The sequence below is a fragment of the Primulina tabacum genome, chromosome 8 (assembly GCF_025594145.1).
Source record: "Primulina tabacum isolate GXHZ01 chromosome 8, ASM2559414v2, whole genome shotgun sequence".
In the NCBI taxonomy this organism is placed as follows: domain Eukaryota; kingdom Viridiplantae; phylum Streptophyta; class Magnoliopsida; order Lamiales; family Gesneriaceae; genus Primulina; species Primulina tabacum.
In genome coordinates this window covers 39,688,391-39,760,479 of record NC_134557.1, presented here as the reverse complement: position 1 = coordinate 39,760,479, position 72,089 = coordinate 39,688,391, and the positions used below count along the sequence as shown (strand labels likewise).

General features: G+C 36.1%; 4 protein-coding genes, 1 long non-coding RNA gene and 1 pseudogene across 8 annotated transcripts; 2 read left to right on the top strand and 4 right to left on the bottom strand.

Annotated features, from left to right (window-relative positions):
• Window positions 1–20,098: 20,098 nt before the first annotated feature.
• On the bottom strand, window positions 20,099–21,784 carry LOC142554124 (small ribosomal subunit protein eS25y). The gene is made up of 4 exons (XM_075664769.1): window positions 21,644–21,784; window positions 21,489–21,563; window positions 21,254–21,388; window positions 20,099–20,374 (listed from the first exon to the last, which is right to left on the bottom strand). The coding sequence occupies exons 1-4, from the start codon at window positions 21,644–21,646 to the stop codon at window positions 20,261–20,263; spliced, it is 327 nt and encodes a 108-aa protein (XP_075520884.1). The 5' UTR covers window positions 21,647–21,784; the 3' UTR covers window positions 20,099–20,260.
• A 4,488-nt stretch (window positions 21,785–26,272) lies between these two features.
• LOC142554123 (uncharacterized) lies at window positions 26,273–27,227 on the top strand. The gene has a single exon (XM_075664768.1). The coding sequence runs from the start codon at window positions 26,429–26,431 to the stop codon at window positions 27,074–27,076; it is 648 nt and encodes a 215-aa protein (XP_075520883.1). The 5' UTR covers window positions 26,273–26,428; the 3' UTR covers window positions 27,077–27,227.
• Window positions 27,228–28,097: 870 nt separating this feature from the next.
• On the bottom strand, window positions 28,098–31,983 carry LOC142554122 (diaminopimelate decarboxylase 1, chloroplastic-like). The gene is made up of 8 exons (XM_075664767.1): window positions 31,428–31,983; window positions 30,539–30,713; window positions 30,121–30,270; window positions 29,824–29,985; window positions 29,381–29,566; window positions 28,645–28,767; window positions 28,477–28,566; window positions 28,098–28,363 (listed from the first exon to the last, which is right to left on the bottom strand). The coding sequence occupies exons 1-8, from the start codon at window positions 31,916–31,918 to the stop codon at window positions 28,283–28,285; spliced, it is 1,458 nt and encodes a 485-aa protein (XP_075520882.1). The 5' UTR covers window positions 31,919–31,983; the 3' UTR covers window positions 28,098–28,282.
• Window positions 31,984–40,121: 8,138 nt separating this feature from the next.
• On the bottom strand, window positions 40,122–49,676 carry LOC142554120 (uncharacterized). Of its 4 annotated transcripts, none has more exons than XR_012822094.1 (5): window positions 49,308–49,676; window positions 42,668–42,804; window positions 40,731–41,537; window positions 40,374–40,511; window positions 40,122–40,293 (listed from the first exon to the last, which is right to left on the bottom strand). It is a non-coding gene; the product is annotated as an uncharacterized LOC142554120 (long non-coding RNA). The 4 variants fall into 4 exon arrangements; XR_012822093.1 differs by having other exon boundaries at window positions 40,122–40,511; window positions 40,731–40,780; window positions 41,359–41,537; XR_012822092.1 differs by having other exon boundaries at window positions 40,122–40,511.
• A 1,471-nt stretch (window positions 49,677–51,147) lies between these two features.
• On the top strand, window positions 51,148–62,290 carry LOC142554119 (phosphatidylinositol/phosphatidylcholine transfer protein SFH3-like; annotated as a pseudogene).
• Window positions 62,291–62,369: 79 nt separating this feature from the next.
• LOC142554118 (phosphatidylinositol/phosphatidylcholine transfer protein SFH8-like) lies at window positions 62,370–68,398 on the bottom strand. The gene is made up of 15 exons (XM_075664766.1): window positions 68,042–68,398; window positions 67,803–67,918; window positions 66,846–67,149; window positions 66,361–66,460; window positions 65,974–66,240; window positions 65,796–65,873; window positions 65,618–65,719; window positions 65,479–65,528; window positions 65,257–65,356; window positions 65,045–65,140; window positions 64,844–64,957; window positions 64,313–64,445; window positions 63,799–64,202; window positions 62,729–62,800; window positions 62,370–62,633 (listed from the first exon to the last, which is right to left on the bottom strand). The coding sequence occupies exons 2-15, from the start codon at window positions 67,834–67,836 to the stop codon at window positions 62,613–62,615; spliced, it is 1,875 nt and encodes a 624-aa protein (XP_075520881.1). The 5' UTR covers window positions 67,837–67,918; window positions 68,042–68,398; the 3' UTR covers window positions 62,370–62,612.
• Window positions 68,399–72,089: the final 3,691 nt, after the last annotated feature.

Sequence of the window (72,089 nt, the reverse complement as noted above, 5' to 3'; positions counted from 1 at the left end):
TTAATTCAAAATCCACACAAATATATTATTTATAAATTTTATTTTGTTAGATATATTGTACAAAATAAATTAAATTTATTTTTTTAAAAAAAATTGAACAACCAAGTGCTTTTTTAAAATATTAATTAGTTTAAATTAAAATTGCAAACAAGAAGTTTTGAAAATCGAGAATATATATTCTGCAAAAGATAGAAATATGGACCGAACTTTCATAATTCCTATTTGTGTCTTGAAAGTTGCCAGCTTAATAAGTTTTGAAATTGTTTAATATTTTTACTTTTTCAATATAATGTTATTTTTAAAATTTTAATCAATCAATAATAAATCTTGAATATATTTTTATACAATCCAAAAATCAAACTTATTATATGAAATTATAAGACTATAAAGTTTTAAAAAATTAATGGTACTAATGATATAAAACAAGTTAAAGAAACTAAAGTATCGATGTTTTTATGTTATATGAATAAAATGGAAAAATATTTATTAGTCCTAATGGGGCAAATTTATAACCAAAATTATTACACGTTATTAAAGAAAAAGTTGAGATGAAATGTGATTACCAAAATTTGAAGTATAAATACCATGTTCTCGAAATAGGTTGAACTAAACCGTAGTAATATCAAGACCGAGGGTTTGGCACCATGGTCTCACCAGAATTCTCTATGTATTGACTCAAGTTCGAGTCTTCTCCACCCTTATATTAGGATATAAAAAAAACCGTAGTAATATCTTATTATTTTATTTATTTCAATAGGCATTAATTTCCTAAATTTTCCAAACCAAGAGGGGGAAAAGATTTTTCGACATCGTCCATGTCTCCATCACACAACCAAATAAAAATGTCAATTTCATGATGTATTGCTCTTGAATTATTCATGGGAAATTGATCAAATATTATCACATAAATAATAGTTGTATTAATAATTTTTTTTAAATTAAGATTTATTTCCGAAATCACTACTACATAATTTTATATTTTAAAGTTAGGTGGTGATAAATGGACGAAGGGGCGGGGTTAATAAATATATGGATAAAACTAATTTTGATTCATTTTTTTAGAACATAAACTGTGATATTGTACCTTTAGATAGACCAATAAAAATAGTCAGAGCACCGTCTACTCGCATCTAAGATGCAGTAGAAGTTTACAATTTTTTGTTTTGATATTCGAAACGGTCATTGGGCGCATATGTTTAAAACATTTATAGAGTGTAAGAATTTTATACATGCGAGTGTAACATGCCTAGACTCCAAACTATTCCAGGTTTAAAGCGAACATAATTCTTCTTGTAAATCTCTACGAACGAAACTCGCCTTTGAACATCTAATTAGGTCCATGATCAGAAACTGTTATCCTCGCTTGGATCGCATTAGAAATCGCAAGCGATTTATGCGTTGAGATTATAGCCTCTGAATTTCCAAAATTCGGAGACGGTGCAGCAATGCCGACGCGATGGTGGAAGAATATCGAAGGATCGAAATTTTGTTCTCCAAATTTTAAAGGATGGCCAAGAGGTTTTTCACGAAGTTGGAAAGATTTGTGTTGAATTTTGTGTGCCAAAATTTCGTTATGTTTCATAACCCCTCGTGGCGTATATATAGAGTGCGACTCCTGATCTAATCAGGAATCCCTCTCCCACATGGACTCCTAGTCTTTGTCCATTAGGACTCTATATTTCATTATATTAAAACTCTCATATTATTAATATATATTTATATCTATATATATATATATTATGTATTTATCAACTTTTGATAATACATGATATATTAATACCATATATATACATATTTAATATCACCATATAAAATGTGTATAATATTTATTCTTATTCAGGTTTATTCTAGTTAGCCCCATTTTTCATCAATTCATTGATCGAGAATGTCAGAACTCATTTCTCATTGCACCTATCGGATAATGGTAAGAGAGTCTACTAGCATCGCTCTATGATTCCCTAGGTGTCATTGATAGTGTCTGCAAAAACTTTAAATAATGGTTAGCGTACAGTACGGTCCCTTCAACACATATATCCCGATCGAATATGCAATCATTAGTATATCAAGAGTTGCATATGAATTCGATAGCAATGTGATTCATCTTTTAGTACTAATAGTGGCATTATATGTGCAACTAAGAAAACACATTTTCCTAAAGCACATTTTTTGTTTTGGCAAGAGACTCATTGCACTCTTAACTCGTCAAATCACATATGATATCTTCACCCGTTGGTAAATGATAGGATCGTAATAGTTTGCACTTTTGTTGTCGTATCTCTCATTGTTACTACTTCTAACATGCTTAATTGAGACATTAAGTGTGATTTTATTGTAGGAGGAAGTTTTCTGCTCTTGCGATAAATCTGGGCTAAAAAAGGTGATTTTATATCACAATTAAAATTGTCGGTATGATCTTCGTGGAAGACTTGAAGCAGAAAAAATTCAAAAGTGATCTTTCCATAAGGCGTGATCACGCCTTGTGACTGTCCTTCAGCTGCCGCCATAACTAAATATGAAGTCTGAAAATTGCAAAGATAATATCATATTTAAGACTCTTAATTATGGTATTTGATTTGTGAAAAATAACTGAAGAGATATTTTTTCTTATTGAGAGAAATAAAGATAAGATATAGTTTTATTCCAAAAAAAAAACTCTATCATATCTTTGATATGATTTTTAAGGATTAGGATTTGGATTAATGGGCTCCTCTCCTTGGCCCAATAACTACACAATATACCCGTGAACAAGGAGAAGGCAGCAATTTTTTATTATTCAACTCACAACATTTCCACCAATCTCACGCACAGTAGAAGGAAAAGAGGCAGAAAAAGTAAAGAACAAGAAGAAAACGAAAGAATTTCTCATCTTCTCTCCATAACTCTAGGCTAAGTTTTATTTCTGATTTAAAGATTCTTTTTACTGTTTAATTTATCACTGTGAGGTATTCGTTATTAGATTTGATATTCTTGTTATTCCAAGTATTTGTCAATTTATGATTTAATTATATGAATATTGTATATCGATTAATCTGACAATTTAACTTTTCTACTGCTAACCATGAATTCAGTGATCCGTAATTGTCATGAACGATTGGTACATGAGTAGCGATAGATTAGGTGTGTTGTTCTATCATATCATATTTAATCTAAATAAATCAACAAAACTCGATCTATCAATTGCAGCTATCTCGATTGTTAGATTTTAGGATTAACTGTTTTCACAAAACTAAAATGTTATTTTAATTAATATGTAACATTATCGTGCCCAGTTAGTTATTGATAAGTTTTTATGGGATGTTGGGTTCGGTCAATTAATTTAGGAAAACACAAGAATTTTAGCGGCTATCCCTATAATTCTAAGGTTAATTGCTTGGAACAACTTGAATAAATTATTTGTTAGCCGATGAACAATTATATAATTAAATAGTAGAACTCTCTTGAATCAGATTTTTCTCATATTAAATTCTTCACTTTATTCTAGTTGAGTAATTGCCATTTAAATTTATTAGTTTTCTTTTCTTGGATAAATTTAGTTTAGTATTTTATTAAATTCATATCCCAAAATCCCCCCTTCATCTACATTTTGCTCGAAAGAAAAAAATCCACCGTTCTCTGTGGATTCGACCGTGCTCACCATTATACTAATTTTATTTAGAGAGTAGGAATCTAAGTTTGGTGGCACAACGACAGCACACCAAATTTTGGCGACGTTGCCGGGGAACGGTGCAAGGTTGATTTTTTTTCGAGTTTCGTTATTTTTATTTTCTTTTTTATGCTTTGTTCTTCTCTTACAGGTGATTCGTCGACAGAAGAGAATTTGATAACTTTTTGTTTTTAAATACGTCGAGATGTTTCATCGACAAATATTCACAAGTTTTGCCCAACAAAACGGAGAGCCATTCTATGCAGCATGGGAGAGCTTCAATAATTTAGCAACAACATTCAGGAATAATGAATTTTCTAACTATGTTCTTATTCGAATTTTCCTTAAAGGTTTGGATGCAGTTACACGAATATGGGTATTTAATGGAGCACTAACAACTGGTAGTCCACTACTTAGTTGACGTGAAGACAATGTGATATATTTGCTAAATGATATGGTCGACTTTAACTACCATCAGTATTGGGAATCCTTCGCTGCAGAGTTGGAGCCACCAATACACTCCAAAAATTAGCCAACCTGATTTTACAGACCAACCTTTCGAGCATCAAGAATATGAGGGATATAGTCTTGAAATAATCATAAGTCGATTGAATGATATGGTAAATAAGCGCGTGGCATTGAATGAGAAAACTGTTGAGCCTCAGTCTGAAGAAGTTTTGGAAGAAATATTACACGAAGATGAGGCACCAATGAAGTTGAGAGATGAACAAGCTCCTGAGACTATCGATTTGAGCTCGTCGATAATATTATCATACATACATCTAGGAGATCCTTGTCTTTCTCCATTGCCGATTTCAACAGATTTTGTTCTTCAAGAGCCCACGATGATACTCTAATCTCATGTCTATTATTTAAAGTCACGTTTTGTTGAGGAGAAGAGCTTACATTGCATGCATCAAGCCAAACTTGAGGGCACATGGAACCAAGACCCATATATGGTGTTATATGACACGTACTTTGGGCGTCAGCCGCTCTTTGAATGAGTGCTTTTGAGAGTCAAGCTGACGACTAAAAATCAAGCGATTTTGGGAGGAAACCCAAATTTTTGTTCTTATTATTTTTAATTTCTTTTATTTTTATTTTTTTTCAAATAGTACAATTTTTGTTTCCTTTGTGCAGAAGATGTCTTCTAACAACGTGTGATCACGCTTTATAAGAATATCACTTCTGCACCCAAAAAAAAAATTTGTCCTAAATGCAGTAGATGTTTTCTAACAAGGCGTGATCACGCCCTGTGAGAAAACATCTTCTGAAAAAAAAGAAAAATAAAAGAATTTACGTTCATTTTATTTAATCCACGCCTTGTTAGAAAACATCTTCTGAAAAAAAGAAAAAAAAAAAGAATTTACGTTCATTTTATTTAATCCTATATGTTTTCACCCCTTTCACATCTTCTCTCAGCAGCTTTCATCATCGATCCATCATTTCTCCCGCCACAGCAATAGAAAGCTTTGCTCTACGATGCCCAACAATTTTTAGGGGAGTTCGCTAACTTCCCTTGCGTTTTTTTTGTCTGCGTTGTGCATCTACTTTTTGTGTCATTGAGAACATTACCACATATAAGTGTGGGAGGGGGTATATAGTTTTATTTCTATTTTCAATTTCTATTTTTTCCAATTTTTTGCATGTTTATTCGAAAAAAAATTATGAAAAGGAAAAAAAAAAGAGGAAGATAGAGTACAACCGAGTGAAGTTGTTTGATCCATAAAGCATTTAATGTTTATTCGTTGTCTCTCTCATTTGAATCTTGAATGCCTCTGATGCAAGTCTATGAAAAAACTGATGTTTTCTTTGTGTGCAACTGATTTTGCATTCTTACTGCTACATTTATGAGTAGTTGCTCTTGATGATGTGTTGAAATGACAAGTGTAGGGGGTCTAGCACACATACCATTCTTCTTTAGTGAAATTTGAGCCTATGAGCAAACACTATATCGTGCTCCATTTTATTTTATTGTGTGTTGGTCATGCATTGTTGATGTTTCTAGAACTTGCATTGTTATACATGTCTTTGTTGACACTTTATGATGGATTAGGCGTATAACAAAAGTAAAGGGCATTAGGTTCAAACCATTTTCTTTCACATCATCGGTATCGTTCTTTTGTGCCTACCCTGATTCATTTACCCCTAGTGAGCCAAGTTCGAGCCTGTGCTTATTCATTAGAAAATAACCACATTACAAGCCATAATAAATCTTTTTCGTTGGTTATCCCTCTTTTTGAACCTTGAATTCGAGAATCATACAAATTTTTCGCATTTAGCATCGCTTTGAGCCAAGAAAGTGCAAATTGTTGAGATCGAGTGATTAATGCTCGAAATCATTGTCTCAAAAACTCCTTATGCAAAAAAAAATGAAAAAAAAGAAAAGAAAAAATATATATTGAAAAGAAAAATGATGGAAAAAAAGGGGAGTGAGAAGGAAAATAAGAGCAACGAAGAAGAAAAAATGTTCTTGGATGTTATAATGAGATTGAAGATGTTATTGTTAGCTAGATGCAATTGTCTTTGTGGAAAGTGTGTATGTGTTCTTTAGTTCCATAAACTGTTGTACTTCTTTCCTACCTTACCTCTTGTTTGTGCGTTTCAATCCATTCACTTGGTGGAGCATGTGATATATTTGCAAGCTTATGGTAAAAAATTTCAGTGTTTTGACATGAGAGCTCCTTTATACATACCTAGACACTTACGAGTGAAATAAGCGAATCCTGTAAGGAGTGTTTGGACCCTATGCATTTGTTATTTCTACACATACGGATGGAAGCAATTGTTCATGATGTTGGTACGTTAAGTGCTTAAAAATTAAATTTCTTTGGTGCATGACAAAATATTTTGCGGACAAGTAAATAAAGTAAAAAGAGGATAATAAATTGAAATAATGAATCAAATTCTTTTATGCTTGAAGACAAGCATGGTTTAAGTGTGGGAGATTTGATAGGCTCGTAATAGTTTGCATTTTTGTTGTCGTATCTCTCATTGTTACTACTTCTAACGTGCTTAATTGACACATTTTTGTGTATTTTATTGTGAGAGGAAGTTTTCTAGCTCTTGCGATAAATCTGGGCTAAAAAAGGTGATTTTATATCACAATTAAAATTGTCGATATGATCTTTGTAGAAGACTTGAAGCAGAAAAAATTCAGAAGTGGTCTTCACATAAGGCGTGAACACGCCTTGTGACTGTTCTTCAGCTGCCGCCATAACTAAATATGAAGTCTGAAAATTGCAAATATAATATCATATTTAAGACTCCTAATTATGGTATTTGATTTGTGAAAAATAATCGAAAATATATTTTTTATTATTGAGAGAAATAAAGATAAGATATAGTTTTATTCCAAAAAAAAAAAAAAAAACTCGAATATATCTTTGATATGATTTTTAGGGATTATGATTTGGATTAATTGGCTCTTTTCCTTGGCCCAATAACTACACAACATACACGTGAAGATGAAGGAGGCATCAATTTTTTATTATTCAATTCACAACTTTTCCACCAATCTCACGCACAGTAGAAAGAAAAGATGCAGGAAAAGTGAAGAACAAGAAGAAAACGAAAGAATTTCTCCTGTTCTATCCACAACTCTAGGCTAAGTTTTATTTCTGATTTAAGGGTTATTTTTACTGTTTAATTTATCACTGCGAGGTATTCGTTATTAGGTTTGATATTCTTGTTATTCCAAGTATTTGTCGATTTATGATTTAATTATATGAATATTGTATATCGATTAATCTGACAATTTAACTTTTCTACTGCTAACCATGAATTCAGTGATCCGTAATTGTCATGAACGATTGGTACATGAGTAGCGATAGATTAGGTGTGTTGTGCTATCATAGCATATTTAATCTAAATAAATCAACAAAACTCGATCTATCAAATGTAGCTATCTCGGTTGTTAGATTTTAGGATTAACTGTTTTCACAAAACGAAAATGTTATTTTTAATTAATATGGAATGCTATCGTGCCCAGTTATTGATAAGTTTTGACGGGATGCTGGGTTCGGTCAATTAATTTAGGAAAACACAAGAATTTTAGCGGCTATCCCTAAAATTCTAAGGTTAATTGCTTGGAACAACTTGAATAAATTATTTGTTAGCCGATGAACAGTGATATAATTAAATACTAGAACTCCCTTGAATCAGATCTTTCTCATATTAAATTCTTCACTTTATTCTAGTTGAGTAATTGCCATTTAAATTTATTGTTTTCTTTTCTTTGATAAATTTAGTTTATTATTTTATTAAATTCATATCCCAAAATCCCCCCTTCATTTACATTTAGCTCGAAAGAAAAAAATCCCCCGTTCTATATGGATTCGACCATGCTCACCATTACACTAATTTTATTTAGAGAGTAGGAATTTAAGTTTGGTGGCACAACGACAACACACCAGTAAACAGTGAATCTCTGACTACAATGCATTTGCTATTACGTATTTCAAAATTACACCTAACCTCGCCACCTTGTGACCTTCAATGGAGTTGTTAAACGAAAAAAAATGCATGCTAGTACGTATAGCCCCTACATTGTCCCGGGTAAAAAGATTAATGGTGTACAACCATAACCACAAATTATTTTAGTCGATAAGTGAGATCCACTTGAATAGTCCGAGGGAAGGTTGTTCAGTGCATCATCATATGATAACTCATTTGTATAAATAGACATCTCCATGTTTTTGCCAATTAAACATGGTGTTTACGTCACAGATGTTAGTCTCAAACTCAAGTTACTTTTATCCTTATTTTAAGTTGCTGATTCGACTAAGAACCTGTTTAGAATATATGGTACACTTCCTAATGAGTTTCATAATCTTATGTTGAGAGGCAGGCCTCATGGTACATATTGTATATTCAAAGACTTTATATATGCAGCTTGCATAAGTATACAGATAAAGCATAATACAGAAGTGTAATGTCATAATTGAATAAAATAATAAAATATTATTAAAATAAATATTTTTTTACAATAGAGTCAGTAAAACCCAAGCCACAAGGTTGTTTGCTGGGCACTTACTCTCCAGCTTCAAACAAACTAGTCGAGATGAATTGCCATAGAATTTGGAGGAAAATTGAGAATTGTAGCTCAAATTGTACCTATTTTGGTGTGAATTGATCAGTCTGTTAGGTCCATGAGTCCGAGAATATGTGTGTCCAACTATTGTATTATCTCATATCCCTTAGAAATCAATCTTAAAATTTCTCTATATCTAGTCATGTCATCATGAAAGATAATATTACCCATTAAGATTTGGTGTCACTCTTATACGGTTTACCTAGCCAACCAGATCAAGCGACATAATGTCTACAGCTTGACGCACAAAAACTTCCCAGAAGGACATTCATATAGTACTATTCTCACTCAAATATGCTTAATCCAACATAGACATTTGTTGGACATGAAAAATAAAATAAAATTGATGGCTCAAGGAAATATATGAAGTGGAAGTCCAATAGAAAGGAAATATTTACAACCTTTAATTAAAATCCAACGAGTCAAAAAAATGGGGGTTTGAACGCTTGGTACGCGCATGATTGAGGTTGACTCATGATCTATGAGCAGATCAGTTAAATCACTTGGAGGAATGAACAAAAGCATAAAAAATAATCAGAAAAAGCCTATACACAACTCATCAATCTAAAACTCAAGCAAAATACTATCCGTAAATTTCATCAATTCTAGTTAATTTTAGTTTGCTTTTCCAGTTTATGGTCTTAATTCTCTTAGTTTTTAGCATATTTCTTCAGCTTTTATTTTAAATTCTAGTTAAAAGATGACTATCTCAATTTATAATAATACAATTAACTTTGTTGTTTTTCATGAATTTTTCCTTCAATTCTTAAGTTGAATTCCTAGTTTTTGTAGCTTATCAATGAAGTTAGAATTAACAACCAATTCAACATTTACATCGCTTGTTTTTTAGAAATCTGATTTCACATTTGACATGATTTCGTATCTGGTATGCCCGTAAATTTTCGTAATAAACAATACCAAAACACAAAACTTATATCGAACCCATCTAATTTAAATTTTAATCTAAAAATAATACTATCATAATATTCTCTACTTTTTTATTAATCTTAAATATTTGATTCCACAAAATGCATAGATACAAATTGTGAGACCCGGGGTCGAAGAGGGCGGGGGTTGATCGCCGGTGCCATGAGGTTGCACGGACAATGAGCGGCTCCTGGCAGGCTTCTAGGTGGAGGGAACATGAATGAGCCAATCCCACACCGGAATGAGAGGGATTCCGAGACTATTCAATGTAATGGACTGTATAGTTGAAGAGGGCTTAAAAGATTTGATATGTACTACTCATATCACGAAGGTGATGCATCTTCTTTTCGGTAGCTCATCACATAAGAACTCTAAAGTTAAGCGTGCTTGACTTGGGGCAATTTTGGGATGGGTGACCTCCTGGAAAGTTTCCCGGGGTGCATGTGAGTGAGGACATAAGCACGCTCGAAAGACCCGTCTTGGTACAGTGAGGATAGTCGTCGAATATGGGGCGTTACAGTGGTATCAGAGCCGACCTCTCTTAGTACGGTGTGGTTCGGGGACGAACCAAGCGGAAGCTGGTGGGCATGTGAGACCCGGGGCCGAAGAGGGCGGGGGGTGATCGCCGGTGCCATGAGGTTGCACGGACAATGAGCGGCTCCTGGCAGGTTTCTAGGTGGAGAGAACATGAATGAGCCGATCCCATACCGGAATGAGAGGGATTCCGAGACTGTTCAATGTAATGGACTGTATAGTTGAAGAGGGCTTAAAAGATTTGATATGTACTACTTATATCATGAAGGTGCATCTTTTTTTCGGTAGCTCATCACATAAGAACTCCAAAATTAAGCGTGCTTGGCTTGGGGCAATTTTGGGATGGGTGACCTCCTGGGAAGTTTTCCGGAGTGCGTGTGAGTGAGGACGTAAGCACGTTGGAAAGATTCGTTTTGATACAGTGAGGACATTCGTCGAATTTAGGAGTTACACAAATAATTATATTCCCTACTTCCCATCGTTTGTGTTTGTTCATCCAATAATAATTTCATAAATTAATAAGTTTATTTGATTAATAATAATTAATATAATTAATGTTTTATATATGATAAATAATAAATTTATCTAATATATTTAAAAAATAAAAAACATAAATATGATTTTTTTTAAAATCCTATTAAAATTATCTAAATATCACGTTTTCAGAGTAAGTTGAACTAAACCGTAATATCATCTTATTCGTTTAAAAAGACATTAATAGACATTAATTTTCTAAATTTTCCAAACCAAAGGGGAAAATTTCTCCACATCGTCCACGTCTCCATAACACGACCAAATAAAAATGTCAATTTCATGATGTATTGCTCTTCAATTATATTCATGGGAGATGAATCAAATATTATCCCATAAATAATTTCGTAATAATAAATTTTGTATTTTATTTTTAAATTAGGATTTATTTTCGCAATACAAATATATAATGAGTATGTCTCTTGTGAGACGGTCTAACGAATCTTTATCTGTGAGACAAGTCAACCCTACCTATATTCACAATAAATAAAAAGTAATACTCTTAGCATAAAAATTAATATTTTTCATGGATGATCCAAATAAGATATCCGTCTAACAAAATACGACCCGTGAGACCGTCTCACACAAATTTTTGTCATATATAATTACATTTTAAAGTTAGGTGGGTGATAAATGGATGAAGGGTTAGGGTTGATAAATACATGGAGAAATTAGAAAACTAATTTTGATTTATTTTCGTTAACTATAACTTTTGATAAACCGCAACTGTCCAATTTTATCATACAAATTCTTCATCCCAATGTATTAAATTGTTCCCTTTTAATTCGTTTGGCTTTGCTCTACACAAATATTTAGGGTTCATCATTGTCGCTTTTGAAAAAACTTATGGCCGATCGATCTTTAGAAACTTATAGTACATATTGAAATCTCCTTTAAGAAGTAGTTTGAACTTTTTATTCATTGTTATATTTATATTGTATCATATTATAATTCTATAATTTATATAGAACTTGTAAAAAAAAGTATCAATTAATTTATAATTCTATAATTTCTATAGAACTTGTGCAAAAAAAGTATCAACTAATTTATTAAATAAAATTTCATGATGGTGCCTCTTCAATTTGGAGCCATTATGTAGAGAAGCATGAGCCGTTAATGAACCCCGAGTGGACCATTGTACATCAAATCTTCCGACGTTGTGCATCAATGATGTCTATCCTCAAGTGGCATGTCTTATCCTAGCCCATGGATACGGGCTCACACTTGTCACTAAGGATGATAGTAAGACAAGGACGGATTTGTCATCTCTATCTTCGTCTCCGAATTTCATCATCACTCTCATATCCATCTCGATTCTCGTTTTTCGGGTTCCAGAAATCCTCAAACTCGAAACCATGGAGACTAAATCCACATCCCCGCCCCATCTCAGTTTAAAAAATATTAGTTGGACAAGACAGAGGCGGATTCGAAGATTCTCCGAATCAAAACTTATTATAGTGATATTATAAATAATATAATTATTGAGGTAGGTTTGGGCCGCCCTATTTCATATATTCAAAAATCTTCAAACTCGAAAAAATCGAACATCTCTATTTCCTGTCTCTATCGGGTTTACCTTACATGGCTGCGAACTCGTGAAAAAAATTGTCTATCATAGTTGTCACTTGATGACAGACATCAATGTAGGAAGATTTGATGTACAATAATAGTCCACTCGGGGTTCATTAACGGCTCATGCTTCTCTACATAATGGCTCCAAATGAAAGAGTCATTATTAACCTTACATATATAATTTGTCATCTGTTTACGTGTTCTTGATACGTATAAGAGTAAAAATGCATGTAATCAATACATATGCAATTTTTTCAAGTAACAAAATTTTGCAAAGTTTGGATGGAAAAATTTCCATATGAACGCGAAAAGATAATCATTGGTAAGAATATTATAGATATTATGTCGAAATATATAGCTGAATTTTGGTTGTTTTGAAATTGTTATAAAAAAAGGTCTAAAATAAAAAATAAAAAATTTAAAAAAGATAAGAGATCGAATTTTAATATTTTGAATAGAAAAAATGGATATTTTAAGAGTTTCATGCTATAATAATTAAATCGACCCGTGATAGAATCTATTTTGAGAAAATAAAAGGAGTAGGTTTATTGTGAGACGGTCTCACGAATCTTTATCTTTGAGACGGGTTAACCCTATCGATATTCACAATAAAAAGTAATAGTCTTAGCATAAAAAGTAATACTTTTTCATGGATGACCTAAATAAGATATTCGTCTAACAAAATACGACCCATGAAACCGTCTCTCACAAGTTTTTGCTAAATAAAAGGGACAATAATGCAAGTGATTATAGTTGAATTGACAAGAGGAAAAATCCCCCAAAGATTTTATTTATTTACAAGAGTGAGACAGGAAGAAAATTGCCAAATAAAGTTTAACAACTCCACGAAACATCCCCATTGTAGGTAACAAGCATGTGAACCTTCACGTGATCTGCTACTAACTTTATTTATTTACACCATCCGTTCATCATCACGAATTGATTGTACTCTATCCTATGAGTTTTGTTAAGTTCGAAATCATCTGCTTTATATTATTATTCTATATTTGTATATATTATATGCTTGAACTTTTGGTTTTTTATTATTTGATAAATAATTACACTTATTGCAACATATAGATGTAGCACATAGTGTAGTAGAGGATTTCGTTCTCGGAAAACTACTTAGTCTATCCTTAAGAGGATAATGGATCATGTAATTAATATATGACAAAAGCTTGTGTAAGACGGTATCACTAGTCCTATTTTGTGAGACGGATCTCTTATTTGTGTCATCCATGAAAAAGTATTACTTTTTATTCTAAGAACATTACTTTTTATTGTGAATATCGGTAGGGTTGACCCGTCTCACAGATAAATATTCGTGAGACTGTCTCACAAGAGACATGCTCTTAATATATTTAAGGAAAAGTCATGTCTGTTATTGGACCATGTAAGCTCATGTCTAGATCGATATTTGATCAGAACACCAAACCATATGTGGCTAACATAACAACCAATGGGAGATTTATTTGATAATTTATTCGATTTTGTTAGTTTAATGGACTCTTCACCAATGTGTAAGCCACTTACTTGAACTTGTTTGAGCACTCTGTAACCAAGATTGCAGAACCATTCGCAAGAACTACACAGAGACTTCGACCGAGAAACTTGCTCACGCACACAAGCTCAATCACAGTACACAACAAGATTACGTGGTCCGGCCTCTTTCAAGGCCTATTGGTTATCACAATAGACGACCACTTTATCCTGCCCAATTCCAAGTTCTCTGATGAATCCTTTCAACCATAAAACTTCTTCGATGGATTCGATGATAGCTATAAACTCTGCTTCACTGGTTGATAATGCCACCACTGACTGGAGCGTAGTTTTCCAAGTAATGGCAGTTCCAAACATACTGAAGATATAACTTCTTGGTGACTTTCATGTGCCTAAATTTTCAGCAAAATCTGAATCCACAAATCCCGCTAGTGGACTTTCTTCTTCTTTGTTGTGTTTAAATTCCAGCCCAACATTTGCCGCCCCCTTCAAATATCTAATCACCCACTTTAGTCCTTTTCGATGAGAAGGACCAGGATTTGCCATGAACCTTGATACCACAGTTATTGCAAATGACAAGTCTGAAATGCTACAAACCATTCCATACATAAGACTCCCAACACCACTTGCATATGGAACATTTTTCATCCTCTCAATCTCTTATCTGTCATGTGGAGCTTGGCCTTTTGAGATCTTCAAAATGTTGTTCAATTGGAGTGCTTACTGCCTTGGCCTTCTGCATGTTATATCTGGTCAAGACCTTCCTTAGATATTGTTCTTGACTTAGGAACAAGTTCTTGTTTGCTCTCTGTCTTTGTATATCCATACCCAGATTCTTTCTCGCTTTCCCGAAGTCTTTCATTTCAAATTGGGAGTTTAGTTGTTGTTTCAGCATTTTAATCTCTGACATGCTGCTACTAGCAATAAAGATGTCATCCACATATAACAGAAGATATAGGGTAACCTTCTCCTTCTTTTAAGTAGACACATCTGTCATGTCCCCTTATATACATCTCAATTTCTCTCGTGTAATCATCAAATTTCTTATTCCAATGTCTAGGGTTTTGTTTTAGGCCATAAAGAGATTTCTTTTGAAAACATACATTGCCATGATTTTCTTTAGTGACATACCCATTTGGTTGCTCCATAAAGATTGTTTCCTCAAGCTCTCCATGCAAGAATGCAGTTTTAGCATCAAGTTGATGTAATTCTAAATCAAACTGAGCGACCAAAGCGAGTATTAATCTTATTGAACTATGTTTTACCACTAGAGGATAGATTTCATCTATTCCTTCGAGTTGAGAATAGCCCTTGGCAACGAATCTTGCCATGTGCTTTTGCTTCTCAGCCTGGATTTGAGTCCTTAGTTTGTAAATCCACTTGCAGCCCGATATTCTTTTATCCTTAGGTTTATAAACTAATTTCCAGATCTCATTTTTCTTTAATGAATCCATCTCTTCATCCATGGCCTTCATCCATTTCTGTCTTTGTTGGCTGACCACAACTTCCTTTAAGATGTAGGTTCCACGGTCTCCACCTTTTCAGCTATATACAATGCATACCATGTTAGATCAACTTGTCCATGCTTCTTTGGTGGCTTAACTTAGCTCATTTGTCTGTCTCTGACCAGCGTGTAAGTTCTTATGTCTTTATTTGGTTCCGCTCCTGCTGATGATCTCGTTGTGCCAACCTCTGAATCAGTTTGAGTTTCATAATCATTCACATGTATATTCTTTTCAGGCTCGACCTCGACTTGTGATTCCTCACACTCCACAACTTCACTTTCTAGTTTAGTTTCCTTCAAAGCATACCCCATTTTTGACTAATCAAACACAACATTCCTTGAGTTAAAGCATCTCGGTCCTGTTTTTTCCAGGTTCCACACCTTATAACCTTTAGTACCTTCTGGATAACCGATGAACATATACCTCAAGGCTCGTGCATCCATCTTATCTTGCTTTACATGTACATAAGCAAGACATCCAAAAACTTTTAAACCTTCATAATATGTTGTTCTGCCACTCCATGCCTCCATAAGTGTCTTAAAACCTATGGAACTTGATGGACACCTGTTGACTAGATAATAGTCAGTAGAAAGTGCTTCACCTCAGAATGTCTTAGGTAACTTTGAACTTAGAATCATGCACCTAACCTTTTCTAATAAAATTCTATTCATTCTTTCTGCAATCCCATTCTGTTGGGGTGTTTCTGCCACTGTGTTATGTCTGGTGATGCCTCTTTCTTTGCACAACTTGTTAAACTGATCTTACTGATACTCAAGTCCATTATTAGTACTAATGTGTTTCACTCTTTGACCAGTTTTGTTTTCCCTGTAAATAGCCATTCTTTAAATCTTGCAGCAGCCTCATCTTTGGTTTTCAATATAAAATTCCATAACCTCCTTGTGAAATTGTCTATGATTGTCATAAAATATCTTCCTCCCCCATGTGTGGCAGTTCTTGAAGGACCCCATGTGTCCGAGTGTATATACTCTAGAGGTCTTTTTATTGTATGTTTTAACTCTGAAAAACTAACTTGTTTTGATTTTCCCAAAACACAATATTCACAAAGCTCCATATTCTGTATTTCGCCATTACCTAGCAGCCTCTGTTTGGACAACTTTTGGAGCCCTTTCTCACTTAAATGTCCAAGTCTTTGATGCCAAAAGTTTGTCTCGTCTTTTGATTTGTGTGCTACTGCAGTTCCACCAATCACTGTATTTTCTAATAGGAGATACAAGGAGTTTTCGATCACTACTTTCATTACTACCGGTGACCCTTTCACTACTTTCATAATTCCTTTCTCAGACTTGAATGTGTAACCTGTTGAATTCCAATGTACCTAATTATATCATATTCATTTTCAACTCAGTTACAAATCTTACATTCTTTAAGAGTCTATCCACCCCATCACGCGTTCTTATCCTAACAGTGTCCTCCTTTAATCCTACAAGCTTTGTTGTTTCCTAGTAGGACTAGTCCCTCAACAACATCTGTTAGTTCTTCAAACCATGACCTATTTGGGCACATGTGGAACGAACACCTTGAATATAGAATCCAGTAATTATTTGAGTCTTCCTTTGTTATCACAAGAGCTTTAGCTGACTCATAACCATCAATACCACTGATGCTTCACCGTTATCTGAAGACCTTTCTTGTTTCCATCTATTCCATTCGGGGCAATTTCTTTTGAAATGACCTTCTTTGTGACATATGAAGCATGTTGGAACTTTTCAAGTTCGCAATCTTGATTTTGATGTTAACAAAACTTGTTAATTTGTGTTACTAATAATCTACCTTAGTGTGCAGAAGTTAGGATCAGTCACGAGCTGTTTACATCGCAAACTGAAGACTCAACTGATCGACCAAACTGAATCAGTCTAACTGTTACGTCAATTGAGCAGTCCAGCTGATTGTCCAGTTGATAGGTGGTTCAACGGGAGAACCTCATAAGCCTGGCCAGCCGAAAGAGTGTTCAACTGACGAAGAAACCCAGCTGATCAGTTCAACTAAACGAAAGTGAAATCAGTTGAACTGATTTCACCATCTCAACTGAAGATCATTTCAGCTGACTAGTTTGAAACATCAGTCAGAATCTTTCAGTTGTAGATCAAGACAAGCTCTTTCTAGTGGATTACAGCTTTACACAAAGGTACAAAGCAATTGTCTAGTCAAAGGACAATAAATGGATGTTGCATCAGAACATTAAAGACAAAACGTATCAGAAGGGCAGTCGAAGATACAAAGTCCAAGAAACAAATTCAAGATGCAACAGATATAATAATTGAGTCTCACTGTACGATCAATTTTCACACCTATATAAAGAGAAGATTAGTGAAGACTCAATACACACAGAGACAAGAAGCTTCAACGTAAATAAGAGAGAGGGCACACACATTTCACATCAGCTTTCAGAAGCAATCGGCCCAGAGAGAACTCTTCACAGTCATATCAGCTTAGTTTAGAAGCTTATTTCCCTCAGTGTGTGAAAACATCCTTGTTCAGTTCTCACACACAGACACTCTCACCACTAAAATACAGTCTTGCACAAAGACGTTAAACTTGTGTACGTAGTCTTTGACACATAGATGTTAAAGAAGTGTTGGCTGGAAGGTGCTGCCTTCAGTCGTAGCTAGGAGTTCAGTTTAGGCAGTAACGTAAGTCCTAGCTGAGTGGGTTTGTACAAGTAGTTGTATAAATCAAAGTCATTCTAGTGGATCCTACCCATGGAGGTAGAAGGGGTGACGTAGAAGCAGTTTGAAGTCTCCGAACATCCATAAACACATCTTGTGTATTTAACTGATTAACTGCTGTTTTCAAACTGTTTGGATCAGTTAGAGTATCCATCAGTTCAGCTGTCACCATAACTGAACTGATGAATGCAAAAACTAATATACTCTTTTTCAGTTATTCAGTTTACATGAGTTAAAATGTTTTCTAATATAACAGTCTTCTTCACGAAAGATTACTTCGAGTTTCTTCCGTTTGGTTTTAAACCAAACTCGATTTAATTCATCGGTGTTAACATTCTTAGAATACGAGCTATTGCAGCTCATTGGAGAATATAGTGTTCGAAATGTCTTCCAATGCACTAGAACACTCGATCCTTCAAAGCATTTGAGTTTCATTTGGCTCTTGGATCTTGATCTTCCTCTTCTAAATTTTGATGTTTTCTTTTCCCGCCTTCCCCTTGTCATTAGAACTTCTCTTGAGGATTCAGTGCCCAACGCGATCTTTTGTAATTGCTTGGTTCTTATTGTGGATTGAACTTCCTCAAGTGTAATTGTTTGTTCTCTGCCATATAAGATAGCATCCTTGGAGTTTTCATAGGTTCTCGGCAAGTGCATTCAGGAGTATAAGAGCTATTTTGATCTCAATATTTTCAGGATCACCTAGAATCTTGATGAATTCTTCAATTTGATCTTCAAGACCCTAATCTTCCTTGATCTTGAAAGAGTAGAGTCCATGTTTCAGATACAATCTGTTTGCTAAGGACTTGGTAACATATAAAGATTCTAATTTACTCCACACAGCAGCTGCATTCATTTCCCTTGCTATCTCTCATAAAGATTTATCACCAAGCTGAGAATGATGGCACTATGTGCCTTCTCTATGACTTCCTCCTCATCTTTTATTGTACTAGACATGTCTTGCTTCTTCTTGAGCGCTTCAAGGAGGCCTTGTAGAATTACTATGGCTCTCATTTTGATTCTCCACAGGGAGAAGTTCTTTCTCATGAACTTTTCAATATCACACTTCATCGTTCTCATTGATATGTCTTTTCCCACATACAACGCCACTTGTGAGTTTAATGGACTCTTCACCAGTGTGTAAGCCACTAATTTGATCTTGTTTGAGCACTCTTTGTAACCAAGATTGCAGAACCATCCGCAAGAACTACACAGACTTCGACCAAGAACTTGCACAACCAACTTTACTCACACACACAAGCTCAATCACAGTACACAACAAGATTACATGGTTCAGCCTCTTTCAAGACCTACGTCCACGGAGAAAACAGCCGCACTTTATCGATCACCAGAGCAATTACAATATACAGTATACAATTCACAACGAAATTTACAAGACTCAATCAAGGCTTAACTCCCTTGATCTCTTCTATTTGCTTTTCCCTGTTTTATTGTAATGTGTGTTCTCTATGCTTGTCTTTTGATCGTATCCCTCGGTTTTTCTTCTGGTATCTCTTGGAGCCTTTTTCTTGAGGATGATCATCTTTTTAGGAAAGTCTCTCCCCTAATCGTTATATCCAATTTCCGGTTTTTGGGCTTCTTGTTTCTTTATGCCACTTTGTTTAATCAAAACCTCCTTATTCAATCTTATTGGGTTTTCCATTTATCAGCCCAATATCCTCAGAGTCCAATATTAGAGAAACCCATCTACAGATTCAAACTCAGTTACTCAAGTAAAGAAGTATTACATTATATATTATGAAAAATTAATTAGACTTTTTAGAAAAAGGAATTAAATATAAAGATTCTTCCTATTCAATATTCAATAAATTATAAATAAATCTGTTAACAAGGGATAGTTGTGGCACATGATTCGTTATATATTCAATATCCAATTTAAAAAAACAAGCGATAGAGAACCAATGATTTGGCACCCCAGTACATTTCCTCAGATTGCAGATAAAAGAACACCAACTGGAATAAACAAACAAAAAGATTTCTACGAGCAATACCACCCCCATTAGCACGGAATTCACCGAGTACCATGAGATGCTATAAACATGAAAACAAGTGTGAACTAATCTAGTGATATGCAAAATTGGAAACGAGATGACTGACAGCCATTCAAGTAAACTGGATACCGCACACAAATAGTAATATGGGAATAACAGTGCTTCACATCTTTCAAAACAACATAAACAAAAATACAAAAGAGTCCAAAAAAGGTAAAAATCCACTCGAAGGTCTCTTAAGTAGTAAAAAGACAAAACACCTAAGTGTTGGTGGCTCTGGTGTAAATCTGCTGGCTTGAATGAACTGACACCATTCTGATCAAACCTTTAGCCATCAATTCTCTAATGGCCCTCCTTGCCAGTGATCCATTGATCTGTGAATACATATTTGGTTGGATCAGATGGAATTAGTGCAGTCTATATAGCTAGACAAATTTATATCAAGAAATTAAACTGTAGCAAAATGGGAAATCAGAACACAAGGTTTCACATTGACACAAGAGCTGCCAACCATTAAATCAAGAGACTGCAAGAAATAAGAATATCAAGTCTTTATACGCTAGGAAAAGGGGTGACCAAAGCACAAAGTTTCATTTTGAGACAAGGGCTGGATAAAACTATTCTCTATGCACATACTTGAGCTAGACAAGTTTATTAACTAACATAAATCTAGATAACTTCCATCCCACTGATGTTGAACTTTGTATTCGCCAGGAAGAATTCAAGAAGACTCCCAAACATACCACAAAACCATCTATCAAAACAATTACATGGTCAAGAGAGTTTCAGTTAACTACAAATCCGACAGGAGAATGAATAAAAAAACAAAAGAAGCATCTATACAAGGAGAAAATAATCCAACTTATGAATCCAATCCCTACTCTGTCAAAGCAGAAACTGTTCAATTACAGAGCTAATCATAAAGAAATATTTGAAGGTAGCATTCATGCAGGAATTTGAAATATTGCAACCACAAACCAAGAGAATAGGTTCCCAACAGTCCCCATCTCCACATCCACGTGAACACTAATTAAACCATGAAAAACCACATGGCCAGGATCGCCACAATTAGTACAGAACCATCAGCACAATCCAGGAAGCACAAAAATTAAACACAACCGAATCCAGAAAGATTCTTAGAGAAAACAAATGGTAACAGCAAATTCATAATGCTAAAAAGAAACTGAAAACAACTCATAAATCAAGCACGCACGTTATCGCGCATCCATCTATCCAAGAATGAATAAACTCACTCTGAGACGGTCGGAAAGAACGGAAGGAGTGATGAGCTTGTACTTAGGAGCCTCGGACAGCAGTTTGTCGTAGGTCGCCTTATCAAACATCACCATGTTGTTCACCTTCTCCTTTTGCTTACCCTTGCTCCATTTCTGCAAATGCAACATATCACCAAATCAAAATTTATTCTTGGGGCCACGTACGGCCAATAACAAACGCACACCGCGCAGAAAAGCAAGAATAAGCAGTAACCTTCTTCTTCTGTTTTCCTCCACCGGACTTCGCTGGCTTGGATGCTGGCGGAGGAGCTTTTTCCTTCTTCGGCGCCTGAAAAAGAAAATAGAAACATGATTAACCAGAAATCACAAATGGGATTTCAGCTTGTGCAATTCAGATCACCGCCTTACCATCGGAAAATGAAGCGTAGGAGTCGGTGGAGAGGCGGCGGATAATCGTAGCCAAAGGCGGAAGTGAAGAGAGTTCGATTAGTGATCGAAAACCTAGTTAGGGGTTTTATCTTCTCATCTCCCATTTGGGCCATAAGGTAAGCCCAATGAGAAGCCCAAATTGCGCTAATGTGGTTCTCTGAAAATGAAATGTGTATATAATAAATTAAAAACTAATTTATTTTGGACAAAAACTTGTGTGAGACAGTCTCACGGATCGTATTTTGTGAGACAATCTCTTATTTGAGTCGTCCATGAAAAAGTATTACTTTTTATGCTAAGATTATCACTTTTTTTGTGAATATCGATAAGATTGATTCGTCTCACAGATAAAAATTCGTGAGACGGTCTTACAAGAGACCTATTCTTTATTTTTTTATGAATTATATCACGAATACATTCTTTTAACAGTATATTGTATCGAATTAAATAAATATAAAGTATAATTATAATATAAAATATTTATTATTGTTATTTTTTATTTTTACTACTTTAGCAGTAATATTTAGTAGTTAGTTTAAGCAGGATAGTTTCAAAACAATATATTTTATGTGTCAAATAAATTAAACATACCTATATGTTAAATGCTTTTTCTAACATATAGTGTGTAGACTTCTCCTAGGAAACGAAATTTATTTAATTTGATTAAAAATAATTATAATTTTAGTTAAAAAAATTTAATTTTAGTTACAAAGTTTAATTTTAAAATTGAAACTTTACCTGTATACGCAGACCATTTCGTTTTGGAGTAGGTCTATTGTTAGACGGTCTCACGAATCTTTATCTGTGAGACGGGTCAAACCTACCGATATTCACAATAAAAAGTAATAGTATTAATATAAAAAAATAATATTTTTCATTGATGACCCAAATAAGATATTTGTCTCACAAAATATGACTCGTGAGACCAGTCTCACACAAGTTTTTGTCATACGTTAAATATTTTTTCTTAATATATAGTGTGTAGACTTCTCCTAGGAAACGAAATTTATTTAATGTGATTAAAAATAATTATAATTTTAGTTGCAAAATTTAATTTTACAATTGAAATTTTTCCTGCTTATGCAGACTATTTCGTTTTAATTTTAATTTTTTTTGGTTTTATTATTTTTGTGAATCATTTATATAAAAAAAAATCAAAATCTTTTGGTCGACTCTATTTCACTTCCCCTTTCGTAATTTCGTGTCGAGTTTGGTGGTTTTTCGAGTCATGCTTATACTGTGCGCTGATGATGAATATTACCGGTTTTTTTATCAGCTCGATATCTCCATATGATCATTTGTTTCTTGATAGAGTGTTTCTTGTTTATTTACTAGTATTTTGGTCATGTGAGACAGATTGACCTGCTTTATACTTACAAAATAATAATTTTCTGACATAAAAAAGTATACTAATTTTTTTATGAATCGGGTCGGATGAGATATATGTCTCACAAAATAAACACGTGGCTGTGTTTGGTTGGTATGTTCCATAGCAGTATTTTTGGGTTTTAAAAAAAAAATAACCAAAATTTTAGATTTTATGATTTGAAACTTCGATTTCTAAGAATTAAATGAGGATAAGGGACACAATCAAAATGTAATCCGACTCTAAATCCCCTTAATCCAGCGTGTTTATACCGTGTGCTTGTATCGAAGGATTTTCGAATCCTACCAATTATTCTTAAACACAACGAATCAATTTTAAAAAAGTGAAGGATCAAGAATATTGTGCGCTAATCTTTGCCTTTACACATGTAATAATAATAATAATAATAATGATAATAATAATAATAATGGGATTAATTAATTAATTAAGACAATGGGAGTTTGAGTTTGATTTGTGCATCTTTATCTCTTCTTTGAATTGGATTTTTTAGAACCATAAAAAAGTGATTTAAGATGCTCTATTATTCATTGTTGGAATCCTTATATTTGATAGTGACTCTAAATAGTAGAAGATCTAAAAAATTTAGGTAAAGAAAATTTATATTTTCTTTCTCAAATTTTTTGTTTTTAAAATTGTGATAGAAAGAATGTGAATTTCATTTAATCATTAATGTTTAGAATATGATTGTGGCGTCTAGCATTTCAATCCTTGGCATTAGGATATGTATGTTTGGGAAAAAAGAATTCATATCTTCTATTTGAATCACTCATAAAAAATATTACTTTTTATTTCAAATATCTTATTTTTTATTGTAAATATAGACATAGTTGATCTGTCTCACGAATAAGGATATGTAAAATCATCTCACAAGAGATGTACTCTTCTTTTTGATTTTTTTTTTCTAAAAGATAAGACAAAATACTTAGTAAAATAACATAATTTTCGTAAGCTGCTTCAATATCCTCAATTATTTGCTCGGTTTTTTTGTTATTTTAGCGAAAATTATAGTTGAGTATAATGATATAATCAAAATCAATAAGAAGTATAACTAAAAGCTATATTTCGACCAAAAATCATACCTCTGGTAATTTTAAATCGACATCCGTAGTTTAAATTAAATTTATTTCAAGAATAATTATATTTTTAAAATAATATTAGTGTTCTAAATTTGATTTACTTGTGTCTCAATCACTATAATTACATGCAACATTTTAAAATTATTTCTTTATAAACTATAGGACTTGGAGAAGCAATGCTTTTGGAAAGGCATGTCTCCCACTCCCACTTGAGATTCCATTAGTTGGATAAATGTAGCCAAAGTGGCCAATGGAGCCCAGAGAACTGGCTCGCTTGGGGTTAAAAGCCGCCTCCATAAAGCCCAATTATTGCTAATGGGCTGCAAAAGTGGGCCCACTACTTTTAATTATTCAACGGTTGGATTCTGCAAATTTTGGGGTGCTTTTGCAGTTGGATTTAATTAAGGTAGCGTAATGCAATTAATTTAATTCAAATGATTTTCCCGAATTATAAGTGTATATATCACTATTTTTTTGGTGTTTAGGGAGACATTGATGAATTTTAGTATTGGTCAGAATTTTACAGTTTACATATATATAAATATATATATATATATATATATATATTTATAGTTTTGATATATTGCTCATCTATCGACCAATGAGATGCAACTCATCTATTGAATGTGATGAAACATATCTAAACTGTACATTCATATTAAACAGAAAAAATAAAAATTATGGAGCCGATATTCGAATTTGTCAAAGAAATTATACCCAACTAACGAATTGGTGTTGTATATTTATATCCAACTAGGCCCATAGTTTCGGAATTTCTATGTGAATTAAGCTCGAGAAAAGGAGGTTTTCCAATCACTGACTCAAACCCATTATCGAATCGTACTCATCATAACATGGACGTACTTATGGCAAAACGGGCCAATCTGGTATTTCACAATAAAGTGATATACGGAATTGCCATGAAACGACTTTTTAGTAGATTAATAGATCACTTCGGAATGACATATATACATCACACATCCTGGATCAATCGTATGGATATATAAAATTCAAGATTTCCAAGTGGGTGATGGTATTGCTCGTGTGTGTGTCTATATATATATTTCTCCACTCAATTTGTTGGAGGCATGATTAAAAGTGCGTGTTGTGTTGGCTTTCTTTACCAAAGGGAGATAGTAGGTTATGTCTCCATAATAATGGCTTTAAAAAAAAAACCAAGCGTGGTGCTAAAATCCAAACGTTAAAAGATTAGGAAGGGCCGATTTTGTAAAGCACTTTTTCCTTGCCACTTAGAAATCATTCAACCACTATTTAAAAAATGAAAATAAATAATTTCAAACTAATTTAATTTTTTCAATGAAAAAAATAAAATTATTTCAGAAATCTCACCATGGCCATCATATACATTCTACTTAATAAATAAAATTACTCTTATTTTTAATAGTAGAAAATTGAATATAATAGTAGAAAATGGAGTTTAAATAACCTTAATTAGTCACCAAAAAATTATTAATGAGTGAATATGTATCATTTATAGTTTCTTTGTTAGTAAGATATAAAAAATTGACCCCCACAAGAAACAAAAATAATAATTCCCATCACAAAAAGAAAAGGTCAAGAAAAAGATTAACCGAATGAAGAAAAAGAAAAAGAAAAAGAAAAAAAGTTGGGAAAAAGGTGTGACTTGTAAGTTTGATAATCCAAATATTTATGTCAAAATAGTAGCTATTTTGGGATTTTAATAATTTTTGTCGTCAAATTCCAAATTTAGTCATTTATCTTTAAAAGTTTGACAATTCAAGTTTGAAGTGCTGGTGTGACATTGTTTATGTCAACCTCATATCGACATTACATCTACTTCACGTCAAAAAATGATTTTTTTATATAAAAAAAAAACCCAAGATAAGGGATTGGGACTGTAACTTAACACTATTGATAAAAAAATTACAAAAAAAAAAAAAAAAACAAAATATATGATAAAATTGCAATTTTTCACGTATAAGTTCATATATAATTTTATTTTAGTAATATATGGATTTTACAATCTAAATAATGGTTAATAATAAATTTTAATAAAAATTGTCTCCCATGATTTTCAACCAAGTACAACTGATGAAAGTAAGTGGAAAAAAAAGGTAGACAGGATCTAATATGTTTATGGAGTCTATAAATACCATCATCCTCTCCAAACATTGTCGCTCCAAGAGCCTAAACAAATGGTGTAGAAATAAAAGAAAATCGAAGGTTCAGGCCAAAATCTTCTCGTTCGAGTGAAATCCCTAGAAATTTTTTGAAAAAAATAAAGAAAGAAATCAAACCCTCAAGTTGTTGGATCCAAAAATGGACATGTTCAAGTTTCACGACGTAAGAATTGAGAAAGCGAACATCTCGAGGTATCGAAGACTTGAGAGGATCGCCACTTTGTTTAGATTTGTGGAGCTGTGCTTTTTCTTGATCATCATCTCCAAGTTCTCCAGTAAGTTCCCGCTGTCTTTCAAATCATCCAGCGAATATTTCAGGTGTATCTCAGTCAAGTTGATAAGCCCGCGATTCGTTTTCGTGGTGGGAAACGTTATTATACTCGTGTTGTTCTTGAAATCCGGGGAATTCTCAGCCAAAAATGGCGGAAAACCTTCAGATCTTTACGAGGAGTACGTGGAAAAATGTCGAAGGGATCAGGAAACATGCGTTACAGAAGAGAAAATAGCTGCAATAGCAGATCATGGTAATAAATTTAAATATGGTGTTTGTTCTGATGAAAGGACGATACACCGGAGTTGTTCTGATCAGAATCTCGCGAAAGCAGCCGCGCGTGTCAACCAGCTGAGGCGGACCATGACGGAGGAGTACAGGAAAAGTGCTGCGAATCGTCGTGGTTCTTCCAAGCTGGAGGATGATATGAGCGGTGAAGAGTTCCGGAGAACCGTGGAGGCGTTTATAGCAAGGCAGCAGAGGTTTCTGAGGGAAGAAGAAGAGGAAAATACTTAGAATTTTCTTCTCTTCTTTTAATGTTAATAACATACTGTACAAGCTTGTAAGAGTACTGATAGCTCTAGCATACCTTAAAAAGTTGTAACAACTTGTGTCGTGTAAATAGGATTATATCTTTATATCATAATTTGGATGTTATATTCAATAACGTCTAGTCGAGACTACGGAATTTTGATCGAGAGATGAAATTATAATTTTCGAAACTTATTTTTTCATGTAACAACGACGACGATCTACGCTCCCACATGCCTTCCGAGTTCCAAATCCTTCTTCGCTGAAATAAAGCTGAAGGTCTGATGGTTGTAATCGGGACCGACAATTACAGGTAAAAAGACGATCTTCCACGAGTTATATCGTGAAAGAATTTTATAGTTTAAAATATTTGAGTTTCGTTAGCCCACTTTGACATCTCTAATTGGATAATCTTAAACTCCCAGTAGTTTCATGGTAATGAATCTAATGATCCACGATATTTATGCCATGAAAAGAGCGGAAAAGTCAGCAAATTACTGGCACAATAAATTGAGACCAAGATTGGTCATTCGTGAAGGATTTCTAACCACACAAACAAGATACATTCACGAAAAAGGGAAGGGGAATACGATTCTAAATCTTGTTCCACAAGCATATTGTTCTTTATGATGCGGTGTTTACAGTATGGATTTTGGAATTTCAGACTGTCAAAGGAGAAATTTATCCGAACTAGATGCTCGCCTTGCTACTCTGGATTCCGAGTCTTTAGCATGACGAAAAAGAGTTACTACGCCCCGGCAGCGAGTCGCATACATAACCATTCAGTTGTTTCGTGGTGCTCCACCCCAGTCAAATCCCAAGACGGTCTCGCCCGGTGCGATCAGCTACGATCAGAATGCTCTTATATTTCATTTAAGAACTTGGCAAGTGGAAATGACAATTGAAAATCGATATTCCATATTCTTTTTTCCCAGAATTTATCTTGGTAATCACTCAGAGTCTTCATCCGAATTGAAAGTTTAATCATGGGAACTGACACTTTAAGTAAACAACACCGGATTTCTCTCCACAGGAGAATAAATTTTAGCAAACGTGTTCCAAAAATGCAATTTAGACAACCAGAAAAAAATTTCAAATACAGCGTCAAGAGCGAATGCCACCAAGAAATCAATCAGGATCCAAGATTGTTTACCACTTGAATGCTGTGAAAAATGACAACACACGCACGTTTTAAAGGCCTTCAAAAAATCTTAAATGGTCTTCAAACGTCTCCCCGTGCCGGATCTTGGACACCGATCCATCATCTTCAACCTAGTAAATGAATCCGGTTTCAGCATGTAAGAGTGAAAATATTTTTAGAGGATTCACCAGTGACTACGAGTGTAGTGAGATGAATTTAAGAAATGTGACACTAGCTTACGAACCCAGTATTCGGGTGGACGCATCTTGAGATTGTAAGTCGAAGCCATGCTCATGCAGTAAGCACCAGCATCATGTACGACCAATCCAGTTCCCTAAAAGCAAGAGAAGAGTACAGTGAGATGCAAAAGATAAAGGCATGCTTTATCGCATGAAATGGGCTAACTAGTTACCCTATCAGGCGTTGGTAATTCCCTATCCTTCCCCAAGAAATCTGCAGATTCACAAACGGGGCCAACCACATCAAAAGTCGAAACCTCGGCACTTGGAGATGGAGGGGACACCAGTTCTATGTGCTGCAATTAAAAATCAAGTGAAAAACAACAGCTTGGTAAAATTTTGTGGGGCATGTTGTGCTGCTAATTCAACACAACGATAAAAAACAAGATGCTTGCATTGTTGCACGATTTAAAAGATTTCACTTGCAATATTATCATTCAGCTATTGCTTTTGGTACATCTGCAAGAGCTTGATTCTACAAGTTTTATTTTATTGTTTCAAGTTACAGAGCAGGAATCTACGGCAATATCCAGATGGGCAAAAGAAAAAAGTGGATAATATAAAAAGATGCAAGGATGGGACAAAGAACTCTAGACTAGACCTCATGAAACTCTATATGAACGATAATGAAGGAATGAACGACATTGGATATGGAGTAATTTACCCTAGTAAAAATTAAAGGGGTCGGGTATTATAAAACCTGTTACCTGACCCATACCCGTCCTGATAAAAACTGAATACCCATTACCCGACCCATACACAGTTAACATTACCCAAACCCGACCCAAATGAGTTGGGTACAGGTCGGATGCCCATTCTAATTTCTACCCGTACCCATTGCCATCCCTACCAACTACCAAGTAATGCATAGGAATTGTGTGATTGGCAAAGCGAACATTAAAAACTCACCTGGTAAGCTCCATACAAGCTTGGGCGGATAAGTTCTGCCATGCTGCCATCAATCACTATAAAATTTTTAGTCCCATTGGTTTTGACCCCGGTTACACGATTGACCAAGCAGCAAGAGTTGGCAATAAGTGATCTTCCAGGTTCAATAATTAGATTGAGATTTCGTGAAAGAACCAACTCTCGAACCTACAAAAGATAGCCCACAAATGGTCATGGCACTGAATCCTCACCAACGTTCAGGGATGGATGATGATAAAGAAAATAAAATAGGAACTGAAAAAGAAATTTAGCTGCATTGATATTCTCATGTATAAATTGTGTGAAAATGGTGAAGGAGATTTCATGAGTTTTTGTCTTGGGATGAATGAATTATGTCATTTATATTAAAATGATGGAAGAGTCTCTAAATATATTTGAAACGTAAAAGATGTAACTGAACTTACGGTATCAATAAGGTCTCGAGGAGTCGGAAGAACTGCTCCAGTATGATAATAATCAATCCCCAGACCGCCTCCAATGTTTAAGTAGTTTATTTCAAAACCTTGAGAACGAATCTCGTCTATATAGTTTACCATCAAGACAGCAGCATCTCTGAAAATATCTACCTGAAAAATCAATAAAACCATGAAATGAGAACTGTGAAGCAAATATTAACAGAGATCCGAGAGCTATCAAGAAAATGATGAATAGAAGTTCCCCATAAAAGACTGTATAAGCAAAAAGGTACAATGTGAAAATACCTTTGTAATAGTGGACCCGAGATGACAGTGGGCCCCAACAAGCTTGAGTTCATTAGGGTGTGCCTTCACAGCATCTAAGAACCACTGTAGCTTCTCATTTCTAATGCCAAATTTGGAATTCTTATTTCCTGTGGCAACGTAAGCATGGACCTAATAAATGCAAGCACTAGATGTTAACTGGCAAGTCACAAAAACAAGATTTCGTCATTTCAGCTATCACCAAGATTCATAATTACATTAATTGGAAACATATTTAACTAAGTAAGTAGGAGGAAAAACTCGAAGTAGAAAGCGAGCACTAAGAGGCAGGTCCACACACAGTGACAAATTGGAAATATCCAAGGACAAAAAATTATAGACAGGTCTGGTTTCAAGCAGTCAAACAACCAGATTTGCTTCAGGAATCAGTTCTTTGTACCTGAGGATCAACATCTGGATTGATGCGTAAAAGCACATTAACTTTCTTTCCAGAAATTCTTGAAGCAGCCACAATGTTTTCCAAATCAAATTCACTGTCGATGTTGACAAAAACCCCTTCTTGGGCAGCCAAGACAAGGTCCTCCAAGATTTTCCCATTCCCATTAAAGACACACCTGAAATACATAATAATAAGACACCATTCGGCATTCGCTGCTTAGCACAATTTCGTGCAAAGCAAGAGTCAAGTGTAAGATAACCAAAAGCGCAACAATAATTCTGCATGTCTATTATGCATTCCGGACTTATTTCATTCTAATTCTACTTTACCCAAGGGAGTTAGAACCAGATGAATGGAGTAACCACAACTATACTAATGAAACCGAAACAACGCTGGCATTTTTCAAAGGGTTTCATTTTCAAACAATCGTTATAGGTTTAATAAGCATTCAAACCAAGATTTCTCAAGTTTCATAGCCCTGTTGCATCTTTTTAAGCAATGCAGATAGCAATAGAAAAGAATTAAGTATCCAGATTCAACTGGTCAACCAAAAAACTAGACACGCGAACACATTAATAAAATTAGACACCTTCAAGTGCAATTTATAAGCAAAATGACATCATACACCCAAAATAACTTTACAAGCTACATTGCACAAAAAATCTTTCATCCCTCTAAATAACAATACAATAAATTTTTCCAATTTCTTAATCCATCTTATAATACTAATAGATTCAAAAGAAGTTCACGTCATGCAGTTTGAAATACAGTCTCACAATCTAGATGGAACCAAATACAATATCATGAAGAAACAAACAATCAAATAGAGGAAAACCTACAATTGCTCACAATAAACCAAAACAAAAAAGAAGAACGAAACTCAATAAACCTTGTAGGATCAAAACCAGCACGGAGAGCCAACTTCAGCTCGTTCCCACTAACCAAAACAGCCCCACATCCCAAACTTCGTAAATGCTCCAGAATCTTGAGATTGTTATTCGCCTTAATTGCGTACCCAATAACCGAAGTCAACCCCTCCAAAGCTTCTCTATACGCCTCAACATTCCGAGTAATCTGAGGCTTGCTGTACAAATAAAAGGGTCTTCTTTCCACAACTTCCATGATTTCCTCAACTTTGACTCCCTCACAACACAAGAACCCATCCTCTGATTTCGTGAAACAGTGCTGAAATTTCTGGGTTTTGGGTTCTGCCGGGGACAGAACTGCCTTCGGAGAATGGGCTTGTAGAGAACCTGCGGGTCCTGAAATGGGCTTGGGTTTGAATGGTAGACTTGAGTGTATGAAAACTAAGTTTGAATGGCGTGGTTTTGGGTGGTAGAGGGTTTTAGGGGTTTGAGAGAGGAGATTTGAAGCCGCCATTGTTGGAAGTGGAGCAAGAACCAATGACGCGAGGTGGCAAAGACTTGACAGTGGAAATAAAAACTTCTTTTACATCATATTATTTTTATAACTATTATTAGAATTTTTTCTATGTTATATTATATATATATATATATATATATACACACACACACACACACATACTAGGTAAGAGCATCTCAAAAAGTCTTACCCGAGTTTGTAGTCTATCACATGATCATTTATATTTTTTCGTGATGAACCTATTAATACAAATTTTTTCGTGATGAGCCTATTAATACAAAAATTATTATATCCATTAAAAAGAAACACCCATAAACATGTATGTTTTACCTTTTTAGTAATTTAATTTTAAAACTTTATAATAAACTTTCTAAATATATATTAAGAAATAACAGCTTATGATTTTTTATTTAAGAGTTCAATACCTCCAGGCTGTTGGAACTTCAACATACTTACTAATTTGGCTTCCCGAATTGGCAATCCTATTCACATGGATATGCTCACTCATGATAGGAAAAGAGTTAAGTATGCTCGAGTGTTGATTGAGATAGAAGTCTCCAAGCCAAAGATCTCGGAACTAGAAGTGGAGTTACATATTGGAGATGTGGCGTCAAATTTGACTATGAAAATGACATCAAACTGTGTGAGCTGTATCATCGTGCTGGACATAATTCGGACTGTCGTAACAGAAATACGAATGCTGGTGTTACAGTGGATGGAAATACTGATCACTGCGAATAACTTACCCAAACGCAGCAAATCTGTTAGTGTACTATGGTGGAAGGGCAATTCGAGGGGAAGATCAAGGATGTGAAGAAATTACAACCACGTTCCATCTCATCTTTTATCTAAACTGCTGGACAGTGATAATGATGTTGATAGGCCAGCACAGAATGGAGGATTAAAGACCAGTGAAAAAGACAAACAGAATGTTGATACCACGGGTACCAAGGAAGCAACTCCTATAGACAAGCAAGATACAATAGATGAACAACCACCTAAAATCGATAAAGGCAAGAAACCAATGTACAATTCAGAAACCACAAAGATTGGCAATGGTGATGGCAAATCTGTTGATGATGATGGATTTGAGGTGGTATCAAATAAGAAGAAGAACAAAAAGAATAAGAATAAGATAAAAGAACGATGGGCTAACAACAAGGAAAATTAAAGAAAAAGGCTGAGTTCTTAGAAGGAATGGAAGATACGAGCTCTTGTGACACCGAATATGTGAGTGTGGATAACAACAATAAGAAGATGAGATATTTTGGGAATCAAGAGAAGGGGCGGCAACACGAAATTGCCTCCGGTTCTAATGAAAATTGCTTGTTGGAACATTAAAGGTTTTCATAAACCTCTAAAACAAAGGAGTGTCCAAACCTTAATGGCCACTTAAAGGATTGACATTTTTGGCATGCTTGAATCAAATTTTGATGACAAAGCTTTACAAAATTTTATGTGAATTCGCTTCCCAGGTATGAAAGTTACTCATAATTGTGATCGTAATAATAATGGTCAAATATTTGTATTGTGGATCCAAAAAATATTGATTTGAACGTTATTGGTACTGCTGAACAATCTATTCATGCGAGTATAGACTGCTTGGTGACTAAAAAAGTGTTCAATGCCTTTTTATCTATGGATATAATATTATTATGCAACTTAGGGTTTTATGGGATGATTTGATAGTATTTGGGTCATCTTGCTACTTACCGTGGATAGTACTAGGGGACTTCAATAATGTGCTATCACCATATGAGAAGAAATGCGGCTTGACAGTTAAAAACTATGAAATTCATGACTTTGTTGATTGTGTTGTTTCATTGGATTCGTTGGATCTTCGGTTTACGGGTTGTTTCTTTACTTGGATGAGTCCAAAAGTTTGTAGTACGTAATTTGGATTGTGTGCTTGTTAATCACTACTGGCATACATCGAACCTTGATGGATTTGCAGAGTTTCTTGCCCCGGGATGTGTTTCGGATAGCAAAGACAACAAAAGGTGAAACCTTTCAAGTTCCTTAATATGTGGACTCTTTGTGAGGAGTTTATGGATCTAGGGATGAACAAGTGGCGTTTCTACGGCCATGGGACATCCCAATACCAACTTAAACAATTGTTTAAATGGATGAAACATGTAGAACCTAAGCTACGTATAAGCCATGCATAATTTCTAGTATTTAAATTAAAATGATTTTATTGCATGAGGATTTAAATTATTTTATTTAAATTTAATTATTTTACGCAGCAGTTTAATTGCTACTTTTTCAGTTAAATAAGTGAGGCCGGACTGGAGTTGGAGTGTTAAGATAAAATTTAATATTTAGAAAACATTCCTAGAATTTATTTAAGATAAATAATAAGTTAATTTAATGTAAAAGAATGTTTAAGGAAAGTTTAAGAATTTAATTAATTAATTAGAAGATAAGTAGTAAATAAATTCTTCTAGGTTCAATAATTAATTAAAAAGCCTAAATTAAAACATGTGACCAAATGAGATAAATTAATCTAGATTTATTTTAATTAAGAAATTCCAACTTAACATGTTGGTAATTTAATTTAAAGATTTAGCCATGCATGCAAGATAATGTTGTTCCTTAATTAATTTATTAATTCACTAAAATATTTAATGGGGAGATAAAACTCTAAAGAATTAAAATACAAGATTTAAGAAATAATTCCTCTCCATTTTATTTGCAATTTTCGGCCATCTCATTTTTAAAAGATTTAGTTTTTGATTTACAACTCATTTCTTTGATTCTTTTCCTTATTCATTCTTGGTAGAACAATTCCCACAATTTTAATCCCCAACAATTAACAATTTAGCAATATTTCATCCCCATTTATCTATTAGTTTTCGGCCATCACCATTTAAAAGATTTAAATTTGTTTTGACAACTCAATTTTGATTCCTTTCCATATCCATTTCATGGTAGATAATCCCTTCAATTTTTACCCTCACTAATTAATGATTTAAAAAATATTCCTACCCAATTTTAATAGCAAAATCGGCCATCTCCATTAGGAGATTTAAAAATATTGTCAACTCACTATTCTATATCCTTCCTTAATCCTTTTCTTGACATAGTAATTCCTCACCTTTTTAATCAACTAAAATTATTAATTAAGCAATATTCTCCCTTATTTTGCAAGCTAAAAATCGGCCCTCACCCTAGAATATCAACCTCAAATCTCTTGAAATCAAATCATATCATTATTGTTTTCCTTATCTCTCAAACAACTAAGATAGCAAGATTTTTTTTTCCTCTCAACTCTCCCATTTAATTAATAGACTGTCCTTCATTTCTCCTGGCCATTTTCCCTCTCCATAATTTCAAAAATTTCAGAGCATTTCAGTAGAGATAAATCGTGAGAGTCCAAGGAAAATCAAGAGAGAAAAGTAGAAAAAGCAAAGCAACTCCGTCTCCTCCACGCCGTGTCGTCGTAATCGATTTGTTTTCGTTTCAAACAAATCCAAGGCATGTTTATATTTTCTTTCACTCTTCAATCAAGCCATATAGGTATTTTTAAACATCACATGTACATGATTTAAATGCAAGAAAACCGAAATTTCATGACGACAACATATTCGAAACATGTACAGATTTCTTTCGGCTTTCCTTGTGCACTTCACGTTTTTTGCTGTTTTGATGGTTCAGGGTATGGATCGAATTCCAGGGGCTCAAGGCTGCTTCTAGACACGTACTAGGGTGTATTAGGATCATTTTGGTCCATTGGTTGCGGTCCATGCACCCCAACGAAACCACTTTGACAGCAACACACCATGCTGTAATTTTTTTATGTTTCGATTTTTGCTTGTTTGGGTTGTCTAAGGGAGAGATCTGATCTTGGTTGCCCTAGGGGCTGTAGCCACGGTTAGAATCCCTCCTTGACATGTCTAGGACATGACCAAGTCGGCCTTTCATGGCTTAGTTCATGGCCCCCTCAGTTTTTAAAATAAAACAAGAATAGCCCCTTCGATTTCTATCCTCAGATTTTCGGGTGTGTGAGTTGGTGTTCGGTTTTTGTGGTGTTGGGTGGATCTTGGTTGGCTTCTAGCCCTTAGCCATGGTTCACTCAATACCCCATGGTGTCTAGATCATGTCACGGTCGATCACATGGCCACTGGAATGACACATTACAGCAAGAACAAGCAAGGTGTCCCACGCGTGCAGCTTGGCTCTCGGGTGGAACGTGTGATTTGTTTCTTGTGTTGCTTGGATTGTGGCTGGTTTAGGGCCCTTAGCCATGGTTCAAGCCAACCCTTAGGATGTTGGGAAGAGGCTCTGGTCGGTGGTTCAAGCCCCAATGGCCATTAGCCTTGCAAACGACGCAAGGAAACGCACCAACAGCTGCTGTATTTTTGACAGCAACTGTACCCGCGGTTCAGAGGTGTGTTTCGAGTTCTTTGTTGGCTTTTAGCCAATGGACTTGGACTAGACAGTACCTCATCGAGTTAGAAAGGTCATGTTTTTGGCCGTTTGTGATTTGGTTAAGTTTAGAGGTCGTACAAGAATTTACGGTGCAATGTGCCAAAGTGACTCTCGAAAGAGCGTTTCGCGTTTTTGGCCTCCATTCACCAAATTTCGAGTACTGAAATTTTAGGAGCATTATTTCATCATTTTAGGTGTATTTTAATCATGACTAAATGATGGTTCGATGTTGGTTCGGGTTGGTACGGAGTCATGGTTAGAATTTGAGTCGTTGGTCTAGTTGGCCCCATTTTTGTGTTCAATGACTAAGTTATTTTCTAGGAAAAATCATTTGCATATTTTTCATGTTAGAATTAGGTCGCAGCGAGCCTGAGAATGATCCAACCCATTCGGTAAAATTAATACAGGATATTTAATTATGTTACTTAATTATATTACGTGCATAAAAATATAAAATATTCATTTTTGAGATTTATGCGATATTGCTTGTGGCCACTTCATTATCATGGGATTATTACTTCACCCGGTGGTCACTTACCGGTTCAGTTCAGTTCATTTATTGGTACGAATATCCAGTCCAAGGGCTGTGATGATCTCTACCGCCCAGTATACCGTGGTTTAGTCTGATCAGGCGATCGAGTTCAGTTCAGTTCATGGGCCACTTGCGTAGAACATATTCTCAACATAAAATTATGACATGTTATTTTATGACAGGGCTCGATTGAGCAAACATTTCACTTATGATTTTCAGTTCAGTTATGCACGTATTATAATTACTCATGACATGATATTTTACGTTACGCCAGACTCATGATATTTTTACTATGCATGCAATTTTATTATTATTACTTGTTATTTATGATATATGCATGCTGAGTCTTTACACTCACTAGACTTGATTGTTGTAGGTACTGATGAGGTCGGGACCGAGGGCGGGGACCAGTGAGTCATTTTGGGTCGGCAGCAGTAGGAACCCGAGGACCTCATTTTCAGCATTTACTATTTTATTTCAAACTCAGTTTTTATCTGTTGTTGAATTATTTTAAATTATTATTTTGCGAACAATAATTACTTCCGCTGTGCTATTTTGAACATTAAACTCTATTTATCAGTTTATTTTACGAATGAGGCATATTACTTATTTTAAAAGAAAATTTTAAAATTTTTCGCAAATTTTCAAGCACGAATTTTGGGCCTCTACAAAACAACCTCTCAAAGCACTGAACATGAAGCAATTCAACAGCATATCGGTGTGCGCGAATGCTGCAAAACAGAAGTTGTAATCTATGCAATGTGACATGTTGCAATCTGGTATAATGATAGACGAGTACAGAGAGGTAAAAAGAAACACAGAATTATTGCTTGAAGCTGAGAGATTGTACATTGCACAGAAAGTGAAACTCAAATACCTCAAACACGGGGATAGATGTAGCAAAGTTCTTCCATGACTTGATCAAAAGAAACAACAAGAAGAATGCAATTATTTCCATTCAAAATATAGGATGGTCAAACTGTTACTGAACCAAAGGTGATAGCACAATGCTTTGTTGTTTCTACAAAGAGCTAATGGGACGTAAATTGGACAGGATGCCTATCGATTGTGATACATTCAGAGAGGGGTCGTGTGTTTCAGTTAATGAATGGAATAGTTTGACATATACATTGATAGTGGAGGAGATTGAAAGAGCCTTGTATGATATAGATAATGAAAAGGCACCGGGTTCGGATGGGTATGGGGCTTTGTTCTTTAAAAGTGCATGGAATGTTATCAAGACATATGTGTGTCCAGCGATCACTGAATTCTTCGAGACATGCAGACTTCTCAAACAATGGAACCACGCTATTATTTCTCTTGTACCGAAATCTGATACAGCTTCATCCATTAACGAGTATCGCCCGATTTCTTGTTGTACAGTATTCTACAAACTCATTTATAAAATTCTCGTCAACGGGTTGAGAAGATTGATGGGAGACTTGGTCGATGAGGCACAAGCGGCATGTATCCGAGACCGATCAACTGTGGATAACATTCACTTAGCACAAGAGCTATTGAGGAAGTATTCTAAAAAACGTGACACTCCTAGTTGCACATTGAAAGTAGACATACAAAAAGCTTACGACACAGTTGATTGGGACTTCTCGAGAGAGGTCCTAATGTCCTTGAATTTCCTTGCAGGTTCATTGAATGGATTATGGAATGTGTTACATCGACCTCGTATTCTATTGTTATTAATGGTCAATTCCATGGATACTTTGAGGGTAAGAGAGGACGGAGACAAGGTGACCCACTTTCCTCATTATTATTTACATTGTGTCTGGAGGTATTATCTCGCTCTCTCAAAAGAATGTCGAGATCACCACATTTCAGATTCCATCCAAAGTGTCGTAATCTTTGAATAACACACTTAGCTTATGCTGATGACTTTTTACTGTTATCTTATGGGGATACACGTAGTATTTCGATGATTATGCAATGCTTGAATGAATTTGGAGATATGGCTGGATGGCTAGTATTGATGGAAAAGTTAGACATGAAATTTTGGTCATTACTGGATTCAATCTTGGAGCTTTTCCATTCCGATATCTTGGGGTTCCTCTTGCAGCGAAACAATTGAGAGCTTCATATTACAGTATACTCGTTGACACCATTGCGAAGAAGGTTCGTTCTTGGCCTCGACATTCACTTTCTTATGCTGGGAAAATTGAATTGATTAGATCAGTCATACAAGGTGTGGAATGCTTTTGGTTGTCGATATTACCTGTGTCGAACTGTGTAATTGATTCAATTCATTCGATTTGTCGAAAATTTGTATGACCAACTAAACACCCACCTATTGCATGGAATATTGCATGCAAACCATTGGAATATGGAGGAACGAGATTCAAAAACTTGAAAGCGTGGAACCGGGAGCTTATAGCCAAGACTCTGTGGAAAATATATTTAATGAAAGATAGTTTGTGTATTAGGTGAGTAAATCACATATATAGTTGTTTTGGAGGGGTATGGAATGGGAGTTGGCAGAAAGATGAGTCACCACTAATTAAGCATATTTTAGCCACCTGGGGCGACATGTTACGTAGCTTTGGCAAGGTGGCAGCAGCTCAAACGCAGCTTCTGATTTAGTTTGGAGCCAATGGGGGAATTTCTCGTGCATATGATTTCTTTGCTCAGACAAAATGGAATTGGCCGTGGAAGCCTCTATTGTCCAGGAATTGCATTCTCCCAAAGCATTGCTTCATGCTATGGTTGTTCGCATAGGGTACACTTTTGACTCGGGACAGATTGGGATTTGTTATTGATACGAAATGTGTTCTATGTCAAGATGCGGATGAATATGTTGTACACTTCTTTGAATGTCGTATGTCGAAACAAATTTGGGATGGGGGGTGCGCCAGTGGCTAGATATGAGGAAAAACAGGTGTTCACCAACTTCTATTCTAAGAGCTTTTCGAAAACAATACAGGGGAAATTCGACGTTGGCTAGCATGCGTATTACAGCCCTCGCGGCGACTGTGTACTAGGTATGGAACTTGCACAACAGAGTAATATTTGAAGATAGCAAGCCGATTGTGGATGGTATTGTTTGGAAGATCCTGATTCACATCTTTAGTTGCATACCACACGGAAATGAGATTTTTTGTAGAATGCAATAGTTAATTATTTTTGTATGGACTACGGACTATGATGTGACTATCTCTTGGGGATGCCCAATGTATTTGTATTTGTACTTTTTACCTTTTCTTAATGAAAGATATTTCGTTAAAAAAAATATTTTTACACATCAAATAAATACGTGTTTTCTATGCAAGGCTAGATAGTTCTTAATAAGTTAAATAATAATGACAAGATCATGATTAATAATTATCAGCCAGAGTGGATGTGTTATGATGAAAGAAGAAAATTCATGTTTGAATCAGGACTGCAGCAGGATCAGCGCATACTGCAAAATAGATCAACATAAATGAGACAAATCTATTTCAAGCAAGAATCATAGTTACTAAAAACCAAAAAACACAGCACCTAGACTGATGGCTTAGCGAGACTCTGCGCTTTCATTCTGATACAAGCTAAGACGCATCCCTTCTATGAAGGGCTCACCTCAACCATGAAGGTTGAAGCATGGCCCTTAAATGTATGGTGTGCTAAATCCAAAATGAACTGCAAAAGAAATGTAACATAGTTCATATTATGTTGCAGATGAAGCATTGATTTATTTTTTTAGTAGTCCACATCTATAACAAATTCTCTTCAAATTTCTAGATTCACGTGTATCTTCAATTTGGGTGAATCACTTAAATATACCGCACCTAGCTTTGACATTTAGTACCAAAACCCTGTCATATGTGCGTCTTAAAAGCACAATAGATTTCTACTTACCAGGGCTAAGCTTTCTGCAGCTGCTGCTTCATTTAATGTGCAAGCCTCATCTAGCGAATCAGGATAAAAAAGAAAGATGAAGAATTCCATTACAATTAAAACTAATTTACAGCAAAATCTGATGACCAATTTCTCGGAATCATCATCAAATCCTTGGGGAGATAACAATGACTCGAGCAAAGCAGCAAGCATGACAGATTATTTAAGGGATACTTTACCCAGTTGGCATGTTGAAGATTTGATGGATCCTTCATCTCATTATGGTTTCTGCAAGGTTTGTAGCATGTTTCTCGGTCTTTGTTTTTGTTTTTACCAGTCCTCACTTCCTCACTAAGTAAGAGACTAAATCATCTTTACTCAAAGGAGCAAAGGAATTCAAATGGCTCATGAACTTTTCAAATCAACCACAATAATATTGAACTTATATTCAAAAATTTCAAACTTAATCTAAATTTGTGTGTGCATTTACGTGTGCATTTATAAAGATATCTTAATAATTAATAAGATTAGGTATGTAAAAGACTCAACCTCCTATAACTACTTACATTATATCGTGTGTCAATTGAATTGCCAAAATTAACATACTTGTGAAATTTAAGTCACGATATCAACGAAGGTTTTGAATTACCTGACTCCAAGAATAATATCCGCTTCCCTCTTAGTCATTTTTGACTGGAAATCTCCTTCATAAAATTTACGCATTCTAACAGTTGGCAGCCTTTCCTTGAATGCTTGCCAGACTTGAATTCCATATCTACCAACATAATCTGTAGCAACGATGACTATTCCTACAATTAAGGGTGAAGTCTGCTGCGAATTTCAGCTTTCAATTTTTTACAATGTGTGTAATTATTTCTTCAAACAACTATAAAAGTAATCGCTATCAATAGCCGACCTATCTGTATTTACAAGTGATAAAGTCAAGCTATTGATGATGCAGGAGGTAAAGCAGAGTTATGTGATCCTGACTAAGAATGATAAGCAAATTAATGAAGGATTACTCGCCCACTTTGATGCTAATGAGTGAGGCGAAAACAAGATAACTAGAGTTCATTAAGAAATTAAAATTTCAAGAAAGTAAAGATGTGTAAAGATCGTGTTTGCATATTTGAACTGGAGCAACCAAATTAAAATCCGAGACTGATTTCGTTATTAACGGTTGGCTATTCTCATCCTAACATAAACAGGCAGTTACTCATCATCTAGATTTTTTAGGCTATCTCCAACCCATATCCTCTATTTTTCATCATTTATCCTCCAAAATAGATATCAATGATCTCTATTTTCAAAAACCTTCTCCAACTCATATCCTTCAAATATTACCAAATAATCTATTTCTTTAATTTATTTCATTTTCAACTCATATCCTCTAAATATTACCAAATACTTTATTTCTTTAATTTATTTCATTTTCAAATACACATACACATATATAATTGATTGCAGTACTTCAAATGCTCGTTCAACATCTTTTCTGCAACTTTCTTGTCATGCTGCAAAATATTTCTTCTTTGGACCTTGTGGATTGTGAATTGTTTACACTAGAGTGGCCCACTTTGGATATATATCATCTGCTATGTAGTATCCAATGGTGTATTCTTTTCTTTGTATGACATAGTTAGCGGTGGGAGCTACCCCATTGGCCAAATTAGCAAAGAGATCAGATTTTGACAACACATTAATGCCATTGTTTGAACATGGCAAACCAAAGTATGCATGCTATATCCACAACTCGTAAAATTCTACGGCCTCCAAAATGATTGTTGGTTTTCCGCTGCGACCAGTATTGTAAAGGCCTCTAAATTCGTATTTGAAAATTTGCGGAAAAATTAAATATTTTTTTTAAATAATTAAAATGTCTCATTCATAAAATAAACTGATAAATAAAGTTTAATATTCAAAATAGCAGCGGAAGAAATTATTGTTTCCAAAATTACCTTTTAACATAATCCAACGACGGGTAAAAATATTTGAGCAATAAATGATAAATGCTGAAAATGAGGTCCTCGGGTTCCACTATTGCGACCCAAGCTAGCTCACTGGTCCTCGCCCTCGGTCCCGACATCATCGGTACCTACAACAATCAAGTCTAGTGAGTCTAAAGACTCAGCATGCATATATCGTAAATAACGAGTAAATAAATAATAAAATCACATGCAAGTGAAAATATCATATCATGAGGCATAACGTAAAATATCGTGTCATGATTAATTATAATACGTGCATAACTGAACTGAAATTCATAGTGAAAATGTTTGCTCCTTGGAGCCCTGTAATGAAATAGCATGTAATAATTTTCTGGTGAGATTATGGTCTACGCAAGTGGCCCCTGCACTGAACTGAACTGATCGGTAAGTGACCACCGGGTGAAGTAATAATCGTCTGATCAGACTAATGCCACAGTATACTGGGTGGAACTGAACTGAACTGAACCGGTAAGTGACCACCGGGTGATACAATAATCCCATGATAGTGAATTGGCCACAAGCAATATCGCATAATTATCAAAAAATGAATATTTTATATTTTGCACGTAATGTAATTAAACAACGTAATTAAATATCATGTATTAATTTTACCGAATGAGTTGGATCGTTCCCAGGCTCGCTGCAACCTAATTATAACATGGAAAATATTCAAATGATTTAATTTGACCAAACTTTGTAATTGAATCCAAAAACGAGACAATTACGCCCAATGACTTAGTATTTAATCATGACTTCTTACCAACCCGAACCAACATCGAACCATCAATTAGTCATGATTAAAATACGCCAAAAATGATGAAATAATGCTCCTAAAATGATACAAGTCGAAATTTTGGTGAATGGAGGCCAAAACATGAAACGCTCTTTCGAGAGTCAATTTGGCACATCGCACCGTAATTTCTCGTACGACCTCTAAACTTAATCGAATCACGAACGGCCAAAAAAACAGCCTTTCTAACTCGATGAGGTACTGTCCAGTCCAGGGCCATAGGCTAAAAGCCAACCGAGAACTCGAACGAGCCTCTGAACCGACGCACCACTTGCTGTCCACAAAATACAGCAGCAGCAACTTCGTTTCCTTGCGTCGTTTTCGAGACTACCGGCCATTGGGGCTTGCACCACCAACCAGAGCCTCTTACCAACATCCTAGGGTATGGTTTGAACCATGGCTAAGGGCCCTAGGCCAGCCACAATCCAAACCACACCATGAATCAACCGAAACTTCCCACCGAGAGCCAAACCTGTGCGTGGGCTGTTGCGATCGTTCTTGCTGTCATGGACCATTCCAGTGGCCATTTGATTGACCATGGCACGATCTAGACATCCAGAGGTATGGTGTGAACCAGGGCTAAGGGTCAGAGGCCAACCAAGGTCCACCCCAAACCACCAAAACCGAAAGGGACACATGCAGAATTCAAAAGGGCCGAAAGGGGGGGGGGGCTGTTCTTGTTTTTTTTATTTGAAAACCGATTCCACCATGGACCAAGCCTCAAAAGGCCGACTTGGTCACGTCTTAGAGATAATGGGGAGATGTTCTAACCATGGATATAGCCCATAGGGCAGCCAAGATCAGAACCATCAACCTTGACAACTAAACCAACAAAATCGAAGCACCATATGACACTAGAGGGGAGTTGCTGTCATTTCTGAATTTCCAGCAGGTATGGGGCTTGAAAGAATGGACCAATATGATCCTAACATGTCCTAGTACATGTCTAGATGCAGCCTTGGGAGCCTGGACACTGAGCCAACCACCTGAAAACATCAAAAAATACCCAAAACCGTGAAGCAATGAAGTGACCGTAAAATTCTGCACATGATTTTCGAAAAGTGCTGATATGTATTTCGGTTTTCATGCAATTAAATCATGTACATGTGATGTTTAAAAATACCCATATGGCTTGATTGAAGAGTAAAAGAAAACATATACATGCCTTGGTTTGTTTTGAAGGAAAAACAAACGAAACGACGACGCTGGCGCGGAGGAGATGAAGTGCTCTTTTCTTTTCTCATTTTCTCTCTTATTTTACTCTTGAACCTCACGATTTCTTGGCTGGGTTTTCTTCTGAATATGCTCTGAATTTCGAGATTGGGGGAGAGGGAAATGTCTAGGGAAGAGAATGGGAAGTTTGCAAGATAAAAGGGAGGAACGAATCTTGCTATCTTAGTTGTTGGCGAGAATGGAAATGATTTGCTATCAAAAAGATTTTGAGGAATATTTTCTAGGGTGAGGGCCGAATTCTAGCTTGGTAAAGTGAGGGAGAATATTTCTTAATTGTTAATTAGTGGTGATTAAAAATGAAGGGTATTATCTACTATGCAAAGAATAAGAAAATGAATCAAAGGAATGAGTTGCCAAAAGATTTGAATCTAGAAATGGGGATGGCCGAAATTTAGTAAAAAAATGGGTAGGAAAATTGCTTAATTAATTATTATTGAAGATTAAATGTTGAAGGATTATCTATCTAGAAAAGGTTAAGGAAAGATAATAAAGAATGAGTTGACCAACTAATAAAATCTTTTAAAATGAAGGATGACCGATTTATGCTAGCAAGGTGGGGTGGAAAAATGTTTAATTAATAATTATTGGGGAATTAAAAAGGTGGGGGATTTCTCCTAAAAATGGATAAGGAAAGAAGTTAATTAAATTGTGAGTTGTAAATTAAATCAAATCTTCCAATGGTAGTGGCCGATTTTTATTAATTAAAAGGAGGGAAATATTACTAGATAACATGGTAGAATATTGCTTAAATAATAATTAAATGAGGATTAAATGTGATGGAATTATCTCCCAAGAGAAGATAAGGAAATAAATTAAAGATGGAGAGTTGAAAATATTCAAATCTTTTTAAAGTGCTATGGCCGAAAATTTTAATAAAAATGGAGGGGAAAATATTTCTTAATTATTGAATTTTAAATCTCTAGTGTTTTATCTACCCATTAAATATTTTAGTGAATTAAGAAGTTGATTATTGAACTTTATTTACTACTCTTCTCAAATTATTTAAATAATTCCTTAACCATTCTTTTACATTAAATCAACTTATTATTTATCTTAAATAAATTCTAGGAATGTTTTCTTAATATTAAATTTTATCTTCAAACTCCAACTCCAGTCCGGCCCCACTTAATTAACTGAAAAGATAGCAACTAAACTACTGCATAAAATAATTAAATTAAAAAAAAAGTAATTAAATACTCATGAAATAAAAATCATTTTAATTTAAATGCTAAAAATTATGCATGGCTTATACGTAGTCTGATTTACGGGTTCTACAAGTATATTGTCCAGCCCAACTTGTTGGACAGTTTTTTCACTTCCAATGCATACAATATAGGCTTCCCAGAATCCCTGGGAATCCACGTTGTTTTCCAATAAGGAGAATCCTTTCAATGTCCTCAGCATTGGGAGACCGAAGATACCAGTCACCAAACACCTCTACCACATCCCGACAAAATATTTTTGAACTTTCAATTGCAGTAGACTCCCCAATTTTAATATACTCATCCGTTGAATATGCCGCCACGCCGTATGCTAAGATATTCATTGTAGTTGTTATCTTCTGATATGGGGACAACCCAAGCCTCCCCAACGCATCTACTTTCTGTACGAAGTAATTATCATGTTGTTGAACGGATTCCATAATTCGCACGAAGTAATTATCATGTTGTTGAACGGATTCCATAATTCGCAAGAATAGACGAGACATTCGAAAACATCGCTTGAACATGATTCATTGTACATTGGAGACTCAGAAAAATAGTCATTGTACAAGCGTTGTTCAGCGGCTAATATGTCTCGATTAATCGCAGCATGGCTAGGGATCGAGCCTCGACGGTGCAAATTATCACATTCTTGAAAGTAATTGGAGACAAAGATAGCACTGTTTATGAATTGGCTTAAAACCGTTTGTTGTTCGTCAATGCGATTTAACCCATTCTTTATGTTGATGCTAGGTTGATCTTCTCCTTCAGATGACTACGAGGACGCGTAGAAAGAAAAACTCGAAGGACCTCTCTCGTGAAAATTCATTTTTGAGCGAGATGAGTAAATTATCAAGAAGCCACTGGTCTTTAAATAAGTGATGACTTGGTTTTCGCATCGAAGCCACACAAATTATTTTTGTTCCGCAACTACTGATTGGGCTTCTTTTGTTTTCGCATCGAATTGGTTTTGTTTACTGTGTTGAAAAATATTTGTCGCGGGCTATGCATTTCCACTAAAAGCCAACTAAGGATTGTCTAGTTGCAGTCAATTGTCACGTGTTGTCTAGTCGCAATCAGAGACAACTCATATATCAACTCTTGTGTATATACTTTATGTCATGGGCTATGCATTTCACTAAAATCCAACTGAAGGGTTGTCACGTTGCAGTCAGGTATCACGAGTTGTCTATTTGCTAACAAAGAAAAGTCATATGGCACGAGTTTTCACCCACTAATAAAGAAACTTTGTAATATGTCAGAGATGCATTGTACATTCAAAATAAAGTTCTTTCAATACACACCTTTAGATCAAATTTCGTATCCCAAAACAAATCAATCTAATTAATTTTAATTTCTATCATCAGATCAGATATCATTTAATTGAGACCGTTGATCGAGATTTCTTATCCAAAATGTTTTGGCTATAAATTGAAATATCATTCAAAGCATTGACACCACTCCTACAAATTGAATAATTATTTACGATCAAATGACTTCATCTAAACGTGGTACTGCATTCTCAATCGAGGAGGACAAACTACTCATGATGGCTTGATGTCTCCCAAAATCCAATAATTTGTATGAACCAATCACGTGATAGGTTATGGTAACGAGTGGCCGTTACATACAACGAACAACTCATCGATAAATCAACAGAGCCTAGAACTATTATGTCCCTCCAATGTCGCTGGTTCAACATAAACAAAATTTTCCAAAACTTTAGTTCATGTGTTAGCCAAGTGGAACTTAGCCGCCCAAGTGGTGCTTCTGAGAAAGACGTTTTGAGTAATTAATTTTTTATCATATTTATGTGAAACTATGTTTTTTACTTTCTGCAACTAAGATACAATTCATACATTGTTATAGTTGGATAAAGCAAAAGCCTTATTTAAGCAATCAGCTGGGTCGACTTGGCGGTTGGAACATGTGTTGTCTTTACTTAAGGACCAAGAGAAGTTTAGGTCATCAAACACTATTTTACCAAATTTCATACCAAACCACGAGATTATCGACTAATCCCAGTCTGACTATTCTCTTAACACAGAATCACCAACACCCGATTCTCCAGGACTATCTGGATTTGCTATAAACCTGGATGAAAATAATTATCAAGATGGAGTTCTCAGCGTCCAATTGACATAAAAAATGCCAAAGCCAAAAAAAAGCTATTGAAGAACACTTGAAGGACATTTCCACCATTGCCAAATATACTGAGAAAATGGTTGTTGTGATGGAGAATGCTGAGGTACATCGACAACATCTCACTGATGTTGAGAAACAAATAAATGTGGTAATGGCCTTTAAGGAAGGAAATAAAATACTAAGATGAACCCTATATGCGTCGATGAATCAGTCCGTGCATACTTGATCAAAGAACAAAAAATTTGGTAGAAAAGAATGGAGACGGGGGATGGCTCCAACGGGACTTCTACACCGTTTGGATAGTTCCTCGGAGGAACGTCACCATCCGGGTCCGACCTTCCACCATACTATTTTACTCTCATGATTGCAATGAACTAAAAATATGTTTATCTTTGTTGTTGTGTGTGTGTGTTTTTTTTTTATTGTTGGTGATATGTCTCTTAGTATTGTCTACTTTTTTATGTCTAAAAATATTGCATGTTTATCAATTTAAATTACGTCGATAGTAAGTGTTTGCAATAAATTGTGTTATGTATTTCTTTTTCATTAAATTGTTCATTAGTTCCATTTGGTAACTATTATAAATAGTAAATTGTAATTAATTTATTAGAAAACTAAAACAATTAAAATAAAATTTTCAGAATTAAATAATTAAAAATAAAATAAAAATTAAAAAATGGACCAAAGAATTTATTTAACATTAAAAACAATTAAAAAATTCGAAATAAAAAAAATTGGCCAAAAAATTTAATAAACTACAAAAAGACTAAAAGACAATATTGAAATTTTTAGAATATCAATTTCATAATTATTTCCATCTCATACTCAATCCTCAATATGAATAGTGGTACTCCATGAATGGAGGAACTATTGCATGCTCTAAAATGGTGGAGAGAAATAGAGCATGATTGGAGAATATTTCCTCCTCTATAATGGATGAATAATAGAAAGGTTGGAGATGCCCTTAGAGATTAAAAAATTTAGCATTTTACTCGAAGTTCACATCATCGCCTTATCAATTGATCGGGAATTTGTCCGTATGACTAAATCGTGCATCTTACGAAGCAGGAATGCAACCAATTACAGTAATCAAGAGTAGGAACTCGTAATTGAATCGAGTAATATCGGGTAACATCACCGATCTCAAAGTCCATCATTTTGCTCCAAAATTCAGATATTTCAGGTCAATTCAATCTACACGATTACGTAAAGCAGCAACCAAAAAGATGAGATCAAGTACCCGTCGAAAGCTGTGGCACCCACTTTCTTCCTCTTTGGTGGAGGCTTGAATTTCATTGGGCAAATTTCGATTTCAGCTATTCACTAACTGAGCCCTGACTAATGACAGTCGCTGCGGAGGGGTGGTCCTCACATGGGCCAAAGCCGACCTACTTTCTTGCCCTTTGTTCGCTTTATGGAGATAAGAAATCAAAAAATCCAAACAAAGCAAGCCAGGAGTAAACCCGAGAAGCAGAAAACGAAGTCTGCTTGTTGCCTGAGGTTCGTTGTTGCGGTGGGGAGAAGAACGCATAACACGTTTCATGGGCTATGTGCTCTGTTGCGGTGGAAGGAAAAACACGGGACACGTTTAGGGCTTAATCTATGTAAATATTTCTTAATATGTAGCTCCATTCTACTCATTTATACCCTAATTGGAAATGACATTCTAATAGATGAACATTTATTGGTATGGGTGTCAAGAAATATAAAATTTACCTAGTCCAACAATAATTTATTAAATAAACTATATTATTTATATTTCATTAAAATTAATATATGACAAATTGAAAATTGAAGAGGTTATTTGGCTAAATTTATTTTAATTAGTCTAAAAACTTTTAGTAGCTTGGTCTAAGAGGGTGTTTGCCCGAGTTTATAAAATCTAAAAAACAACTTATAATTATCTTTGAACTTATAAACTATTTTTAAAAAATAAAAAATATATTATTTTTGTATTTCATTTATTCAAAATATCTTTATATATCTTCTTAAATATTATTTTATCATCGCTTCTTAAATCACTGTTCTATCTATTTTTTTTCTTGAAGTATTCTATACGCTGTCAAACAAGTTATGAACTATTATTCAAGTTGGATGCAAATTCAAGTTTATATTTCGTCCTATAAAAGTAAAAATTAAAATTAAAAAATAAAGCCAATATTAATTAAACAAATATAGAAACCAATTTATTATTTACCATAAATCCATGGACCAAAAAAACCTTATTTTATTATGTGTCATGCCATTAATATTTTAAGTGTATATATTTAATATTAATAAAAAAAATATTTGAGCTGAGTGGAGCTCCACTCTGTACATTTCGAAACGGCTGACCTTTCCAATACCAATAATTAAATAAATGGATTTGGTCACTTCACTCGACATTGGTCTTTCCAAATTATTTTTTGTTTATACGCCTAGATAATATATTAATTAGCTTGAATTTCTTAAAAAAAATTACAAATATTTTTATTTTTATGTTCATTTCACTTCCAATTCAACATCAATTTTTTATTTTTCTTTTTAAATTTTAATCTAAATTTCCATGTTAATAAATATTTCAGCATCGTTTATAATACATAAGCTTAAAACAACAATGACACTCTCAATAATAATGCTGTCCACTTAAATCGAAAACATTTTATGTAAAAATCAACCATATATATACACAAGATCATTTATATCAATTTTTTTAAAAAAATGGATTATAATTCGATTTCGATTTAATTAATAGATAAAGAATTATAAATAACGAATCGAAGCGGACGAACTCAATGTTATTATCTTAAACATAACGAAGTGGGGAAGCACTAGGACTTTTCAATATAGTGGCTTGCATTATTAATGGAAAAGATTAAGCTGTTGGGGACAGTCAAATATAAGAATCAAGAATATATTTACAAAATCTCTTTAATTTTTTATGTTTATTTTTTAAAACATCTCCAACAAATTCTATAGCAATTGTATTAATGGTGTTTTGCCATTTTCAAGAAACAATGGGAGTCATCCTATAATGGGCAGCCATTGAATTTTGCCATCATTCGGGCCACACAGGCATTTCTTTCACTGGTAATTTTTTCGTCTTTTTGGTTTCTATGAATCTCTCTCCCCTAAATAGTCTTCAGGCTCTTAATTAATCCCCAGAAATTGTTCGAAGTTGAGCTCTTAAATTTGCGCAAATCATTTTTTCTATGCTAATATTATGTGTTTCTTGATTTATAAAATTTATTTCTGTGTCTGAACATAGAATGTTGAATGTGTTTTGATTCCTCCATTACTGTTATTATCATCATCATGGGGTTCGACCCACTTTGTCATGAACTTTGCTGTTGTCTTCTTTCTTGAATCATAGAATATTTAATATTTTTCTGCATTAAAATAAATGAAACCATTCTTCTATGAAATTTGAAAAACGATTGTTTGTCGCTTTAACAAATTTTATGAACTGTACAGTCCCCAAACACCACGTTTGAGTTGCTCTATCCGCATGGTTGATTGTTGCTCCACGATAAAGATTGACAATCCAATATTTGTGGATGATAAGTTTTGTGCCAGTTTCGTGTTTAACAGTAAAAACTGTAAATATTCTGACTCAATTGACCTCGTTAAAAAGTTGTAGGCCATCTGCAAGTTTGTGGCTTTTGGGACCTGTAAATATTGTTCGGCAAACTTGCCAACTGTGTGATCATGAGTGACACAATGTCAGGACCTCTCGAACTCCCTGTTAGGCAGAGTAAGCATGTTTTTCGCATGTATCTTACGTTTCTTCTTCGAAACAGATCCAAAAATTTAGTTGTGGCTATGAAGTCCATGCGATTTTTGTGTCAAATTCTTTGCAGGTCTTGAGAAGATCGATGTTGAAAACTTTGAGGATGAGAGGAAAAAGAGGCTTGGATCCCTCAAGAAGAAGGCAATCAACGCCTCGACCAAGTTCAGGAACTCCTTGACCAAAAAAGGGAGGCGTAACAGCAGAGTTATGTCCGTTGTGTTCGAGGATGAGCATGATGCCGAGGAAGTTCAGGTCGTGGATGCTTTGCGTCAGGTGCTGATCCTGGAAGAATTGCTCCCTTCCAAACATGATGACTATCATATGCTATTGAGGTACCTTCCTTTTTCATCCCATGTATCAGAAAAAGATGACAAGATTTCTGTTTCCAGCACGGTATATTTTTTATAATTATGTTCACTTATCCGTGGTCAGTAGTTGATTCAAAAGGTTGTCCGATTGGGTTGAATCTCAGGCCTCTCAAATGATTGAGCTGGCCTCGTTTTAACAAAAGTCATAGCCGATGTTAGTGATACATTTCAAATGTTTCACATCATGCATCAACTTTAGCGCAATTTCTTGATCACTCTGTCACATGGACAGCAAAACAGAATGACAAGAATAATTAGTACTCCCCGGACTTCAGCACCTCAAATAGAAAATGAGTTCCGGCTTACAGTGATCAGCCCCAGATAGAGCCTTTCGATGAAAATAATGAACAAGAACTTGCGAGAAACAAGCGTAAAGTTAAGAATGTGACTTTAAACACAAAAACAGAAGGTGGTTCACGTTATATTTCTCGGATTATGCAGGTTTCTGAAGGCCAGGAAATTTGACATTGAGAAAACAAAGCAAATGTGGGTTGATGTGCTTCAGTGGAGGAAGGGCTTCGGCGTTGACACTCTCATGGAGGTACTTATAATCATAGTACACTGCAGACAATCATCTCTATTGATCGAATAAACAAACATTTAAAAGATACTTTGAACTTCTGTACGGTTTAAAATATTTCAGTCACAAATTTTTTGCTATGAATTCGATTTCAAGGAGAAAAGCGAGGTCTTGAAATACTATCCCCAAGGGAATCATGGTGTCGACAAGGATGGCAGGCCAGTTTATATTGAAAGGCTCGGGCAAGTGGATTGCAAGTCACGACCATGGATCGTTATCTGAAATATCACGTTCAAGAATTCGAGAGGACGTTTAACGATAAGTTTCCAGCATGCTCCATTGCTGCCCAAAAGCACATTGATCAGAGCACAACTATTCTGGATGTACAAGGAGTGGTACGTATCATAGGGCGTCTTGAACGTTTCTTCACCTTAAAATCATTAGTTTGTCATAGCTGGATGCTTTGGTTATACCTCTCCCAATGTTAACCTTTACAAGATAAGGCACCTACTTCTTTTAACAACTTAGGTTTTCATCTAAGAATGTAAATGAATCCAGCTTGACTCTGCGAGTTTCTTAGCCGGCTCTAAAAATCCAATTCGTAGTCGAGATTATCGAATTCGAATCAAACTCGAACATGCTCAAACTTTCGTCAAACTGAATTTGAACCTAAAGAATTTTGTTCAATAGTTCGTCAATGTTTTATTAATATAATATAATTTATATTAAACAAATATATTTCGAGAGATGAGATCATTAGTTCAAACAACTGACAGACATTTTCAAATATTTCGACCTGAGCTCGAATTTAAGCTTTTATTCAAGCCAATGATATCAAATTTTTTGAGCTTCTAACCAAGCTCGAGCTCGATTTTAATCAAAAAAATACAAAGTAGTTGATAGATGAATCCACTGTGCCGAGTCTCGTTTGTGATATTAAAACTTTATATTATCTAATTATGATTTAGGGACTGAAAAACTTCAACAAGTCTGCCAGGGAACTGATTCAACGTCTTCAGAAAATAGATGGAGATAATTACCCTGAGGTATATACTTTCCTTTCCAAATTAAATACGGGTTGTTTTGGTTTTTAATTTTAGAATTATATTGATTATTGACTTCTCATGAATACCATATAATTGTTTTTTTTTTTTTATTTTCAATTTTGAATTTCAGACGCTATGCCGCATGTACATTATCAATGCAGGATCAGGATTTAGGCTATCGTGGAACACTGTCAAGTCATTCCTTGACCCTAAAACCACTGCCAAGATTCATGTAAGCCTCATTTTAGCTCTTCTAAATGACACTGTACATTCTTGTACCGATCCAACCTCCACACTCATTCCTTCTGAGTAGCCGGTTTTCTAAAAATGGTGATGCCCACACAAAGGGAGGGCGTACATGATAGGTCTCATATTGGTTAAGAGATCGTTCTTAGTCCAATTATATGGTGGGCAACTGGCTTTATGGGAACTGATTAGGCCGAAACATTTTGCTTGAATTTCATGAAAATCAAGATTCAAGCTGCTATGTTTCTTCTTACCAGGTTTTGGGTAACAAATACCAGAGCAAGCTGCTTGAGATAATCGATGCGAGGTAAATATTCTCCAGAAATTCAAATACTTAACATTATAAACGAACCTTTACTGGTTAAGGTTCCGTCGTTGAATCTATTATTTTGCTCTTGCACAAATCAGTGAGTTACCAGAGTTTTTGGGTGGAACTTGCACCTGTGCTGATAAGGGAGGCTGCATGGTTTCTGATAAGGGCCCCTGGAATGACACTGAAATTATGAAGGTTATTATTTTTGCATCAAATCTCTACTGTGTAAGTCTTCACATAAAAAATTTTCTAATTTTGTAATTATTGTGACTTCAAGATGGTTCGCAATGGTGAACACAAATGCTCAAACAAGATCAATGTTTCAGCCAATGTCGATGAGAAAACTATTTCAGAAGATGACTGTGCTATCTCCAAGGTATGGAGTTTTGAAGAGATTTTCATAACTGTCATTCTAGAAATTGAAACCGGCGGCTACTTATGAAATATGCAGAATGTGAAGAAAAACTACTCGTTTAACTCAATGACAAATTCTCCAAGAGACTACTTTGCACATCCACAACTTTCTCCGGTTCGTGAAGAAGTAAGTTGATGCGATTCTGGCGAAATGGATGAGCAGGGTCGGGTGCTCCACCGGATCGAATCAATAATGTTGTTCAGGAAAATGAGCAAGGTAGATGGATCTGTGAGCTATTGCTTCCACTGTGACCTGCAGACAGGGAGATGAACTCGTGAATGGACGCCGGAGGGGTGTCCGGCGTGGCCACTCCGATGCTTAAGTCAGCAGGGTACTTAAGCAAGAAAACCAATGTAACCAAGTGATGGTTGTGATATTGGTGTAAATGAATGAATTCATGAATGTCCGAATGTAAAGAAAGAACCTAGTATTTATAGTAGGAGAAATAATGATGACCTCGTTCTCCGTGCTACCTACTAATTATAGTAGGACGGCTGAGCACACCCTATATTCTGAGATGTCAAATCTTGCACTAGTCACGTCCAGCCCACTTGATTTATTGACCACTTGCATTAGTGCCAGAGATATGTCGGCTATATACACTGTTTATCGGCGGCATTAAATACTTCACTCATATCGAGGTGGACCGAGTAGAATGCCTCCCGGAGGCTTACATGAGAGCCCGGGCGTCTGATTGCCCGGGGAGTAGAGCCCAAGCTTGCGTCTGCCCGGCTTCAGAAGAATCCATCCAGCAGATTGACCCTGATTTGGGAATCCATTTAATATCCCGGGTCATCGATGACCCGGGTCCTTACAAGGGTATCATCACACATCCCCTAAATAGTCGGGCTAGAGTCATACTCGCTGTCCCGATCAGTCATGCATGGATTCCCAAAGAGAGATAATCAATATTGTTTTATAAAAGCATCGGGGGCTTCAAATATCCCAGAGATGAGATGAGGTGCTGGGCGCTTCAGTATCCCGGGCTTTAAATATATGGTGCCGGGGCCTTATGTCTCCTGGACTTGAGATAATATGCCAGAAACTTTCAATAAGTAGTCGGGATGTCGAGCTCTGAGCCGTGTAAAAATCCATGTACTTAGTAGATGACCGGGGTACAGGTCCTCGGACCAGGGCACGGGTCCCTAGGCTTAATAGATGACCGGGGTACGGATCCCTGGGCTTAATAGATAACCAGGGTGCGGAGCCCTGGCCTTCATGAATGGTCGAGGTACGGAGCCCGGAGCCAGGGTACGGATCCCTGGACTTAATAGATAACCAGGGTGCGGAGCCCTGGCCTTCATGAATGGTCGAGGTACGGAGCCCCGAGCCAGGGTACGGATCCCTGGACTTAATAGATAACCAGGGTGCGGAGCCCTGGCCTTCATGAATGGTCGAGGTACGGAGCCCCGAGCCAGGGTACGGATCCCTGGACTTAATAGATAACCAGGGTGCGGAGCCCTGGCCTTCATGAATGGTCGAGGTACGGAGCCCCGAGCCAGGGTACGGATCCCTGGACTTAATAGATAACCAGGGTGCGGAGCCCTGGCCTTCATGAATGGTCGAGGTACGGAGCCCCGAGCCAGGGTACGGATCTCTGGACTTAATAGATAACCAGGGTGCGGAGCCCTGACCTTCATGAATGGTCGAGGTACGGAGCCCCGAGCCAGGGTACGGATACATGGACTTAATAGATAACCAGGGTGCGGAGCCCTGGCCTTCATGAATGGTCGAGGTACGGAGCCCCGAGCCAGGGTACGGATCCCTGGACTTAATAGAAAACCAGGGTGCGGAGCCCTGGCCTTCATGAATGGTCGAGGTACGGAGCCCCGAGCCAGGGTACGGATCCCTGGACTTAGATAATGTGCCGGGGCCTCATACCTCCCGGACTTAGATAATATGCCGGGGCCTCGTATCTCCCGGACTTAGATAATGTGCCGGGGCCTCGTACCTCCCGGACTTTAAAGAATGTGCCGGGGCCTCATAACTCCCGGACTTTCAAGAATGTGCCGGGGCCTCATACCTCCCAGACTTAAGATAATATGCCGGGGCCTCGTACCTCCCGGGCTTAAGAGATTTTGCTTTACCTGCTGTTTTAGTTTTATTAAAAATCAAATCACTAACCTGGAAATATTGAATCCGAATTCATTTTCGGTAGAGTGAAACTTCTCTGGTTGAACTAAATTAGGTGACTAATATAGCTGTATGCTACTGAGTACATAGTAAATGATCTTCATGCCAATCCGGGATAGCTGCTGAGCTTTGAGCCCATATGAAATCCACATATAAGATCTGAGTGCCGAGTTGGTCGGACTTGTATGTTTGCCAAGCAGAGTTGAGCTTATTTTTGAATGGAAACCATATCTACGTCTTGAGCTCAATTTCCCACAGACGGCGCCAATGATGCGATCCTGGCGAAATGGATGAGCAGGGTCGGGTGCTCCACCGGATCGAATCAATAATGTTGTTCAGGAAAATGAGCAAGGTAGATGGATCTGTGAGCTATTGCTTCCACTGTGACCTGCAGACAGGGAGATGAACTCGTGAATGGGCGCCGGAGGGGTGTCCGGCGTGGCCACTCCGATGCTTAAGTCAGCAGGGTACTTAAGCAAGAAAACCAATGTAACCAATAATGGTTGTGATATTGGTGTAAATGAATGAATTCATGAATGTCCGAATGTAAAGAGAGAACCTGGTATTTATAGTAGGAGAAATAATGATGACCTCGTTCTCCGTGCTACCTACTAATTATAGTAGGACGGCTGAGCACACCCTATATTCTGAGATGTCAAATCTTGCACTACTCGGTCCACCTAGATATGAGTGAAGTATTTAATGCCGCCGATAAACAGTGTATATAGCCGACATATCTCTGACACTAATGCAAGTGGTCAATAAATCAAGTGGGCTGGACGTGACTAGTGCAAGATTTGACATCTCAGAATATAGGGTGTGCTCAGCCGTCCTACTATAATTAGTAAGTAGCACGGAGAACGAGGTCATCATTATTTCTCCTACTATAAATACCAGGTTCTCTCTTTGCATTCGGACATTCATGAATTCATTCATTTACACCAATATCACAACCATCACTTGGTTACATTGGTTTTCTTGCTTAAGTACCCTGCTGACTTAAGTATCGGAGTGGCCACGCCGGACACCCCTCCGGCGCCCATTCACGAGTTCATCTCCCTGTCTGCAGGTCACAGTGGAAGCAATAGCTCACAGATCCATCTACCTTGCTCATTTTCCTGAACAACATTATTGATTCGATCCGGTGGAGCACCCGACACTGCTCATCCATCTCTCTTTGGGAATCCATGCATGACTGATCGGGACAGCGAGTATGACTCTAGCCCGACTATTTAGGGGATGTGTGATGATACCCTTGTAAGGACCCGGGTCATCGATGACCCGGGATATTAAATGGATTCCCAAATCAGGGTCAATCTGCTGGATGGATTCTTCTGAAGCCGGGCAGGCGCAAGCTTGGGCTCTACTCCCCGGGCAATCAGACGCCCGGGCTCTCATGTAAGCCTCCGGGAGGCATTCTACTCGGTCCACCTCGATATGAGTGAAGTATTTAATGCCGCCGATAAACAGTGTATATAGCCGACATATCTCTGACACTAATGCAAGTGGTCAATAAATCAAGTGGGCTGGACGTGACTAGTGCAAGATTTGACATCTCAGAATATAGGGTGTGCTCAGCCGTCCTACTATAATTAGTAGGTAGCACGGAGAACGAGGTCATCATTATTTCTTCTACTATAAATACCAGGTTCTCTCTTTACATTCGGACATTCATGAACTCATACCAATATCACAACCATCACTTGGTTACATTGGTTTTCTTGCTTAAGTACCCTGCTGACTTAAGTATCGGAGTGGCCACGCCGGACACCCCTCCGGCGCCCATTCACGAGTTCATCTCCCTGTCTGCAGGTCACAGTGGAAGCAATAGCTCACAGATCCATCTACCTTGCTCATTTTCCTGAACAACATTATTGATTCGATCCGGTGGAGCACCCGACCCTGCTCATCCATCTCTCTTTGGGAATCCATGCATGACTGATCGGGACAGCGAGTATGACTCTAGCCCGACTATTTAGGGGATGTGTGATGATACCCTTGTAAGGACCCGGGTCATCGATGACCCGGGATATTAAATGGATTCCCAAATCAGGGTCAATCTGCTGGATGGATTCTTCTGAAGCCGGGCAGGCGCAAGCTTGGGCTCTACTCCCCGGGCAATCAGACGCCCGGGCTCTCATGTAAGCCTCCGGGAGGCATTCTACTCGGTCCACCTCGATATGAGTGAAGTATTTAATGCCGCCGATAAACAGTGTATATAGCCGACATATCTCTAACACTAATGCAAGTGATCAATAAATCAAGTGGGCTGGACGTGACTAGTGCAAGATTTGACATCTCAGAATATAGGGTGTGCTCAGCCGTCCTACTATAATTAGTAGGTAGCACGGAGAACGAGGTCATCATTATTTCTCCTACTATAAATACCAGGTTCTCTCTTTACATTCGGACATTCATGAATTCATTCATTTACACCAATATCACAACCATCACTTGGTTACATTGGTTTTCTTGCTTAAGTACCCTGCTGACTTAAGCATCGGAGTGGCCACGCCGGACACCCCTCCGGCGCCCATTCACGAGTTCATCTCCCTGTCTGCAGGTCACAGTGGAAGCAATAGCTCACAGATCCATCTACCTTGCTCATTTTCCTGAACAACATTATTGATTCGATCCGGTGGAGCACCCGACCCTGCTCATCCATCTCTCTTTGGGAATCCATGCATGACTGATCGGGACAGCGAGTATGACTCTAGCCCGACTATTTAGGGGATGTGTGATGATACCCTTGTAAGGACCCGGGATATTAAATGGATTCCCAAATCAGGGTCAATCTGCTGGATGGATTCTTCTGAAGCCGGGCAGGCGCAAGCTTGGGCTCTACTCCCCGGGCAATCAGACGCCCGGGCTCTCATGTAAGCCTCCGGGAGGCATTCTACTCGGTCCACCTCGATATGAGTGAAGTATTTAATGCCGCCGATAAACAGTGTATATAGCCGACATATCTCTGACACTAATGCAAGTGGTCAATAAATCAAGTGGGCTGGACGTGACTAGTGCAATATTTGACATCTCAGAATATAGGGTGTGCTCAGCCGTCCTACTATAATTAGTAGGTAGCACGGAGAACGAGGTCATCATTATTTCTCCTACTATATATACCAGGTTCTCTCTTTACATTCAGACATTCATGAATTCATTCATTTACACCAATATCACAACCATCACTTGGTTACATTGGTTTTCTTGCTTAAGTACCCTGCTGACTTAAGCATCGGAGTGGCCACGCCGGACACCCTTCCGGCGCCCATTCACGAGTTTATCTCCCTGTCTGTAGGTCACAGTGGAAGCAATAGCTCACAGATTCATCTACCTTGCTCATTTTCTGAACAACATTATTGATTCGATCCGGTGGAGCACCCGACCCTGCTCATCCATTTCGCCAGGATCGCATCATAAGTGCTCACAACGATTAAACATGGTAGTATTACATTCGCTTGCTGCATTGATCCAATGTATAATCATGCTTAGGTCTTGTATAATCTAACTGAGATCAAGGCACTCGATAGATATCACTTTGCATATAACAAAATTAGATTTCTCAAGACATAAAGCAACAACCAAGCCAGAATTATTGTTCAAGAGGAGCCAAACTATTAAATCATAAAAAAGTTCAGGGCTGTGAAAATACATATGATCCAGATTGAAAAAGGCAATCATACAAATGTAAAAAAAAATGAAAACAGATTGAAGTTGATTGCCACTGCTGGCCCCCTCTCTCAATTTTTGTTTTTCCTTACCATATCATCTCTTTCAGTTCATAAATGTACCTCCACTTCAAAGAACTAATCTTGAGGCACGGACGTTCGACTTTCCCTACTTGAACACCTATCATTTGTTGTATTCAAAACAAACCGCCTTTCTATAGATAATTGGATTCTCAGTAACTGATAAGAATTTCTCCTTAGGTGACCAATAACCGTGTTAATGCAACATGGATAAAGGGAGGATCAAAACATGATAACTTTTATGTTTCTAAAGGTACAAAATCATCATTTGTTCAACGTTTTTCCTTGGATTTTGACTAGGAACAACTTTTTACACATAATCAGGTGGTTTACCCATATCTTCTTCCTACATCAACAGATAATTTCCCTGAGCATGATGTCTGTAAGCCTTCGAAAGGACTTAGCAACTATCTCTTTGCTGGAGTGATGACCTTACTAATGAGCGCTGTTACTATGGTTCGTATGAGTCGTAACATGCCTAAGAAGCTCACAGATGCTACACTCTATTCTAGTTCTATGTGTGATGTTGACACGATGATAAAAGGTTCCAAAAATGCATGTGAGTTACCTGGAACTGCCATTTCAAGTGAAGATAACTTTATGATGATGAAACGCATGAGTGAACTAGAAGAGAGGGTAATGGTTCTCAACAAAAAGCCAGCAGTAATGCCTCCTGACAAAGAGGAGATGCTAGATAATGCTTTGAACCGCGTAGATACTTTGGAGCAAGAGCTGTCAGCAACCCAGAAGGTATTGACTAGATTTTTCACTTTTTTCTTTCACATTTACGCATCCAATGTAGATCAGAGCCGCTCGTGATCTTGCCATGAAAAATCAAAGTATTTTACCACTTAATTCAGAGTAGGTTGGTTACTGAAGGTATATCTTCAGTGAGGCATTATCTTGTCACTGAAGTTGGTGATAAATCTTATTAACACTTGCTACCATTTGCCATGTCTCACATCGCACTATGTTCTAGTAAGCTTTGAAGTCATGAGGTGTGACTCCCGATCGGTGCAGCAAATAATGCAACTCCAACCGTAGCAAAACATAAGAATAGATCTACAGCTCTTTTTTTTGCTGCTTACAGCTCTTTAAGTGTATTGATTCTTGTTGAATAATCTGAAACTCACGGGAGACACAGATGATATTGATAGATTTAATTAACCATTTTAAAATATTGAATTTACAGGCTCTCGAGTATGCTCTCTTTCGACAAGAGGAGGTCCTTGCCTACGTAGAGAAGAAAAAGAAGAAGAAGAAGTTCTTTGCTTTCTAAGTGGAGAAACCTAAACAAAACTGAGTTAGAAAGTGTTGAGATTCTTTTAGAGATGGTGATTTTAGACCCAAGAAACACCATTCTTTGAACTCCCCACATATTTTATGTTCATTCCTGTTTTGCTAAATTTAAGGCCTTTGTAAATTACAAGGTTTGCTACTGGTGTCTTGTGCTAGGTTTCTTTGGGGGCGTTTTAGGATTGCATCCCTCCGTTGGCATGCCAAGCATCTTCTTTCATGCCAGCATCTTCTTGGAAAGGCCAATTAAATACTTCTAGCTTTGTATTAACCTAAAAAATATGTTTGATTTTGTTAATTAAAGATTATATTAACTGCTTTTGCTTATGCTTGCGAGTTTGAATGGTAATCACAAATCTTCAAATTTCAGAATGATTTTTTTAATAGAACAAAATAACTTGCATCCTAAAGATAGAGCTCTTCAACACAAGAATAATGTCTCCAAGATAAACAACCATAACTTCAAATAATATTCCATGTATCTCACATAACATCATTCAAGAACACACCGTACAAGATGTTTGCAGAAAAAAGATGCATACATGTATGCATTCAATAAAATTTCTCACAAAAGATAAGTCTCGTCAATGAAGTTCACAAAGCCAATTTTTCTAAAAATTATGCTGTGCTTAAGACATGAAACCGAGACGAAGATAACCTCAACCCTCGAAGCTCCAACTATGAACCATCTCACCAGCAAAACTTTTTCTTCTGGAACATGAAGCAGGAGGCAAGTCAGCAACAAACCTTACCAAAGCCCCACGATAAAATTAAAAGTTTTAAGAAATAAATTCATCTTGACTCACCCGATACTTGGCTTCTTGACCGTCTATATAAGCAAGCAGATCGTCTTGCATCATTAAAGCCTCGTGCAGAGCCTGCTCAAATACAAATTTAACTCTCATTTCAAAAGCTTTTGAAATATGAAGGTTACGTAGATAGGTAGATTTCAGAATAATATATCTGGAAAGACAAAATACATAACACACCAATGCGGAGGGCAAGAAGTGTGCAACAGATACCAGAACTGTGCGAATAGTTAACATGAATTTTGTCATTTATTATTAGCTCCATAGTTATTTGAGACGCAAAGCGAAGCGCACCATTTGACACAAATTTTAAAATTCAACATATAAAAAATAATTTATATTATTTAAATTAAATATTTTCTACAAAAAAAACAAATAATATAAATAAAAATTCATTAATATATCGCAGACGTAGAGACAAACAAGCGCAGATGCAGAAAGAATTTGAGGCAGAGAAACATAGAGCCGCAGATGCAGAAAGAATTTGAGAGAGGCCCAAGGGAGATGAAACGAATGCATGCATATTGCAAGGCTTTTTTAAACATTAAATAGGGACGGGCTTTGTTATCGGGCATTAAAATTTGTGGGCTTGAATTATTATCTGTTATATGTGTATTATGTATGTCACAAGCGCACAGGCACACATCTTTAAGCAGCACCGCTCCTGGGCAGAGGCGCGCCTTATTGCGCTTGGGTAATAACCCAGGAACTCGCGCGATAGGTGCAGCCAGATGCTCGCCTTTTATAACTATGATTAGCTCCTGTTATCTGATTATGATTTTCCTTTTTATGTATAGTCTAGTCTAGTCTTAGTGTTCACATATGCTTCAGATTTAACATAGCATCAGACGTGATTATTTCTCTCTTATAAGCATTAGCATAAATCCGAGGTAGTGACCACACACTTAAGTCCTTCCAAACAAAGAGGCTTGCGTGATATAATTCTTCACAAAGTGGATCCGATGAGACAGTAAATCCTTGGTTACGTAGATTAAAATTGTATATTTTTCCATTATGTGCGCAGTTTTCACAGTAATAACATCATACGGGATATACTGGGGATTTACCTTTTTGGTTGCAATCAACTCTGCTTCTAGGGCATCCACCCGGCAAACAGCAGCATTCAGAAGCTCTTCTTTCTCGTAGGGCATCTCAGATGGTTTTGCCTGAAGAGAACTGACCTTGTCTTCAAGCTCGCCCAACCTCTTGAGGACAGAAGATAGAAGATCTGTCTCTGTAAAAACCGGTGTTGGCGATGGTGGCCGAAACTCCTCTTTTAGCATTGTGTCAAAGGCAAATCCTTGAACGGTTAGTTCATGCTGTGACGAAGCATCACAAAGTTTCTTGGAAGCACGGAATGATATTGACCGGAAGAATATGAAAAGGGTCATGAAGAAAGCCATAAGAGCTGCCAAAAACCGAGCCTGCGACCCTTTTGGTGTGATTTGAGAATCCGGCAGTGGAAATATCTCTAAATTAAAATTGACATTAACATCCTAAATAAATATAATTTTACATGGAAAATAGAAGTAGGGACATCATGAAAGTATTCCAGGTATTGCACATGGAGAAAAAGTCTACCTTTAGAAACATAAGACTTTGTGGGGCTTGTTTGCTTTTTCCATCCAGAATCAACAGCCTTGTCGACCATGGGAACATACTCATCATATCCTGAGAAGTTGCCAACATAACTAGCCATTCCAGTAACCTTGCCCTGGAATAAGAGAAATATTTTCACAATAACTCAATAAAAGATAAAACAACTTCAATTTTTTAGCGTTTAAGATAAAAGTAAAAATAAGTTAAAATTGTAACGTATTTCTTTATTCCATATTTTCCAAATTTACTATGATGGAAAAGGGACTGTGAAACATGATGGTTCCAGAATTTATGAAAAACTAGAGATTATCTACCACGGCAAACAATTACATTGTATGGCCAACAATAAATGAACTTTACATTCATCCACCTAAATACTAAATAGAAAGGGAAAAAGGAGAAACACAGAAAGGACGCAGTGTTCGTCAAGCAATACAGGACAAATCAGACTCAGAAAACCATCTCATTCACAAAAACTGCATTATAGCCATGAAAATTTAGGATTAACATTACCTCCTCACGAACTGGAGTCAACCGAAGATGTGCATAACTCCTAACGGCTTTCGGTGAAGCAACGTCTTCAGCATCAGAACCAGATTCTGCTGTAGAAGTATCACTGCCTTTCAGCTGCTCCAACCCCAATAAGCGTATACTAATATCAGTCAACTCAAGAAAGTGTATTCCAAGAAAGTAAAACCGATGCAGAATCCTTACCCTTGCATAATGAGGCTTAGCATAGACTACCTTCCCCTCGCTATTGATAATTTTAACCACCTGTCGGGCTCGTCGTGTTTCACCATTAAGCACCATCTGAAGAGCAATGTCAATCAATCATTTTTCTTTAAAATGAAGCTAAATAGTTCCTAGAAAATCTCATCAATGTATCACAACAATCTATGACTTTAACTATCCAGGCAAGTCAGGACCTTCAGTATCTCTGGATTCTTCCATGGCCCTTTATCAGAGCGAAGGCAACCTCCTTGGTCGGCGCAAGTACACATTCCTCCCAGAAATTCAGGCAGTTCACTGCACAGGCCCAGATCAAATGTTTAGAACTGTTCTGAAGGGATCTCAGCAATAGTTTTCTTTTATGATATCTAAAATGATAAAATGGGTATCTCACGAAAAATAATTTTCTTAATTTTCACCTTGCATCTATAATTTCAAGCAACTTGTTTTGATATTTGTTTCCAAGAACCTGTAAAAGCAATCATAAGACTAAGATTCAGATTATCACACAACTAAAATAAAAGTTTCCGAATGACAAGAAGATAAGAATCAGCCTACGTGAATCTTAGTGGCAGTCCTGGGATCTACAAAATTTTTAACAGTATTCCACAATAGCCTAAATCCCGGACCAGCATTGATGATAAACATTTGATGAAGTGTCTGCAGAAAGGTATAACGTTGTGACAACAAGAAATTAAACATAATGCAGTTACTAAGATAGAAATATGAAGGTTACTTCAGGATAGTTATCGCCATCTATCTTCTGAAGCCTTGTAATGAGGTCTCGAGCATTCTTGTTAAAGTTTTTCAAACCCTAAAAAAACAGAATAAAGATACAACTCTTCAAAAAGACAAAGACGATGGATTTTTGAATCAACATAATTAATAGACATGCCAAAAGGTGTGAAACATACCACACCATGAACATCCAAAATTGTTGTACTTGAATCAATGTGTCGCTTCGCAGCAATTGTACAGGCTGGAAACTTGATAGCAAAGCTTTTCTCAAATTCTCTCACATGGTATTTTATATAACGGTCAATAGTGGTAACCTGCATAAGTTTGTTTGGCTCAACTTTCCCTAATCTTTCAATGTACAATGGCCTTCCCTCTTTATCAACGCCATGATAGCCATGGGGGTAATACTTTAAAACTTCATTCAACTCAGCGAATTCAAAGTCCTGATGGGAAACACAATTGATCCATCAAATATTTATTAGAACATTTTGAACACCAATACAACAGGAAATATACTGATCGACAATTAAAAACAAGGAAAATTATGTATCAAGTCCGGCTACCTCTGCAATTGTGTCAGTCCCAAATTCTTTCCTCCACTGAATCATATCAGCCCACATGAGCTTTGACTTTTCAAGATCAAATTTCCTTGCTTTCAAAAACCTGTAGCAGATGTCTCAAAGATGTTACTAAAAATTTTCACAGCAGTAGGAAGCAGGTTTCAATTGTTAACCCATGAATGCAAATGTCATCTGTTAGTTATCTCCAGAGAATCTTCGGACACTAAACATGCATATAACCACCTCTACTAAGTAAGAAATAGAGTTTTTTCCTAAATGTCTTTGTGCCATAATTGTTTTAAAGTAAGGATGCGCAATGCAAGGTGAGCCAGCCAAGCCCGGGGTAAGATCATCGGTAACCCCGATTGCAAATTTTTTGAGCTCGAGCTTTTCTCAAGGTTCAAGAGCCCATAATCTAAATTTACAATGTCACGACTAATTGATAAACATGTGCATACAACTAACATAAAGCCGTCAAGAATACTAACCTCAACATCATATGATAATCATCAAACTTTTCTGGCAACAGCTCATCTAGTATCAAGGCTTGTCGAAATGACTCAACAGCTTGCAATTCTTCAGCATCGCGAATATCTTCAATAGAAACAGAACTGACTCGGCCATCACTCTTTCTTCTTCCACTTTTCTTCTTGAGAGAATGCTTGAATTTAGATGATGCATTGAGAGCTTTCTTTTTCAAAGAACCAATCCTCGACCTCCTTTCATCCTCTGAATTCTCAAAATCAGATTTCCTTTCTCTTCTCTCATCATGTGCAGATGACCCTTCAAAGCCTGTTTAAAAAGAAAATACATATCCAAGAAGAGGAAAAAAATTATGGACAGGATAAAGAAAAGGAAAGCATGATAAACAATGTATCACTGATAAATCCCATTCACAAAATACCAAGTAAGAGTGGTTCACCAATCAACCACAGCCTCCCCTATGACAAGAACATACATGCATATCAAAACAGAACATGCAAACTTTAACCAAGTTTTAAAAAAGGCCTAACCGTTTAAAGACTCTATAGCACTCCATCATTAGCAATGAATTTCAAGGAAAAATAATGATTTCAAAGAAGTATCGAAAAAACACACAAGCAGACAATTTTTACTGTTGCAGAAGAATATGTAACGAATAGACAAAGTAGCCACGACTTCAAGAACTAAGGTCTTCTACAACAAGAGATTTGGTCGGGAAAAAAAAAGGTAAATAATGTTGCTCCTCGGGAAGGGATATCACAATTCTAATCAAGAATCCGCCATTCAAAACCAAGTAAAATTATTTAAATCAACACATAGAATGACATCAAGATACCCCAACACCAAACTCAGAATCTTAAACAACACAAGCCGAATCATACACATCATAAACACAATTCAGTAAACACGAAACCCATAAACCTCGAAGTCAACGAACTCCAAAAAACAAAAAATCCACTTACAAGGCCTCGCAAACCGATCCAAGGGTCCCGACATCCCGATTTCTTTATCACCAAAGCAATTCCCAAGCTCTCGATGATCGAACAATCAACCCCACGATCCAAGCATCAAGCCAAATCTGAAAAGCTCAAGAACCACACCACAATTCAATTAAATTCAACAAAACCCTAGAAAGAAAAACCCATGATCGAAAACTCCAGCAAGACTCTTTTTTTTTTACCAGAGAAAAAAAAAAACCCACCTCAAAAACTATCGGCACGGATCACGAGATCGAGTAAATGCATAGTCATTCGTAACGGTAGTCGATTCAATTAAGAGGAAGAGGATAATAAATACAAAAAAAGGATCCCGTCTCAATTTCTTTATACCAATTTACGATTATAAACAAGCAAACATACGAGTAAGAATCGCCGTTTAATTGAGCGATGGCGATTTCAAAGTGGAGAGACGAAAAGGGGAGGACGGATTCAATGCGGGAGGCGGTTGTTGTAGTTTAACGGAGCCGTGGAGTGGTGGCCCAGTACACGTGGCAGGAGGAGCGCGGTGGGATGAACAATCTGCTGGCGGTGTTTGGAGTAAATTGCCAAAAGGACTTTGAACAGTGATTATTGAGTAATGATTCCGTGACCGGTCTGTCATTTTGTACGTTGCAGTCGTTGGATCGATGGTCCCACATATTTTAATTTTGGATATATTACTCTATATTTTTTATTTTTATTATTTTACTAATTTAGTATGTAATTACAAATTCAGTTGTATAACAAATTAATTTTTTAAAAAAATCTATATTTTAACCTTTTTATCATAAGTGTAATGGTCTACATAATTCCAATTTAGTAATTATACAAGTTTGTGTTCAATATAAAATTGAAAAAAAATACTTGAGTTTGCAAGAATAAATTTAATTTTGTAAAAATAACCAAATGGACATTTAAGTAAAAAAAAAAGAGTCAATTAATTATCTACAAAAAATGATGAGGGATGACATTGAAACATATTGGAAGGTTGGCACGTGGAAGTTTTGGAATTGATTTGTGTGATTTTAATCCATTGATTATATAATAATGGCAAAAACTTGTTTGAGATGGTTTTACTCACGGGTCATATTTTATGAGACGGATCTCTTATTTGGGTCATCCATGAAAAAATATTACTTTTTATGCTAAGAGTATTACTTTTTATTGTGAATATCGGTAGGATTGACCCGCCTCACAAATAAAGATTCGTGAGACCGTCTCAAAAGAGACCTACTCTATAATTAAATGTAATAACATCGTTAATCCAGGGCTTCTATAGACCAATTTATGTTTCATCGTCTTCTCCTTGATTCAAGATCTTTTTTTTTTTTTTTTTTGTAATATTCAATTATAATGAAAAATGATCCAAGAAGCTACATGCCAATTGATTCTTAAATACTTTAATATAGTCACGCAACAAAAATAATAAAAATTAAGACATCAAACTATATTTTATAAACGAAAAAATTTAAGAGTTATGCTATAATCGATTTAAAAAAAAAATGGGCATTGCATTCACTCTAAATCCAATTAAATCATTGGTTTAAATATATGAGGTTTATGTTTTACCTTACATAAAACTATTTGCTAATACAACGATTGTCATTAGATTTACCATGGAGATAATATTATTCAGTTTGGTTGAATTAAACTATTTTATTTTATGTTTGCACTATCATCACTTTATTAAATGAGATTCTACGGTGCGAGTATTGTTCTCACTCTAAATCCAATATTTATTGTTATAATATAATTTGTGCCTAGGTACGGGTGGGAAAAAATACCGAAATACCGAAAAATCGTACCGAAAAAAATACCGAACTTACCGAAAAAATCGGTATACCGAACATTTCGGTACGGTATCATACCATACCGAAATGTTCGGTATCGGTATGAAATATTTTTTTTCGTTATTTCGGTATATACCGAAATACCGAAAATAATTTTTTATTATTATTTTTTTTAAATTTAAGTTCGGTATACCGAAAAAATGTCGGTATACCGACATTTTTTCGGTACACCGACAAAATTTTCGGTGTCGGTACGGTACCGGTATGAACTTTTTCCATACCGAAAATTCGGTATACCGAATGTGCGGTATACCGAAATTTCGGTATCGTTATGAAAAAATTCCATACCGATATTTTCGGTACGGTATACGGTACCGTAGTTTGGTACGATATGTATCGTACCCACCCCTATGCCTAGGTTTTGGTAATTAAACTGATCCGATTTTATAAATTTTTAAATGCAGATCACTCGAGAAATTGTTTACAACCCGAACTTAACTAATCTGTATAAGAGCAATTGATTTGACCGGAAATCATCTGAACTGATAAGCTTACAATGAAGATCAACTGATCTACTTACAATGGGAATTGGGTAGACATTGTCTAAAGGTATGATTGGTAAGAGTGAATGAGCATTTCTATCTCATTTCTTATACTCAAACTTTGTAGGACATAATTAGAATGAGAATGCTCATTTCAATAGGAATGGTCATCCCATCCATTTTGGATGTGAATGATCATTCTCACTCTCAATTCTTATCTATTTTACAAAAAAAAAAATCTTATTTATTTTAACTAATTTAAATCTATATCTTCATTATAATGATAATATTATTTTAGGTATTTTATTTTTAATCTTAATAATAATAAATAAAAAGGTAAATTGGAGGTAAATCACAAACCAAAACATAATTTGACTCTAACTCCCTACATCGAAAAAACGTTGTTTAAACTCCCTAAAAATATATAAATGAAAAATTGCTCTTATATTTGTTGGATCTTGTTGGTCCCACGTGCGGAATTTGAGATAATAAAACACGAAAATAAAGAATAAACTGGACACCGAGATTTACGTGAAAAACCCCTAAAAATTATTAAGGTAAAAACAACGGGCAAGATGAAAAAATTCCACTATAGTATTTTGTGGTGTATAACTCACTCACTGTGTTTCCAAAGAGAACACACACTCTCTTAATACAGGAGAACAAAACACCTCACAAATATTATAGAACTAAGCACTCAAATACTTATAAGATGAGAGAAAACTCGAAGAAGGGATGATTTGAAATGAAGGAATGAAGCTCTATTTATAGAACTTCCTGTCAGTGTGAATACGCGTTAAAAACGCGTATGAAAATTCTTCTTCAAATTTTCCTGCGGCCAACCCACGTTTCTTTGACGGGATGAATTCAACAAATATGTGCTCATTTATTTAGCTGACCCCATCAATAATTGTTTCCAACTTGATATGCCGACATTTCTCCCACTTGGAGATTAGATTGAGAATCAAACATATCTCCACACATCCTTTCAATCTTGTCATTCCATGCTGCTTAAGTTTCTGCTAAGCCACTTGAGGATCTACACCACTCAAACTTATCAGTGTTCACTGGCTTGGTCAGAAAATCAGCTATGTTTTCTTTCGTATGGATCTTCTGCATATCCACGCTTCCTTCTTCTACTACTTCCCGCACAAAGTGAAATTATACTCCAATGTGTTTTGTCTTGGAATGAAAGGCTGGATTCCTTGCTATGTGCAAGGCACTCTAACTATCACAAAACAAAGGAACATTCTCTTGTTTGTGTCCGATTTCCTCCAATAACCTTTTAATCCATATTGCCTCATTGCAACCTTGAGTAGCTGCCATGTATTCTGCCTCTGTTGTAGATAATGCCACAACTGTCTGCAGTTTTGAAACCCAGCTTACTGCTCCCCTTGCAAATTTAAACACATAACAAGTAGTAGATTTCCTCTTATCATGATCACCTGCATAATCTGAATCGACATAGCCCCTGAGTGTAAAATCCGATCCTCCATAACATAATGCAGTATTCGAGGTACCCTTTATGTATTTAAGGATCCTCTTAACAGTGCTCCAATGCTCTCGTCCAGGATTCGCCATATACCGACTAACTGCTCCCACTGCTAAAGCAATGTCCGGTCTTGTACAGATCATGACGAACATCAAACTTCCCACTGCTGATGCATATGGTACTCGAGACATCTCTATCCTCTCTGCTTCACTGCTAGGACACATCTTGGAGGATAACTTGAAGTTAACAGGAAGAGGGGTCGAAATTGACTTACTATCTTGCATGGTGAAGCGTTGCAAGACTTTCTTCAAATAATTTTTCTGGGAAAGCCAAATCTTTCTGTTACTTCTGTCTCGGTGAACTTGCATCCCTAGAATCTTGTTTGCTGGTCCCAAGTCCTTCATATCAAATTCCCTAGCCAACTGTGCCTTCAATCTTTGGACCTGAT

Bases quoted from the DNA above. Each gene is read 5' to 3' on its own strand.
- LOC142554124 (XM_075664769.1), bottom strand. The intron at 21,389-21,488 runs GTTACTGCTTAT...TTGCATTTGCAG, and splicing joins GAGGAAAACAGAAGAAGAAG to AAATGGAGCAAGGGTAAGCA. The intron at 20,375-21,253 runs GTGAGTTTATTC...ATGTATTCACAG, and splicing joins TTCTTTCCGACCGTCTCAGA to ATCAATGGATCACTGGCAAG.
- LOC142554123 (XM_075664768.1), top strand. From the start codon at position 26,429: ATGGACATGTTCAAGTTTCACGACGTAAGAATTGAGAAAGCGAACATC.
- LOC142554118 (XM_075664766.1), bottom strand. From the start codon at position 67,836: ATGTCGGGACCCTTGGATCGGTTTGCGAGGCCTT. The intron at 65,720-65,795 runs GTAACCTTCATA...ACCTTTCTGCAG, and splicing joins ATGGCGATAACTATCCTGAA to ACACTTCATCAAATGTTTAT. The intron at 65,141-65,256 runs GTCCTGACTTGC...ATTGCTCTTCAG, and splicing joins AGAATCCAGAGATACTGAAG to ATGGTGCTTAATGGTGAAAC.
- LOC142554122 (XM_075664767.1), bottom strand. From the start codon at position 31,918: ATGGCGGCTTCAAATCTCCTCTCTCAAACCCCTAAAACCCTCTACCAC. The intron at 29,986-30,120 runs GTATTTTCACAT...TTGATTTTTCAG, and splicing joins TCGGGTCCACTATTACAAAG to GTAGATATTTTCAGAGATGC. The intron at 28,364-28,476 runs GTTCGTAAGCTA...TTCATTTACTAG, and splicing joins TGCGTCCACCCGAATACTGG to GTTGAAGATGATGGATCGGT.